A 72,089-nucleotide genomic window follows, 5' to 3' on the forward strand; every position below is an offset into this window, starting at 1 on the left:
CACCAAACTGAACATTTCACTTGGAAAAAAGAAAAAAAAAACAATTGGTTCAATATTAGGGTTGGGCTTTTTTCATAGCATTATTTATTGCAAAAAAAATATATCATGATAAAAATTCTGATTTCTTGTTGTCTTCATAAATTCCAGTAAGTGATTGAAAACAAAAACAAAAAAATCTGACAGTATTTTTACTATTTTCCCTACGGTTTGTTCCACAAGAGTATTGTGGAACAAACCGTAAATAAATATTAATAAATTTAAAATTATTAGGAAACGGGAAGATTTTTCTGAAGGTTTGTTTGTTGCACTATACATGCTATGAATGCAGTGCCATGCAGGCATACAGTTACCTAACAAAAGTAATAGTTGTTAAGCATAATTTTTATCATTATCACAATACAAAATATTGTGATAAAATTCTAAGTCCACATAGACCACCACGACTGAATATGAAAGAGGAAAAATATGGCAGACTTACTGATACAGAAAGCTAAATTCAAGTCCAAAGCTTTGTATCAAAAGTTATGAACATATTATTCAATGCATAAATAGGGATTAATCATATGCTTCCATAATTCCTGTTAGATCTAAAACTACTACACCTATCTAAACCTCTGCAGAACTTTTTTCAGTACTTTAAAAAAACATCATCTAAATTATTTACACCTCTGGTTTAAAATTCTTTGTATCTAGTTTAGAAGTTTGATATTAATAAGAAATGAGACAAAAGCCTCTCCAAAGACAAAACAATTGCAGAACAAATATCAATTTTGAAAAGAACAACAAGTCTTTTGTTTACATTTTATTAAAAAATGGCATAATGAACATGATTTAAACTCTTCTTACTAATCAATTAAAATATATATTGGCGATGCAGCAATTAGACACTTCATATATTTGCCATATTTCATGTTTCCAATTTAAGTTTGATGAGTTTGAAATTGAAAGACCTCATTGCCACCCCCCTAATCTGTTGTAATCTCCACAGGTTATCTATTATATTCCAGTCAGGAATCTGGCTTGATATTAGTTCTGGTCAAAAAACCATATTAGTAAAATCAAAGCACTACTTTAATCTTAAATCTTAAAGAAGCATCCATACTTTGGGTCCTGATTATACATTCGGTAGTTTGTTTCAACATGTGTTGGCCTTCTATTACACCCCCTACCTTCTTGAAAAACTTGCAGGCTATTATTATTATTATTAGCGTGGTTTTCTACACCTGTGTCTACGCTGAGAGACAAAAATATCCCATATATCCCAAAATATCCCATATAGCCTTCAGCAGACTGTTGAGGTAGGCATCAACAATCTAAACCTATGCTTTCAGAACTCCACTTTTATTGACAGAAAGACTAGGAATATGAAACTCATAATTGATGTCATATGACAGAGACTTTGTTTTAACCCCACACTATAAGAAAATTCAAAACATTACTCCCTGATATGCGCTGATTTTTCACTAAAATATTTATATTTTACCCAAAATTAATTTAAAAATCTGCAAACATGAATGACTAAAGACAACAGAAAGTCATGTTTTTTTTCGAGCACACAGTCACTGTTTACACTGTGTTCCAAATTATTATGCAAATTGGATTTAATTGTAATAAAGATTACATTTTTTGTTGTGCTATTAAATTTATAGATGGTATTGTGTGCCAGGACTCTTTGAATCACTATAATTAATTTAGTTTGTCTGGTGAGCTCGTTTAAAGGAAATCTACTTAAGAAGGATGTTCTACATTACTAAGCAGGCCACAAGTGTCAAGCAATACGGGAGAGAGAAAGGATCTCTGCTGACGAAAATCATCAGATAGTGTAGTGCCGTATGACAAGGTATGAAAACATTAGATATTTAACAAAAACTAAAGCGTTATCGTACTGTGAAGAGATTTGTGGCTGATTCCGAACAAATTTGACTTATGCTGTAACAGTTCATGACTTGAAAATTATACTGACCATCATTTGCATTGACCATTTAAGAAAATCTGAGAAAATGTGACTTGCATAATAATCTGGAACACGGTGTATGTCGCTGTCTCATAGCGAAACTGAAGAGGCGCTTCAACCACAGCCAGCTGAGATCTATCGTTTTGCCGCCCAGCAGCAGCCCCACTGGTGAATGCTTATGTGTCTGTTCCTGTGCAGTCATACAGAAGTGAAGGGAAGCAGGCTCTTTGTTTGGTCAGTCCATGGGAATGGCCTCACTCTGTTAAAGCTCTCTGAGAAACGATATGCTGATTCTATAGGCAGGACCATAAGAGTGTGAATCACCCTCTTCTCATCACTGGGAAGATGCACAACCAGAATACAGTGATGAGGGGAAAAAGGCAAGTGAAACTGAATGATATTAAGGTAATTAGAAAGGAATTAAATGATAGCATACTGAGAAAGCAAAAAAAAGAGAGAGAGACAGAGATAGACGAGCAAGTAAAGAGTGAACAGAGGAGCTGGATGGTACTTTGGCAGCTTCTGTGTGTTCCCAGGAGGATTATTCAAACACTGGATGCAAAAGACTGCCAACAAGACCACAGTGAAGCCTCATGAATGGCCATGCACATCCATATACTTGCCCAAACTCACACATCTCTGAGACTGTGCCCCTGCTGGGTCAGCTGTCTATTTCACCTGGATTCTCGCCTCTTTTTTCCTGCTTCTACTGTCCTTTTCTCTCCCAGTTTCCCAGCTCAGTACCTACAATCTATCTCCCTCCCACCAGTGAGAGGAGAGCTTTGACTGCACTTCCTGGCAGGTAACATATGTTCCATCTTCTGGCTATTTGACCAAAGGCAGGATAATTTAGTCACACAAAGTGCCTCAAGAAGAACAGACCCCACCCTTTTTTTTCCTCAATCACTTGCTTTACTAGTCAGTGATTTATGCACACAAGACTAATGAAACAATTTTGTGGTTTTGTTTCTTTTCTTTTCCACCTTTTAATTTTTTATTTAATTCCTCCCACACAGTGATTTTTCTCACGCTCTCACACACACACGTCTGCCACTGGTCTCACTTCAGAGGTGTTTCCAAATTATTTTTGGATTGATTTTTTTTTTTTTTCAAGGAACAACACTGTACTGAAGGAGCAATGTATAAAACAAAGAAGATGAGTATGCATTACTTTAACCTGTTTTTTATCATTTCATGCAAACTTTCTGCAGCCGTTATTTTCAAACTTTTTATGAAATGCCACAACAGCAGCAAAACCAGTTGTGGCACAAAATGACTGATTGAAAACTCCCATTTATGGTGATGTCAACAATGCTTCAGGGCTCTGCATGTGTTGGCATGTTGCTCTGACATGTATTTCCTTTTGCCCCAAATGTGTTCCCTGACAATGTTGCAGCCATTATACTTGGACAAAATTACTTGCAGCACGAAACAGGAAAAAGAAATTGCATTTTCAGACTCCCACAAAATAATTTCTCTGATCTGCTTAACTTCATCGATTCTTTTTTTCTGGGGAAATCTTGATCTGTCTTGATGTACACCCCCCTGGTGGCTGTAGACTAACACTCTTAAAGGACATGTTAAAGAACACACAGAGAAAACCCCCACAGGTAAAAAATGACTTTAAGGGTGATGAAGTTAATTTGATTATTTCTGCTATTTGTGTCTGCGCTGGGGGAACATGTGTTGCATGCTGCATCAGATTCTAAATAAATTACCCTGCAGCAATCTTTGTTTCACAGTCATGTTTATAACATTCATCTGATTTGACTGCCATTACAATCATATTTGAAAAAAACATGACATAAGTGAGCACTTTATCTGAAGAGGTAATTAGTATGAAGTAAAAGATGTAACCATCAAATATAAAGCATTGAATATAATCATTTGAACTCATTGTTGGCCCAGTAGTTAAGACATGTTGCGTAAAATGCTGGAGGGAAAAGGCATTGTGGTGGCTGGTTGGGCTCGACCGGAAGTGGGGGCCCAAATGCTCCTTTGGGCCTCCTACAATTTTGGGCCTGACTCTGGTGCAAATGAATATTGAAAATATCCTAAACATACTCGATAGGATTCCTGTCTGTAGCTACCACTCATATAATGAACACATATGCTTGCATCTGTCAGAACATGCCTACTATTGAGTGACTCGTTGTGCTTTGCAGTCTGTCTGAGCTTGCGTTGAATGCCTGCTGTGTTCATTCATGTAGGCTAGAAATGCAACATAGATAAGAGCCTCTGGAAAGAAATGTGTTAGCTGCATGGACACTGCTGGTCAGAATCCCCCTTCAAAGCCAGGGTTTTCCCTTGACAATAGCAACACAAACCGTATTTTGAAGCCTGCACCACCAGAGGAACATGTACATCATTTATCTGAGATTCACAGTTCACAGGAGTGTCTGCAAGCGCCTGCCCAGAAACGCTTTCCAGACAAGCCAAGATGCAGAAGGCAATCAACTCAAGGTGCCAAGAGACTTGGTTTCCATGGTGACATTGATGGTACCTTTGAAAAAGTGCCTGTTTCATTGAATGTGTTTTATTGAGCATGCATGCATTTTAATATGAAAGAGAAAAATTACTGTGATGATTGGCTAGGGAGATGGTTGGCGCAACCACAGCACAAACAGAAGCGATGTTTGTAAAATTTGGTTTTCTCAGATGTAAATATGTACGGCAACAGAAAAAGGGAATTCCTTAACATCATGCCATTAATTTGCAAAAACAGGAAGTTGTATTCATTTCCGATCGCATTAGAAATATAGTACAGGAGAAAATGCATTTTGAAAATGCTTTTTCAGAATATAATGTTTTAGATTTGCATTGTAATTCACACATTTAGATTATTAAACCATTAAAGTCCACCTGAATCTATGGTCTTTCAAATACCGGTTAATCAAGTGGCCAAAATTATCAATCATCAATTCCGAATTTAGCTCGAAGCAACTTGTTGACAGCTAATTCAATCAAATAATAATAATAATAATAATAATAATAATAATAATAATAATAATAATAATAATAATAATAATAATAAAAATAGCCTACTTGCGTTTTTGTTGGAAGCAAATGCTTATTTAGATATCAGACTTTACCATGATTAAAGAAGCAAAAGCCACAAAATTACCCAAAGACAAGCTTTTGCATCTCTAGGTGTTGCAATTAATGTTGAAAAGACGCTGCAGACTTTACCGGAATGCACATTTTGTTCTTTTTTAAAACACATAACTTGATTCTTTCATAGGCTGCTTAAACTTTGGCATGCACCTCTTCTTCTAATTTCAAAACTATGACAGAAATAATTGCACTTATTTATATGGCTTATTATGGTTATTACAACCTTGGTAGTCTGCGCTGTACGACTTTTCTATTTATTTGTTGAGTCTATAGTGAATGGTCAATGTAGCATTGCAATCCCATGCTCATTTCAGAATGAAAATATTAACTTCAGTAATGCTACCCATGTGCACCTGAATCAATGGCTAAAATTTAACTTCTGGGGTTAAACTGTAAAACAGCTTAAATCACGATTAAAACAACTGTTTCCCTTGTAATCTACAGTAAAAAGCGGTCTGTCGTTTGCATGACAAAATGAAAAAACAAACGCATCTTACCTTTGTTGGGAACCACAATGGGAAAGTTTTTTTTGTGTGTGCAGGCTCTATAAGCGCATCCGCTTCAGACTGGGTGAGCCACAACGGTCCGGGACAGGAGCGCTTCACACACCAGAGGGGCTTCTTTTTTTTCTGCCAGTAAAATCCGAGCAGCTCCTGCAGCTCAACGCTCCCACTGAATGAGCTCTGCCTTACCTCGCTCTTCGTCGCTTTACTCCCCACCGTCTACCTCCTCCCCGCCCCCCCCTCCTCCCCTCCTTCTTTGTCTCTCCTGCATGGGAATGCCAACTCCCGTTGGTCGAAGATGCAGCACACCCTAACATTCCCTCTTCCTCCCTCTGTCTCCTTATTCTTCTCGTTCTTTTTAGTACCCTCACGCAAACACCATTTAGTGTTAAAGTTCATGCGAAACCTGTTCAGGACGGGAAGCACATGGAGTACAGAGAGTCTGTGATCAGAACTGATCACAGACTGAATCCTAATTGCCTAATGCGTAGCTTTAACATTTTAGGGAAAGTGCTGTTCTTTGTCTTTATGTATTTTTTATTTATTTATTTTTTTTTTTTTGACAGACATAAATGTTTTAGATCTGTTCTCTTCACACGTGTGTTAGAAAATCTAGAGTGTGTCTGTGTAGTCTGTTCAATAAGCAAAGTACACCATGTCCCAATGGTCATCCCATTAATATACAGCATGACCCACAAATATAGGCAAACCTTCATGTTTATAGAGTTATTAAATACATTACTCTTATATTGCACTAACTATGACCAGAACTATTTTTTTTTATATCCTAAATAGTCTTTAAGCTAAGTACATTCTTATAGTAAAGGTTACCCTAACCACTCTTGTAAAAGAAATCTGGCACAATATATATATTTTTAATATGAAGTATAGTTGTTAAATTGAGTTATATAATTGCATAACAGGATATATGAGTTTATATGTACACCTTCTCAAACATGCCAGATTAGACGCTTATGTGTAAATATGTGATTGATTGATATGAACAAATAAATACATTCAGTATCTCACTTTGTTTTTACTCTGTCACTTTTAAATTGTTAGTTTATTCACACTTCAATTAAACTTTACTGCTTTTTTTGTGAGACATTTTTTATTATGATACGCTGACCATAAAATTATATTGCAGCGAATATTTAAAATGTTAAATCACATTTGCATGTTTGCAACAAATTATAGCTGAAGGTAATTTGGTAATGGTAATTTGTCTTGATTTTATTTTGTGAAATTATAATTCCCAACCAAAACTGAGATCACAGCTGAGTAAATTTTGATACCGGTAAGCTAATTATTACATTTATTCAAAGTAATAATGCTATATATAACACAAATACCTGCCTCATGTTTCCCTAACCTGTTCATAATACACTGCACTTTCTGCAGAAGAAGAAGATCATACAACACTCTAACATTTTGGCCATTTTCCCAGTGTTTTTGTCTTCAGTAACACCCAACAGTTCTATCAGTTGCAGAGACCTTTCTGAATGAATCAAAACAATACTTGGCTATGAAAAAGGGCTTCATATTGACTGCAGCAATTAGAGTCTCACTGATTCTACTTGCGGCTTTGCCACCATACAACAACAAGAAGTCTAGAATGTAACTGCCAACGTGAGTGTACTGACACAATATGAAGTCACTTATTTTTATTTCCTCCCTTAGCTGCTTAAAATTGTGTGCATTTTAAGATACATGATCAAAACAGAAAACACTGTTCAAATCAACAAGCAGATATGTTGTGAAGCACTTTGGTCAGGTGAGGTTCTTGTAATTATACTATTTCAATCAACTTTGACTTGTCAATTCTGCCTCCTTTAGTGTAAGCAGTTTCAGGTTTCACTAGAGGAGTGAGCAGAGAAACTTTGGTTTCTGACTGAGCAGGTGTGCTGGCAGGAACAGAATGAGAATGTGTGACACATGATTAAAAAGCCCAAGAAAGGCTGAGGAAAAGACATCATCAAAGAAGGATGTTGATGGAGAGTTTCCTGTACGCTTTGCTTAAAATAGTCTCCAGATGTCACTTCATTTATCACTACCAGATAAAGCACATGAACATTGAACTTTGATCTTGATTTATGAATATATAGCAGTAATTTATAGCCTTCACCTATTTGTCATTTGCTAATGTTTTTTTGTTTTTTGTCATGTTACGTTAGACCACATTCCTGCAAGTTAATCTCAACTACTATCAAAAGAACGGTGGTTATACTGAATACTAAACATTAAAAATGTAAACTTTTTTTGCTAATTTTGAATTGGTTACGTACATTTTCTCCTAGAAAGTGGATGAATTATTAAAAATTATGTTTTGATTTAACGTAATGAAATTTGAGCACATTTGCCAACTGCACATGTGCTGTTGTCTAATGTGCTCAGATTTCATTCAGTATATTCCCAGTTTCTCATTTTCTGTTTAATGTTAACATTTTGAGTTGATTGAGATCATTGCATTGGTTCAATGGGAAAAGTATCAGGAATTAATCACTTGATGATTCACCAGGACACTAAAATCTTCTGAGGTAATGAGGATTTTTCAACAAAGAACATTATGTTACATCAAGTCAACTTACTATTTTCAACAATGAAAGATCATGCATAAAATAGAAATTGTTGTCCGGCATCTTTGAAAGAAGGGAAGATAAACGTTGGCAATATGAGCTATTATTCAGCTTTGTTTCTTACCAAAAAAAATTTAATCTCTTTGTCACAGTTTGACATTCCCTTCTCTTGATATATTAACTCAGAATAGTGAAAGAGTGAATTATGTACTTCATATAATTTGAAAAACTCAATTTTCTGCTAACACTGCACTTGGATTACAGATAAATACATTTGTTCAAATGTTAATACATCTATTCTACACTACAAATAAGTATATTGGTTATTAAACTTCATTCACTAAATAGATAATGAGACTGCATTTTTTTTTTTTTTTAATCTAGCACCTTTTTCTGATAACTGTTAGAAATAACACAAGTTTTTTGACTCACAAGACACTGAGAAGGATCTGACATTTCTCAATAGGTAACGGTTAGTAATTCAGCTGTTAAGGCGTTCCCTGCTGATTGCAGCCACAAATACATCATCTGGCATTTTAGAGCAGAATTTTTGTAAAGTCACACTGATCACCAATCTTTCCTGTGTGAACTCAGAGCCTTTAGTACCTCTGTGAGTTCCTGTAATTTTATTGGTTGTGTTACATGTTTTGTTTTTTTACATAAAAATATGTTAATCATGGTAACAATATCCCTAATGCTATAAGACATCACATTATGGAACGAGTCAGTAAATACATTTACATGGGAAAGTACATTCAAGCAGGATATATATATATATATATATATATATATATATATATATATATATATATATATATATATATATATAAAATCACAATCTAATGAATGGCACAAACAGCTTAATATGGAGCCTAATATTGGCCTGCTGAGCAAAGCAATTTCATACATTTATACATGTTGGCTTACTCAAAACTATTTCTTTGCATTTCTTCTCTGACATTGCAACATCAGCACTTTTGATACAGTAGTAGCTCAGAAACCATGTGTTGACATTTTTAGAGAAAGCACTCAATGTTGGGTTCTCTGAGCTGTGTCAAAGTTTCGCCTAACCTCTCTCTGTGCAGATTGTGGTGGGCAGGACTGGAGCTGATCTGGCAGCAATCAGAAGCAGTTCTAAGAGGAGTGGTTTCCCCCGAGGCAGACACCAGCTGATTCACTCACTTCAAGTGATAATCGGATCTGAAGTTAGAACTTATTTACCCTGAAAACTTTCCATGTCGTCCCTCCTTGCTGTCAGTTTCTCAGATGAAGATCTCCTGGATTTCTGGTTTCTGTTCTCTGTCTGGCTGCTCTGATGTTCCTCCAAAAGTCTCCATGCCATTACTTAGATTGTTCCTATGACAAAAAAACCCCCAAACTTTTCCTCCTTACGTATTCTGGCAAATCTTCATCCAACCTCCAATAATATTAATAATCACCCACCTTCCCTCCTAGAGAGGCCCTGGGTTGATCCTCTCCCCTGCTAGTGCCCTACTCTTTCCTGAAATGCCACTTGTCCACATTAAAACTACTAACCTTCATGATCTTGTGTGCCCATTGTCTGCATCTAATAAAGTCTAATAAAAGTCTAATAAAAACAATTGACATGGCACACATATATGAATTTTGTGTGTGCCTCTTATACCTTTTTAAAAGCATGAATGGTAGTCTATTTGGAAAATTTAAGACAAACTAGCACTCTGCACAGTAAGAACACTAAGTATTATATTTGAGGAGAGTTCATTTGCATATGGTTTTACTCAAGGTTTGAAGTAATTATTCTTTATCACACTGTCTGCAATCTTCAGCCCTAGAGTCACATGTGGCCATTTATTCCATTCACAGTAATAACTTCGGCCATTAATATTATAGGACCGAGCAATGTCAAGGAAAGTACAGAAGGAGGGTAATTCACCCAAACTCTTCACTAATGGGCTGCACAAATTGCTTCAGTCCCAGATTATTCTATTGCAGTGAAATGTTTTTAACCTCTGGTTATTTGGGTATTATGTGGATAGAAAATCCGCATCAGCAACATTAATGCTTAAAAATAAATTACACCTTCAAAGCAAGTATTTAGATTCCATTAAAAAATAATGAAATTCGCAAATTATGAATTAACTCAATTTTGTTGCGTTATTAGAGTCTAATTTACCAGCAAAACAGTTGAATCCATTTTCTTCATCACAGGACACTAAAAGTAAAAATGGTAGCAGACACCAAACTGCAGACATCAACTGAGTCCCCTTGTGAGGTACAGGGCTAAGAATTGTACCCCACTGCCTCTCCATGTGCTCACCACTTTCTCATGGCAGCATTTTCTCACCACTACTCTGGTCTAAACTACGACAACGCCTCCGTTACCAGGTCAGTCAGACTTTGGTTGAGTGTTTTCTGTCTCTGCCTATTGATGAAGCCTTGTGAGTTTACAAGTGCCTGTGAACGGAGACCATCCTATGGGAAACACAGAACTTTGGTGATCTCAACCTTTTGTTAAAAACGGAAGAAGACAGTGTGTCTTTTACTGACAGTGATTGTAGTACATAGTTAAATCCATCCTCTAAGATATAGACATAGGCAAATATTGGCTAAAATATTTCTGCACTGGATCAAAGTCAATGTTCTAATTTCTAATACTGTATTTTGTAAATCCTATCTTTTATGAGTTTCAGAGTATTTTATTTATGGTTTGAGTTGTCCATTATAAGCCTAATTGCTTTCCCTGAAGTCACATATTATATATTGAAGCCACCATACTGAGGGTTCTAATTTCTACTTTATAACATTGTAATCATGCTTTTGCATTTTGAGTCATCAGACTGTTTTTCAGTTCTTTCAAACATGTTTTTTGGTCTGATGACTTATGATTTTATTTTGGCTTTATCTTTTTTTCATTGATTTAAATGCTTTTGGTTCTATTAACTGATGATGATGCATTTAGTCTTGTGGTTGCAATGTAAAAAAAAAAGGGAAAAATTGAGGGTGTAACATGTATATATGATATTTAAGAATGGGGACATGTACTTTTTAACACACTATTTTCTTTATTAAAAAAAGGAACATTTTACATTATGTCTTTTAATACATTATATACATCTTTTGCACCGTTATATCAGTTATCCAGAACACTGACTTAATAGATATTACAATCCAAACCTTTATTAGTTAGAATGATCATCTCAATTATTTTCTGGTCATTTTTCAAGTCTTTAACATTAGTCTAAGGCACCCAGACTTTGAGCTATTCAGAGGAAGAGGTAACTGCTTAACACATCTAGGTTTGCTACCACCCCGATTCACTTAAAGCATTATATTGTCCAGTGTTGCGTCTGCATTTACTTGGAAAATGCCCTTTTGCATTGGACATTGGACAGAATGGGTACTCTGAGGCCAGGTCTTTATTTGATGTTGCTCTCAATCCAGTCTTTAAAGTTAGCCACACGTGTGTAAACTGTGTAGAGTTCAGGATCACATTCCCCCTGATCATAGCCAAAGCTCACCAGTCCCAGGAGTCTCCACAAGCCTTTGTTGTTCTTCTGCACCTGAAAGGACTTTGAATTATAGCTGACCTGGTTCCCAGAGTTGGCAGGGAGGACAAGGATGCCCCCAGTGTCAGACGGACATATGTTAGAAGGACCATAGTCAGGTTTTTGGCTTGCACATAGCATATTGTCTGTAACACTGACCGGCACACCGTTACGGGCATACTGCTGCTCACACGGGACTATATCAGCAAGGTGAACCAGCCCAACCCTTGCCTTTTCCTCGAGGCCCAAACTAGAATCTTGCAACGGAGACCAGCCTGTCACAAGCCCCTGATCTGATGTAACCTCTTCCTCCTCGTTCTCTGACAGGCAGAGCGGCAAGACTTTTTCTCCAATTCTTGCCTTGTCTAATAACTTGATAACAGCAATGTCAGAGTCAAGAATATAAGGATCGTAATTTGGATGCACAGCAATGGAGCTCACCTGAGAGAAAAAGATATTTGTAACTTTTAGATGTTTTGAAGAGCAAAATTGGAAAATAAAATATCCAGAAGCTTACCCTGAGGTGTTGAGGACCCTTATTTTCCCTGCGGTCATTGCGATAGTGCTTCCCAACGACCACCTTGATGGTGGCTGTATCCACAGGATACATCTTTCCAAGCTCTGTCACACAGTGAGCTGCAACTACCAGACTCCTTTGGTTAACCAGAGCCCCGCTACAGACAAGCTGCCAGTCAGAGGCCTGATTCAGGTTGCGACTTCTGTCTCCAGCATCTTCCTTCAGGGTTTCGTCCTGGTTTCTTGCCTTCGTCACCTTAGTCTCGGTCTCCTTGAGGGAGCGGCGGTATATGGCCGCCAACCAGGGCCAGTGAGCCTCTTCTGGCCTCTCTGGGTCAAAGTTTACATGTTTCCCACAGACTGCCAAAAAGGAAGAAACAAAATGAGAGGTGAGGCTATTATCAAGGTGAAATAGGAAGATACAGAAAAAATGACTAAAGTAAAGACCGAATTAAGAACTTACAGACTTTTAATAATTTTATTTCCTTTGTAGACAGGTAAAAAGCAAACCAGTGCCATAGTTGGCAATGTCAAATGCCAGCAATAATTCTTTTGTCTATCTGACTAATAATCTATAAGACAGAAAAATAAAATAAGATCAATGCTTAACTACTTGTTTCACTTCTTTTTCCTTCAAATTTTCCCTTTGAGGATTGCCACAGCGAGTTATCTGTCTCCAGGTAATGATATCTTCCACATCACACCACTTCATGTCCTCTTTCACATCTTCTATTAATTTCCTCTTTGGTCTTCCTCCAGGTCTCCTGCCTGGCAGTTCCAGCATCAGCATCCTTCTACCGATGTATTCACCATCTCTCCTCTGTACATGTCCTAACCAGCTCATCTAAGTACTAGTTTTACTTCTTTTTTAATCATCTGAAATGTATTATTCATTTATTAAAGACACTCCATAAATAATTGTCATTTAATAGTATTAAGACCCCTTAAGCTTGTTCAATTTTCTGATGCTACAACTGCACATTTCAATGCCTTTTGTTGGGATTTTATGTGCTATACCAACAGATATGAAGAATAGTTGTGAATCAGAAGAATAACAGTTTAAAGAATTGCAAGCATTTGAACCTTTATGTACTTCTAAATAAAGTCAAGCACAACCTAAGAACATAAATAGTACATATTAGGGGTAAAGACATTATTTGTTTTAAAAATACAGATTTATCTGGCATTCCATTCCAAGGCCAGAGATTCTAAACATACAGCCAGAGGTTTATTGTAATGGACTCTGTGCAAGTGTCCAAATACCTGAGACAAAAGCAGGAAGATAAATACACGGACATTTCATACTTATTTACTTATTTAAAATGATATACCTGTTTCCTTCCACTTAACAGCTAGAGGTATGAATAATTGATTTTTTTTCATTACATTCTTGAATAGTGCATTTTTATGAAATGCTGCTGTTGCTCATGACAAAAAGAAGAGCAATGCTCTAGCAGTGATAAAATGAAAATTTAATTGCAGCTTACATGAAAAGCTTTTAAATAAAAGATAGTATTGTTTTAAAGTCTCTTTATATTTATTTCTTAATTCAGTATTACACATCAATTACAGTTTTATTGTCTTTTTTTTTAACTGAATTGCTGGTAGAAATAAATAAAACAAAGGCAAAAAATAGATCTGTGTTCTACAAAAAGATGTGATCATATTTAAGAAAATTAAAACTTGCTTTATGGGTCTATGTGAAAATGTTTTAAACGTCACTTCCTTATGATCATCAAAAGACACATCGGACGTACTACATAATAATTAATCTCAAATCATTCCAGTTTAAACCATCTGTAAATCTAGCACTGCATTCGTATAGACATATTAAGTCAAACTAGATTTTTTTAGATTATTTTCTTCAATCTCACAACTTGTGGTTAGTTTTTTTGCAACAGTTGAATTTCCATCATTCCATTGCATTGGGCCTGGTGTTTATCTCAGGCAGTCAGTTAGCTTCATATTTCTCAGAAAAAACCCCCGAAAGGCATATTTTAATCTTTTTTACTGCAGCAATCTTTCATTGAGAAGTTATGAAAACTTAAAATCTTATCTACTTTAGATAACTCCCATAGCGTCTTCAGGTTAAAGTCACAGAAAGATAGAACGAGGCCATGGCAAAGCAGATATTTGCATGTAAGAAACACTCTCATACTAAAATGCAGTAACTACAATCTTCAAGAGTATTGTAATTCATAAACCTTTGTTATTTCATTATGACTATAAAACTGATGACCAGGGTCTCTGGTATAAATTAAGCCAGTCTAAAATGCAATGCCTCCCAGTAGCTAAAGAGAGATTAAAATTATTGTACAACCCTCTTTAAGAATTTTCTATTAAACAACCTACGCTGGCGCCATCTGGTGGGAACTTGATGTTTAATCCTTTTCTAAATTTTCATCCAGAAGCATCATCACCAAAGAAAAGCCTATCAAGAGCTAAGATTAAATTATTTGCACTGTCCTGGTGCACTTTAGCCACCCATATGTCTTTTTTTTTTTTTTTTCCCACCATGGGGTCCTTTTTGTGGGCTCTAGTGTCCCTTTTATCATAGTAGGCTGACAGGAAAGGGGGAAGGAGAGGGGGGAAGACATGTGGCAAATGTCATCGGGTCCTCGGGTCCAGGAATTGAACCCGCGATGGCCGCGTCGAGGACTGAAGGCCTCCAAACGTGGGACGCGCTAACCTCTACGCCACCGGAGCACGCCCCGCCACCCATATGTCTTAAAAGTGTTATAAATGACATTTCTTCATTGATGGGATGTACTGCTGTGCTTCCATGCACTCCTTAAAAAAGTCAGTAACATAGCCTTCACTTCACTTGAAAGGCATTTTATTGTTTATATCATTCATTATGATGTAATAGAAAGTTCATTTGGTTTGACATGTTCTATTTTGCTTGCAATGTTACATTGTTACAAACTGTTATCTTTTCTCTGCAGCTAATTACAAACATTTTGGTGCCAAACTACCTGGTGCAAATTTACTACTACATAAATGTCTAATGGAAAGTTAACTATTCAGCTATTAATCCAATAGTGGTTTAAGAGCAGAGTAGTTTCTTGTGAATTATTGGTTTTAAGTCACTGTAAGAAAAGCCTTCAGTGTGAATCAGTATATTGCTAACTACTTATAAATTCTTTATCATGGGAATATTATTGTAAGGTGGTATGGGGTTTTTAACCAAATGTGGTATTTTCTTGCCTTTTCAAGATGGCAACATTACATTTGTGTCTTGGTTTTGTTCTGCCTAGGTTTTAGCTCTGTACTTTATCTTTAATAAACAAGCATACCATGAGAACAGAAAAAACTAAGCCACCAGCAAAATTATTTGGATTTAAAATGAATCTGTTTTAATAAACATATATAAATTGTCTCCTCTGATTAATATTTTTAAATAAATATTTACGTCCTTTGCCATTGCCTAATCCTAAACATTTATGAATAGTAAATTGTCAAGAAATTATCTAATGGCCTTTTATGATTGCAAATATATCAAAGCAGCAGTAGTGAACTGTGCAGCTTCTTCTACCTTATAACCATAAGTGAAGCCCTGCTGCCCTCACCTGGTGAACATGAGACATGGCGTCCGCTCCATTTCCCTGTCTTTAAGCATGTGCGCCGAGCGCTGCCAAAGTGATGATAATACTGAGAAGCACACTCATACTCAATATGGGTGTAAAGATGATGGAAGCCCTGGGATAACTGAGGAAGCACTGGGGAAGTTTTAGTGGGCCCAACAGACTGGAGCTTCTGGTTGACTGCAGAGGAAAGGAGCCTGTGGACGATCGTCTTCCTGTGGGGCAAAATAACCGCTTGAAAAAAAAGCTTTTTCATGCAAGTACAGAAAAAAAAGAGTGTCTGTCTGATCTGAAAGTTAACCATGCTAAGCAGTGTTCTGGCAGGTCAATTACTTTTACTTCAATAAATTTGTGTGAAAACATTAATAAGCATAGCCTACCTGGACGGTACCTGAGGCGGCAAAATTTTTTGCTTGACCAGTTCTGATACTTTGGGTTCTCGACATGCTGTGAATAATAATAATAACAATATACATGATAAGAATATTTCAGAGCACATCCGATACAGACAGTAAAATTGAATTGACATTAGGTTTTGAGAAGTTAATAATAACTCTTTAAAAGTGTATGTAAAACCTCTCAACTAATATAAAACATGGGAATTGTAACAATGGCAATTGTTATTTGCAGGATGGGAGAGTTCTAGAACATTTGCTACTTTTAGTCTGCTTTGGATTGTTGACTCTTTCTTAGATTCATCAGGAGAGTAAAGAGAGAATTTCCCTCATTTATCACCTGGCAAAAATTTGCAAAACATTTATAGCAAACTAAAATAAACATAAGGTACCAGTACCTCTGAGACAGAAGGGCTGATTGCCACTCCAGGTACCATCTGGCTGACAGGTTCGCCTTTTATCGCCGCTGAGAGCATATGAGTGGTTGCACATAAACTCCATAGTTTCCAGATCCAACCCTGGCACCACCTGGTGGTAGCCATTGTACAAGCGAGGAAGAGGAGGACACCTCCTTTCTGCAAAAATGGAACACACTGTAGAATGAGTTTAAAAACTCAGAACAGTTTAATTTGTATTTTTCTTTTTAAATAAAACTCTTGCCTGTTTGGCTCTGGTTGACTTCTTTGTCTTTTTCTCTGTCTTCCTTCCTTCTTTCCAACTCCTTAGTTTTTTCTAAGGAATCTTTTCCGGTTTCGTCTTCGGTAGTAAGAGATTTTTCTTTTGTTTTCCCATTTTCCCCATTTGCTCTGTACAAAGTGTACTGCGTCACATTAATTCGAGAGGGATCAATTTTTCTCACTGTCGTTGGAGATCCAGTGGTGTTATTTTCTTTCTTTGCATCCTTTGAGTCCAGAGAGTATGTGCTGTTCTTTGTCAAATCCAGCTCAAATGTTTCCACTGTGGTGTCACCCTCAGACACATTCGTCTTCAGTTTTGTGTCATTTGGGCCAAATTTATCTGGGTTTTTCTTTCCATTAATTTGCTCCTCTTTTCGTTCCTTCTCTTCCTGCCCTTTGTCTTTTTTTGGCACTACTTCTGTGGGGTTAACCTTTCCTTTCTCTGGCTCAGGGTCTGAACGTTCTTCCTTTTTCTCAGGTGGCTTTGGTCCCGCTGATTCTTTTTCCTCAACTGTGTTAAGCCTGCTGTCTGTGCTTTTAGGATCCACTTCAATTTTTTTGTCTTCGCTGGGCCTCTCTGATCCAGTATTTGTTTCTTCTAAATCACCTTCATCTGTATCTTTGTTGACAGAATTTTCTGGAACTGTTTCAGTGTATTTATCTTCAGTGTCTACCGATGTTGTGTTCTCTGCCCAAGAGTATATATCTTCCCTGCCAGCACTTCCTTTTTCTGTTGTGTTTTGTTGAGGTATCTCTTTAATTTTTCTGTTATCTTTCTCACTCTCTATATCTACTCCTCTGTCAGTGTCTGCCTCTTGCACTTTGTTTTTATCTTTTTCAGACTCAGTTAGAGTGTTATTCACTGTGGATGAAAGAAAAAGAAAAGATCTTAAGACAGACACTTGGAACAGTTCCCACATCCCTCAAGGTATTTTAAGTATCATCACATTGCAGCCAAAAAGGGCAAATATATATTATATGGATGTCATCATACATATCATACATATATAGTGGTCTTGCTAAGGGTGTGACAGAAAACTTTACATCACCTTATCATGCTACACTCTGCAAAATCTGTTGATGGGAGACTTAATACTGGGGATAGTTTTCTTTAGTAGGGTTACTGAAGGTGATGAATTGATGGGGGGAAATTAAGCTAAACACAGAACAATTCTTGAAGAAAAGCCGACTCAAACATTTATTAGTGAGGTTTGTGTTCTATTAGAAAAATAACCTGAAACAGCCATCGAAATGGTTTAGATTCAAGATGAATAATGACTTGGAATGTTCAAGTCAAAATCCAGATTGTTACAAGAGTTGAAAAATTGTATTCACAGAAACTCACTCCAATCTCACTGAGCTTGGGAAATTTTACAAAGCAAAGTTGGCAAGCATTTTTTGTGTTGAGACGTGCAAAGCTGGAGCAAACAGACACCTGCAAAGGCAGCAAAAGATGCACAAAGTATTGCTGAATCCAAATGCACTTCAGTTCTTTTTTTTTGTTTTTACACATTTTTGGAAACCATATATGCACTACAGCTGTCACATAAAATGCTAATAAATTACACATAATGTCATGTTACATTATGTCATGTAAAATGTCTGATTACTTTTTTAGACTTCAACAAGCGGTCTGTAAAATAGGCTTGGATCAGAATTTTTTCTTAGTGCTGAACATCTTTTTAACTTATTTCTTAAAAGGTATCTTTATAAAAGAAACTGATACGGAAATATTCGACCCACAGTCGGATTAATTTTATGTTATTTTTATGTTGGAGGAAACATAGTCTGACCTTTAGAGCAAACAGGAGGAGTCCCACTCCAGGTGTTGTTTGGGAGGCAGGTTCTCTGGGAGATCCCAATGAGTTCATAGGGCTGGTTGCACATATACTGGAGTGCTATGAGGACATCATTTGGTCCATACACCAGCAAGTGGTCACCATTTACTGGCTTGGGTGGTAAAGTACAGACTCTTTCCACTGGCACTAGAGACAAGGAAAGAAAATCAAGCTATTTTCCATGATCTACATCATCCCTCAGGCTGCGTGAAAAACTTACAAAAACAAGAGTGCCACACTGACTACCCAAATCCAAATCCACAGACACCTCCAAATTACTATTTGGAAGAAACTAAATCCCATATTTTATCTTACCACATTCAGGTGCTGTTGCACTCCAGGTGCCATCGGTCAGGCAGATGGCAGTACGAAACCCCTGCAGTTCAAAGCCCGGGTCGCAGCGGTAAGTGATGCGAGAACCAGAATGTAGAAACAGACCCTCTGTAGAACCATGTTTGGGCACTGGAGGCCTGTGGCATCCCACCACTAAGAGGAAATACAGACTTGCACAGTTTATTAATGAAAACATGCTGCTTTCATTTCCTCTTTCACAAACAAATAGTGGATGTTCACAATTATGATGTGTAATAGGCATCTTGTATATCTCAAACTTTGTTTTATTGTATTCATAGTTGTTTAGTTTTCTAAATAACTATGAAAACACAAATCAATGCAGTCATATCCTTTGGGTTTTTGCCCACAAGCAATGGACTGACAAAAGTCAAACATATTATTTGCTTTCCACTAAAGAAATTCCAAAGATTTTAAAGCGTATCCTGCTATCACGGGGGCTTGTTTACAATTAATTTCACTCATCATGGTAAAGTGTGAACAGTTCACAGCGAAACGTTCACACATGGCTTGTAAATTTGCCAGAAATAGATGCAATAAAAGAGCCGTAGTCAAAGTGTTCAACTTTCCACTGTCGTAAAATAGCATTTATGGACTGAAGTGAGACAAACTGATAAAATGGTTGTGGAACAGATAAAAAACTCATTTGTTCCTGTGTTGGATATTAGAATTTTTGTGCAGATTCTAACATGCAATTTTTTATGTCCAGCTTTATCCTAAAAGACCTGCAACACCAAGAGTTAAGGACACAAAGAAAGTCCATTAAAACTGCAGTTCTTCATGTCAGGTAATCTCTCAGGAAAATTTCTGTGTGGATGTGAACTGCAACATGTCCAAGAAACTTTCTTTGGCTTTGTGACTTGGAAAGCAAATTTATAATCTGGGCATGTTTTTCTGTGGCCTCTTTCTCTTTTATTGTCATTAAAGTTTTGCAAACATTCTTGGGCATCAGAGTTTTGCAATATGACTCAGACGCCAAAGGATCAAAACAATTTTCTATTTGGAAGATCTCATGACAAAATATTTATTTCATCATATAAATAATAAAAAAAAATAGAATAAGAATGAATAGCACCTCAGCAAACCCACCAACAAACTAAACTAACAAACCAAGGATTGATCAGAGAAGCAGCAGAGAGGCCCATAGTAACTAAAAGAGCTGAAGAGTTGAAGTTAGGTATGGTTTCCACGCATCTTGTCAACAGAAAAATGTAAAAAAAAAAAATCAGTTCATTGGGGGGAGTCAAAGTAAAACAGGCCACGCCTACAGGAAGCAATCATTTCTCAACAACTGAGAGAGTTCCGGCCCTCTGTATGAGGTGAACAATGTAGGACCAGAGGCCGTTTTTTTTTTTTTTTTTACCAGAGTCAGGAAAAGGATTCAAAGTTTTAGCATTTTCTTTTTTTTTTTGGTAAAAACAAAAAAAAAGATAAACTCGGTTTACTAATTAGGTGGCTGTGATCATAGGAAATCAAAGTACAGGGTTGTGAATAAAAACACCTGTCACACTGTACTGCAGCTTTCTAACTTAAAGTCTAATTATATAAAGTTTCCATTTTATTAACATTTGATTTTGTTGAATGAAAAAAAAAATAGAAAAATGGGATGTGAGTACTTTTGTGGTGTACTGTATCTGTCCACAACTAAAATAACTACAACATTTATTGTTTTAATGTACCCTCCCTTGAATCCGGAAAACTGATTAATTGGGTGGATTTCATATTTTTGGGTAAAAACTAATTTCATATTTCCTGAGAACTTCAGATGTTGGAGGCAGCTGCTAGGAACTCGGTCCAGACCACAAGTTTTTCCCTCATGACAGTGAATCACTGGCTGACTCAGAGTAGAAACACAAGAGGAAAAAAAGCTTCAAGGAATAAATAAGTTCTTGATAAGTATGCTGTAACTAGGTGTGTCTCCTGTTAGAATTACTGAAATTTTTTTTCTGTCTTATTTTATTTCCTAAGGCTCAGTACAGTCCATGCCACACGAAATTAAATATTCAAGGTATGGATTCTCTCAGTCAAAACCTGAACATGTTGCAAATACCTTAAACAACTATAAGCATTTTGTTTGCAGTAATAAATCCTAAACACGTACCATTTTCACACCTCTTCCCTGTATAGCCAGCTAGACAGGCACAGTGGTAAGTGTAAGAAGTGTCCAGAATACAAGTCCCATCATGCAGGCAAGGGGATGAGCTGCAAGCTGTTGACAGGAAAATATGACACTGAGATACAGCCATGATTAAGGATTAATCACACACACATAAATGCCCGTCCATATCATATTACATCCTTCATGTAGAAGGCTGAAGTCTTTTTTAAATGCATGTGGGCATTTTACACAAACCAGCCTCTGTTTACTTTTACAACTTTTGACTTGGCTGCTAGTAACTGATGTGTGAGGGGGCGTGTGCGTGTGCATGCATGTGTGTGTGTGTGTTTGCTGTAGGTTTGTAAGTTTAAAAAAAGAAGACATTTCTGGATAGAAGGCTTTTTGTTTTCCCTACTGACTAATAACAGACTCAATAGCGTGACGAAGGTTTTTGCTGTAACATGTAGGTGCCAGTCGTGCACTATTATAGGCATTTAAAAAGGCCATGGACACAGAAGGCAATGGAAACTTCTTTCTTGTTTGCATCTGTTGTGGACTGCAGCTTCAAAGAGCCCCTTTATTCATTGAGTTTAACTTCACTAATGCCCTTTTATTTATTGCACATGACACAGTTCTCATTTACAGAACTAAGACTTGGTTTTAGTGAAAATTGTTCTCTTGGGTAATAGCTAAGGCAAGGATTGATGCAGCTGGTTACTTTATTTATTCATTTAAGTGGGTGCAACACTGCTTTCATTTTCTCTTGTAGATGACCCACCTGAATTTTCTTGGAAAGTAGCGAAGAATCCATCAAAATTCTTATAACCATCAGAAACAAACAAAATGTGCAAAGTGTTGCCAGAGCTCTTGAGTGCGGCAGGTCGATTGTTCCCGCAGAATCTACCAATGACACGAGAGTTGATGCTGTCTCCATCACGTACCTCCACAAAGTCATAGCGACAGGAAGGGTGAAATTCCAGACTCAGCATCATAAACCTATAAGCACAGAAATCAGAAGCATAGTTACAGTCAAAACAAAGTTCATATAGTTCATCATTTTGGGTTTTAATAATGCACTTAATCTTTTTTTTTTCTGAGTGCAATAATCATATAATATAAACATATATTCTCATGCTATGGCTGTGCCAAACTGGTTTCACTGTGGGCATTTACATTGGTGCTCCAGCAGCAGGGATGAGAACTGATGATTCTTAACTTTTTCCCACTCCTACTCCTCTGGAGCAACCCTACTACCACTACTAAATATGGTTAAAGCAGAGTCAAACATCAGATTGAAGACGTTTTTATTGGAACAGTTTCTGTCAGCAATTAGGCCTCATTTATTCCTCTGTTATGTGCTTCAGCTCAGCCTCCCAGGCCATCTAACTGCATAATTGGTTCTGCATGCAGAATCTAGCAATCAATGCTGCCACAGAATTGGTCCTGGATTCCTGCTGCCTTTTATTCTTTTTGGTTACAAATAACCATGATTTGTTTCATTTTTGTTTGCTTTTAAATCCAACCTGAAAACAGGCTTAAGAAGCTCTGAGAGAACAATGGCACCAGAGCTTCTCTGGTTTGCTTTCATAGGCTGTCGAATCACAGAAACACTCACTGCATAATGACAGTTTCAGCAAATATGGCAAAAGAGTTTTTCTGATTAGTAAATAAGCTTGATCTTCTTTATCTGTGTTTGAAATACAAATTACTTACCATTATTAGATCAAATAATTTCCACCGATTGTTTTGTTTGCATTTTTTGGAATGAAAACAATGATAAAGATTAAGATATTGTGATTATTCAAACAAAAGCAAGGTGGAGGGTTCTGAGTAATGGTTAATATAACACTTACATGCATTTACTAGCTACAACTTTGTTTACATTATACATGAATATTGCAAGATAATCATCACTTAGCAACAAAGCCATATCCCAATCCTCAACTTTGCTTTTTTTTTTTTTTTTTTACCATATTCACCACCTATCATTCAAATACAAATCTATGCATGTTCTGTTACATTGCTGTATTTAGCTAAATACTTTCAATAATATCATCTGTTTTCCTTGGAACTTATTCACCATGTAGATCCCTCTAATTATAATTGCCAGCTGTTGAAAGCCTGTTAAATATTTTTCCTGACGTAGCAGAAACACGTTAATTGAGCATTACTTCCAAAATAAGTCATGATCTCGCTTTGGGATCTTAATATGATTTTAAGTGAATATAATAATGTTAAGAAGAAAGTTAGATACTTTATTTACTTTGAATCAGCAAGTGATTTTGAGAAAAATTAAGAAAATCTGAAAAATCTGATAATTAAGATGAAACATTTCTAAGTTTTTCATATCAGTCCGTCATGATTAAGGTTGTTCTGCTGCAGCTTCTACTAACTAATATGACTTGCAGTTGAGACATGTTAATTTGAATAGTGTTCAGTAACTTAATTTTTGAGAGAAACAAAAGTTATTGAATTTTCAGCCTGAATGCGCTCTTGCTAAATCTCTTTTCAAAAGCTTGCTTGTAAAACTCTTTATGTGAAATGGGAAACAAGTACAGAAATAGAAAGTTACCATGGCACAGTGAAGTAATGACTTTTCCTGAAAAATGTGGTCTGTTATGGTTTTCAAATTCTGCTCTAAACTTGCTATTAGTCCACAAAACACATTATGCAGAAATACTTCAGCAAAGTGGAAATTTAAAGAAAGGAGTGCAGTTAGTAATGGCGATTTCAGATGGTCAATGAACATACCATACAAAATGTGCTTTTGAAATTTCAAAGTTATTGTAACAAAGTGGTCTTTTTGTGACCTGCTAGGATTTTCTTTGGAAAGTACAACTTAAATCTGCAAGCAGCAAATTAAAACAAAATGCAGAGCATCTGCATGAAGGGCTGTTCACATGCAAAAACTACTTTCCATGATTTAATTGACTTAATACCAACTTTAAATATACTTTCTATCATTGAGAATGCAATGCATTTTGTTATGTTAACCAATCCTCATAGATTGTGAACTTGGCCTCTGGCTTGTGTGCAAGTTGGAAATTGCAGCTATTCAATTGACTTTAAATACATGTCTATTAAATTAAACTTTCATCATTAATTTAGATCCCATGAGATGCAATTAGTATGGCGGTATTTCTGCCATAATTATTAAACCATTGTGTGGAATCATACCATATCATTAGAAGTAAATATGAGAACATAATAAATCAAAAAAAAAAACTGCTGTCATTTTACGTTTTCTAAAAACAATGTCTATAGCAGAAGTTCCAGAAGTTCCACAGTTGTATAGAAACATATGAAGTCAGTAACAGCTATCTCTAGTTATGGACACTATGTATTGACATTTCATCTGAACTAATTGCCTTTCATAAAGTCTTAAAAATAGTTGTGGTAGACCTGTTTCCATTTGTGTTTTGAGGATTTCCTTCTTGTTTATTTTTGTTTTCTAGGTCTTGCCCTTCATTTCTGTTTGTCCTATTGTTGAAATTTGAGGTGTTAATGAGTAAATTCCTTGGCATTTATTTATTCTTTGGTTTATACTTGTGTTCGATTCTTTATGCCATTGGATTTTGTTCTCTTGAATCAGTAGTTTCAACCTTGTTTTTCTTCTTTTTCTTTGGGCTTCTGTTCAGCTCATTGGTGTTAATTATTCATCTCAGTCTACTTGTTTGCCTTCCTTCACAGCTGCACTCAGTTTGTCCTCAGCCTCCTGCTTCTTGTCATCTAACACCTTCTTCATTTAAGCCTCTTTCTTTTTGCCATTCCCTGCTGTGTTCTTCTGGTTTCTCTTCTCCTGTTTTGTTCCATGCTCTGCTCTTCAGTGTATTCAACTTTAAGTCTCCTGATTATTTGGTTATTTATCATTAAAAGAACTCAGTTCTGCAACAGTAAATGTGCAGAATTTCCTGGCTTCTATAAATTTATAATGAAGGTCATTCAATAGGGAAAAAAACTACACATCCTACAAGTAAGTTTTAGATTGAGACCACACTTTAACATTGTGTATAAATGCTATACAGAGGTGACATAACTATCTATCCAACAGCAGACAAGGAAATGTGAAAATAATTGTTTGATGCCTTACCTGATTTCAATAGTAAATGGTTTTTCCACTTGTATGGTCCACTCACACCTTGCATTGTTGGGGTAGCTCTCAAGAACCAAATGGCCCTGCCGTTTACGGATCACTCCTCCACACTCTGAAACAAACATAAAATCAATGTTTCTTTTTTTTTTTCTTTTTAGGGATGATTTGGCTCTAGTGTCCTTTTTTCACAGTAGATTGTCAGAAACATAGGTTTAATTTATTCAGCAGACTCATGGTCCACATAGACGTAAAAAAGAACAAATATGACACACAGGATGAATTAAGGATACACAGTATGAGAGAGGGGAGAAGACATTTGGCAAAGGTCATGTGGCTGGGACTCAAACCCGTGACAACCACGTTGAGGATTGAGGCCTCTGTACTTGGGTTGCATGCTCTATCCACTGCTCCAATGCCACATTTTTAACTGTGGCCTAGTTATTTCAAGGAATGAAATGCTGTTCCTTTTTAAGTTTTCAAACTCATTGTAGAAGCAGAAGAGAAATAAACAACACATAAAGAGCCAAAACAGAGATTGACAAACATTCTTGGGCATCTGCTTTTAAACAAATCCATTCTGTGTAAGTTGTGCCCCCTGGCAGAATATTTGCATATAAAAGACTCATTGCTATATATTATGTTGTTTTATGGGGGTGCAGATTATTGACTCTGATTTGTCATTCATCTGTTTGTGGAAAAAGCCCCGGGGTTCTGGCTGAGATCCAAGATGGCATAGTAGTTCCAGCTTAAGATAAATCAATGAGGAAGAAATAAAGAAACATATGGGACCCTCAGTTTAATTTGACTTACAGAAACGGAGAAGCTACCAGAGAGGATTAAGAAACCTTACTCATGCAATCTCCTCCAGACCAGCCGGGGCGACACTCAGCGCAGTATTTTCCATTAATAAAGAAGTTATCTTGGGGCCCCCAGGTTCCGTTGTTGCAACGCTTACAGTTCTCAAAAATGCTGCATCCTGCAACAGATGTAGAACAGGAAGCAACATTTCAGTTACGAGGGTGTGCGCTACACTATTTTTAAGGAAGCTCTTGTTAGTGTGCATATGTGCGTATGTATGTTTATAGAAGAAAATGGAACGTTTTATGAGGAGCAAGGTAGTTGCTCTCTACCAAACCCTGTAAATGTTTCTTTTGCTTCAATGCTGTTAAACCCATTAGGCTCAACTGTCACTAAAGCAAAACACAAACGCATGCTGCTGGTTCTTGAAAAAGAAAACTTAGAAATGGTTTCCTTTATGGATGGATTTTCACTTAGGAGGCCAGCCTGTTCATAAAATATGGAAAGCCACGTACAACTTGAGGAGTGGTATGAATTTTTACAACAATAGGGCTGGACGTTTACCAATGAAAATTTATGACTATGGTATTGAAACACTATTTTTGTGTAAAACTGCTATGAAGGTATTTTCATTTGAAACATCTGCTTTTTCCCTCATGGAAGAGATAATGAGCCAATTCATGCTGTGAAGAAAATATGCATTATTCCACAGCCAATAGGCATGGAGAAAACAATAGCTTTTAAAACTCCCATTCATGTTTAAAGGCCTCAGTTGGCACATATATATGCAGGGATTCTCCCAGAAAACTAGCTAAGCCTGATGGTTGGGTTTCTACATCATTCCACTAGCAGCCTACCATGATGTTGTGCTAATTAATGTTAACAGTCGAAAAGAATTTTTTTAATTTAACAGCTGCTTTTATGCTATTGGAAGACATTATCGACCATACTGAAACAACAACTGGGCTTATAAAGGAAATCATAAAAAAATAGAATAAAAGAAAAAAAATGCACTCCAGTTAACTCCTTATTAGGGATCAGTGGCAGTTAAAACAATCTATGCATGTTGGTCACAGGTTTCATAAATATTTTTGTGTAATTTCTTAAATCGTATGCATTTTTTTGACCTGTTTTGCTTTTACTTTTTGCAGATACGTTTGTGGTGCACTTGTATCCCAAAGAAAAATATGTAAAACTACAAATGTATCACTAACAAATTATTAACATACATGGAAAAATCTTACAAAACCTTGTAGTATTCAAAATGCTGCTTGAACTCACCAGTACATTATTGCATGTGAGTGCAAAACCTTTGAGAGGTAATACAAAATAAAACAAAAGAATTCTCCCGTAGGGAGCTCCATACCTCTTATTTTTCATTTTGTTTCTTACCAAGCGAACAAAAGTTCTGAACAATGACATCGACTTCTGCACTGTTTTTAAAGTGTAGTTTTAGCAATGGCAGCATTGAAAGTGAACAAGATGTCACTGTTAATTGACAAGCGTGCATTAAAGGGAAAGTCCTTCTATGCATGTAGTTTTAGGCAAATTGGAACCAAAGTGAAGGTAAACTGGTTCTAGAGATTGGAAATGAGGAGAAAAATAAACAAATTCAACAGTAATTCAGTCTCTCAATCAGCTTGTGCAACAGGTCACAACATCTATAAAGCTAATGTTAAACTAATTGTTGTGTCCATATGTGTCTGCATTTACAGTGGCATTACCTGGATGGATGATACAGGGGTCACACTCGTTGATTGCATTGCGGCAGCAAGGCACAGCGTAGCCAACCTGAGTACCCTGGAGGGGACACTTACAGCGGATAACGTCGTACTCACAGCAGCCTCTGCACATAACGCTCCACTCTGGACCTGGACAGTGGTTGTACAAGTACCTGTAATCTGAACAGCATGATACGTGGGGTTAGAGATACATGCAGGAAAGAAAAAAAGATTAAGGTTAACCAGACATGGAGAATACATGCCAAATAACATAATTACTCTTGTGAAACGTGGTTCGTTGTGGGCTATGAATTAATTTGTGATTTTTGTTGTTTGTCAGTGCTGCTGGGCTTCTCTGCCCCTTAATTTCACTTTGATTTCAAGAGCCTTTTTAGACGAATAAAAGAGCTCTCTGCAGCTTGCCCCCTCTGCGTGTTACTTCATCAAAAAGAATGGAAAAGCAATCACAATGGAAAACAGATTCAAGTGATTACTCTCTGCATGAATGCAAGTACAAAGACGGTCCGTGTTTGTAAATTCTTAATCTAATAAATGTTATGTTTGATTAGATTTGAAATCAGTCAAATATGTTTGAGTCTGAGTTTTCATATTATGTAACAGTACATTTAAAAGCTAAAACAGACAAGTGAAATGCTCTTGTGGCAGATGAGCAGAGGCTGCACTTCAAACTTGGCACAGGGCAACATATTGTACCTCCCTATGGTCCCACAAACATAATGACTTCTTTGCTCTTAGCCATGGATTTGCAAACACCACAAAAACATGCTAGCTCTGTTTTTCCTAATGTGAAGTTTCGGCTCCACAGATACAACAAATAGTGATAAATCTCTCAAAGGATCACGATCCACTGGAGAAAAACACAGATGCCTTGGAATGTTGTGAATCCACCCTATTGCTTCCACACTAATAATATCATAAATTGCATCTCAGTTCAGTTCTGGCCGACTCAAGTATTTTGTCCAGAAACATGCATGGACATATTGTTGACAGTAAATCCTGTAATGATGTTCAAATGATTTCCCTACAGGTTTTCTGAGGACAGCAATAGGGTTTCACAGTGCAGTTAGAGTTCTTGACTATATATTCTTTCCTGTTAAAAACCAAGGTCATTGTGTGTTTTCTTTTAGGTGGATATGGCATCAACCTCAGAAAGCACACATACAAAGAAGGACAATCAGTCATGCCATCAACTAGGGTACAGCTTCATAACTGTCAGATTTTGTAGGAATTTATGCAAATTCCCATGTCATGAGGCTTACTTGAAATGCAAACCAGATCATCTTAATTTTCTTTGTCCCCTCTGGACTACAAAAGGAAGCTCACACTTTCTGTTCAGGCATTTTATTTTTGTGGATTTTTGCTGACCAAATGTTAAAGCCACAAACATCCACAGCATGTTACTTGACAGCATGTTTAAAGGGATGTGCGCCAACTGCTGAGAAAAGACATGGCGCAAAAGGAGGATTAAACAAGCCCAGCGTCACGCCCAGCTCTTCACATGCTGATGCTTTGTTAGGACCTCTCGGCGCCACATTGGAATTTGAAGGGTACATGTTACGCCTTGTTTCCCCACAGCTTTGTTTATGTTCAGAACTTGGACTAGACCCCCCACCATAGTGACCAAAGCAAAAAAAGACAACAAAAAAAACACCACTGGATGTACTGCCTATTTAGTTCAAAACAATTTTGTAAAGTGAGGTAGTATACCATGATTATCACTAATAGTTTCCTTACCTGAAGCAAAAAGATGGCATATCTAAAGGGTTTGTATGTGCAAGATGTAATAATACAATTTAAGGATATACTTTCTTTTTATGTTAACTATAAATATTTCTATTGACAGAAGTCATATAACCTGTTTTTGGTTGCTTTTTGTTCTTCATGTGTTTTCTTTCTGTTTGCTTTGTTTGAAATTCTTACATTTTCTGTAAACTCATAGAAAGACATCTTTACACATCCAGTATTGAAGGTGTTACTGATTATAGTTTCAAAGAATTGCACTTCAAAAAAAATTTCTGCCCCTTTAAACACATAATGAAAAGAAAGCTTGTTACATGCCTGCCATTCTGATAGCTTTCCTCAATTACTATCTAAATTAGCACTCACCCCCTCTTTCCTTCACATGAAAGAGTCAAAGGACTTCATGAAAAAGTTTGGTGGGGAATAAATCTTAAACAAAAACAGAGACAAAAACTCAAAGTAAAAAATAAGACTCTATAATGAGTTTTTTTTGTACTTTACTACAAAGTGCATTGGTGGATAATTCACCACAGACAGTTTGGCTTCAAACCATGATGTGTTTTGGTGATATAATATTTATAATCCCCCATGTACCTCAAAGAAATTTGGATTCTAATTGCAGTCGTCTCTCACTCATTACTGTCTCACTTACCACCAACACTGGGTCATTTAAAAAAAGAGATGTTGAATAAAATTAATGAACTTAAAATCAAAGCAATTAGCATTAATTTAATTGTATCAATAGAGTTGAAAACTGTTTTTGTTTTGGTTTCAACATTATCCTAGCAAATTAGGAATTTATGCAATTAAGCAGTGGTAGACCAAAACTCTCAGTAAATGTGCTATTATTTAGCTTGTCTTCACTGTTACCTTGTGAAGATTTATTTTTTCAACAAGACATAAACGGTGTTTGAAAAGAAGTGATGCCTCCTGCATTGTGATTTAGGAAGTGCTGACATCACCACCTACCCCCATAATGTAGACCATGTTCTAGTCTGGAGAGGCCATGAAACCTGATTTAATGGACATAAACATGAAAGAGTCAAAGGACTTCATGAGAAGGTCTGGTATTGTGATTACACAGACCACCGATGCATGTTTTTGTTGGTGTAGAGATTGTAAAAGAAGACCCCCAGTTTGCATTGGAATACAACAGAACAATTAATATTCATTCCTAAAGAAATGCCTTTCCAGTTTCCATTATTCCGTGTGTCTTACTCAGAGTATTATATTAACTCAGGAAATGGTGCCTTCAGAGTTTATAAATCCTGGACAGTATTCTTTTTCTTTTTTCCTGAAATCCAGTTTTGTTGTTAAGGCTGCAATGTTTTGCTCCAAAGCACGATTATGAAAGTTCTCCTCAGAGTTGGACACATGCTGGAATGCATTTTTATTTTCTTGAACTCCCTCTGCTCTTTTTTTGATACACATTTGCAGGGAGTAAAACATTCTTTCTTACTGTTGAAATTTGGCCCGCTAATCAATAAGATTCCCACCCTGTAAAATTGTTGTTCACTTAATTGAACACCTGCAGGTTGTTGCTGACTGAGCTGGTAAAATGTCATGTGCATTTTTATGGAGGTTTTGGAAGGTTAAAACAAGTGTGATATCGCCTGCGCACAGCTGTTGACCTGTAAACAACTATTACACTTCTACTGCTACATCACTGATGTTTTTTTAGGTTCACTTCTCAAAAGCATTTAAAATGATTTCAGACACTGTAAGAGAGAAAGTATGAACAAATTATTTTAATGTGCACAGCACCCCATAATTTAACTCAAAACTGTGATCTTACCCTTTGCCTGCAGCTAACATGAATTTAAAGACAAACTAAAGGTGTTGACAGTCAGCAGAGAGATACCCTAACTATAAAGAAATTGTTTTTTATTAAAAATAAAAAAAAATCTCCCTGTCTTATGTTATGTGTTGTAGTATGATTATAGGTGAGTGAAACAAGATGTAAACACTGAGGAATGAAACACTATTAAAGACCAGTACAGTTTTCTTTTTTCCACAGTATGTTTTCTTTCTAAGTGTGCACATTTTTGTGGGGGATGTTCATCTCCTCTTATGTAAGACGTATCTGCTTGTCCCATTCCAGACACAGAGCTTCTAAATGGACTGTTAAGCATGCATGGGACGAGTCCATCTAAAAAAAGGTTTTTGACATCTAGTTAAGAGCAGAAAATACTGGGATTTTGGCAAAGCTGGCCAAACTATAATGTACACAATTCTCCAGTTAGGACCTCCAGGCCAGCAGGGGGCCCTGAAGACTGACTTGACCCAAAGATGTAAGCCACATGAACCAGATAAATTAAGATTCTAAGATTTCTAAATGTTAAATTATAAATTCTTGTTACATCTAGACTGTACTAGATGTAACGAGAATTTCATATTTTGATTGTTATGGGAGTAAATATTTATCATGCAAATAATTCTCAATAAATAACAGTTTTCAGGTTACTAGTGAGCAACAAATTAAACTTGACCAAGCCTGTCTTGACATAGCTCTGCTCTGCATATGTGAACTTGAGCTCCTTGAACCTTGCATACAAGCCCATCCCTTTTTCCATACTATTTTTAGCTAAACTGAACAGCCACATTACACCCGGAAAAATACAGTTTCCACCACATCCTCTTGGAGTTGATAATACCTAAAGTTTCTCAGTGTCAACACACAATGTGAAAGGGAGAAAGAACTGTAAAAAAGTTATTTTAAAGCCATTTATGTATACCTGAAAGATAACCTAGCTTATCCCCACTGTGTAGTCCCTTAAGAAAAAAGTCATTTTGAACTTTCTCCTGTAACCTCAGAGTGCAGGGACTTGTCCCTGCTGAAGTCAGTCTCAGTGGCCTTAGGGAAGACACTTCACCCACCTTGTTAAGCAAAAAACTTTGTGGCACTGATTAGATGTTGGTCTACCCAGTGCAGCTGTGGCTACAGTGAAGTTTACCATGAGTGTGTGTAAAGAAGGGTAAAATGCTTTGGAGGCAAAACAAATGCAGGCCAATTGCCATTGTTTCTTTTGCTTCTTCTGCTTATCATCCAACTCATTGTTTTCTTTATCTGCTGTGTCTTTAGTACCATATTGTGTCTAATATTATTGTCTCTGCTATAGAAGGTTGCTAGCATGGGCAAAAATATGGATTGCACAAAGACGTTTCCAAAGAGTTCTAGAGAACCATAATGGACAAGAAATGGAAACTGAAATCAAATTCTACTTTGTCCCATGCAGTCTTGAAACGTCCATAGAGTTTAGGCAGCTGTCTTTGTTACAACCATCAGCATGGATCCAGATTCCACAGGTACAAATTCCCATGACTCTTGTGAACATCTGCTCTGACTCGTTGCGGTAGTGGTCCTTTGACCTTCTGAACCACTGCCAAAGAACACTTTAAAGTCAGTGGTCGTTTTGTATTTTAGGATGCACTTTAAGTATAAACCTATGATTATGCAAAACATTTCAAATGTGTTACAGATGATGAACTTGGCCTCATGACTGAGTTATGGATCCCACATCTGCAGTAAATGAGTGAAGCAAATCTATTTTCTACACACCACCTCTTTTGAAAGTAAGATAAGTATAAAATCCAAATGTCGAGCCTGTTTTCCTCACACATAATTTCCCAGGAGAATCTTCTCTTTCTTCAGTTTAGACTAGAATCCAGGTGTTGTCTTCAGAGCCAAACTGGACTCTAAATTGACATGCAAAAACTTTGAAATGTGAACAGTTTGGGATTTGGCAAGGAAGACTACTCTTGAAGTGAAAACTAATGTTGCCCTCCAAAGAATGGAGCACAAATAGCTGCTGTCAGTTGTGGGCAAAAACTGGCTTAATACCACACCATTAACAGCTTAAGACACACTTTGAGAACCCGCTATAGAAGTCTGGTGTCATTTTATTGACTAGTTGTGGCATGTCTGCAAACTAATAAATTGCTGTTCATTTTGCTGTCTGTGTTTTGACCATGTAGTGGATACAGCAAACATATGTCAACAATCACTTGAAAAGACTATCCTGACAGTGAAGTTCTGTAGCGGTAGAATCCTACTGTGGGTATAATTTCCTTCATTAAGGACAAGAAAATCCTTGAAGAAAAACCTACTGGAAGCAGCAATAGAGGCTGAGATTTTCAGTTCACCAGAAGGATAATTATTCTTAATCAGGGGTGCCCAAAGTCAGTCCTCAAGGGCCGGCATGCTGCACGTTTTAGTTCTGGCCGGCTTCCTGCACATTTTAGTTCTCTCCCTGGTTGCACCAACAACCTTTTCAGCATGTCAGTGTTCTTCTTAGGCCTTCTAACAAGCCATCATTTGATCCAGGTGCGTTAAACCAGGGAGAGAAGTAAAACATGCAGGACCGACTTTGGGGACCTCTGCTAACATTTAGTTATAATAGCTATATAATACTATAATAGCATAGACCAGAAGGAAATGCACATACAAACTTTACACAGGACAATCTACAATCCAGAGAATTTAATGAAGAGACCCTATTTTATACCTTCCTCCTTAGTCAGAAATGTTATGGAACTGATTTGATTAAGGTCTTAACCACATAGTGGGCATGAGCAATTATTTTATATAACATAAGTAGTGGGCACTGTTTCTACCTGTGGTAGTTTTCATCTTTTTATATTTTGAATTTACCAACCTTTTTCTACAGTTTGACAGTGCTAGTGTCATAGCACAATGAATGCATTTTAGATTATAATGTCAAATTTAGACTGTTACATGATGATGCTTTTGAATTTATTTATAGCCTTTGAGCGCAACCATCCATGTGTTGGCTTTCACACAAGATTTATTGTTTCAAAGTACATTTTAAATTAATCAAAGCAAAAAATTAAAAAAAATCTAACTTCTCCGAGTTTCAAAACAACTTACTAACATCAGTTCACCTGATGTTTGTTATGACTGAACTTCTCACCCAGAAAAACCAGAAGTTCAGATACATTTTTGTTTTGCCATAGCAAATTCCTCCATAGCAATTTCCTATGGAGGAATTTTCCTGCTATAAATGACAACTGGCAGTATTTATATGCAACTAAATAAATACATTTCCCCCTGACAAAATAAATCTTATTTCACACTGATGTATTTTGGAAAAATAACTTTTTTACAGCAGCTGTGAGAGGAAGCACAGAGTAGGTTTGCGTTGTAAAGGAGCATTCGATTTCTTTTTCTTACTGCCCACAACAGCTGTCTGGTATGTTGAGGTCAGAGTGATTTAGTTATCATCCAAAAGGGGAAAATCCCAGGGCAGCACTGTGGTCACTGTGTGTCTGAAGATACCCGAGAGCAAGGATTTGATTGGCCAGTCCACATATGTTGAGTTGAATAGGTTCCTTAGACTGGAAACCACCAACAGAATTAAATGTCTGTCCACCTTATTTATCTCTGTGGGTAAACAGTGTGATGGAATGCTTATATAAGTGAAGGTGTCTGGTTTAAAGCTTTAGATTAAAAGGCTGATATAAAACTTGACTTTATTAAGATAAGTTGCCTTGTTATTTAGATCATGCCGCTACACTTCTTAATTTACTCTGTCTCTGTTTAAGTATGCAATTGAAAACAAATTTTCAGATAAATAGAATAGACATAGAAAGACAGACCAGCCTTTTTTCTTGATATTTTAACAGATTAAACGTTTTCTCTTTTAGCTCAGTAGGAATTATTAACACCAGGAAAACAAAGGATTTTATTTATTTTTTTTTACTTTCTAAAAATTCAGAAATTTTAAAATATAAACAATTTGAGAATGCCCAGAAAACAAAGTCATGTCTTCAAAAACTCCAGATAGGTAATTTACAATAACTGGGATGGAGAGACATGCTTGGATGTACTTTAATCCAACACCTGATACATTGTGTTTTTGTGACCGCAAGGTAGAAATCTAAGCAATAGAATTAAATGCTGGTATTAACACCAAGTGAATGTCCTAATATCATACGGTACAGGACGGAAACTGCAAGTGCTGAAAGACCAGACAGGGAGGAAAAGTCAATTGTTTTAGCAGTAGCATAAAAAAGCTAAAGTACAGTTCATAAATACACTCAAAGACAAAGACCTTAATGTTTGGATACATGTTTTATCGCTATATGAACATAAAATTGAAGGGGTTTGATTTGTTTGTTTTTTGAGAATTGTTTTTACCAACAATACACTTGGCAAAAAAGCAAAGCTCTGATCTCAAGTCTGTAGAGAAGACATGGACAGAGCCAAAAAGGGTGTTTTTGTGTGTGTACACAGATGTTTTTATATATATCTATATAAATAAAATGAGAAATTCTCTGTCATAGTTTTTTTTTTTTTTTTTTTTTTTTTACGTAACATCTAAACATAATGTTGATCTTGACTGAGCTAAACCAGAAAATATTTGTTCCGATTTAGGATCTGAAAGTAAGTAAACAAACATGTTTCTTTTTGTGCAGTGTGTTTTAATATCTGGTTTGCGATATATTTTTTACATATGCAAGCGTGGATACTTGCTTCTCTGGTGTGCGCTGCCCAGAAATGCAAAAAACGGATTTCTGTGTGGGCTTTAACTAAACACACCTTTGCTTGTCAGAACAACAAGGGAGAGAGAGCAGGGGATACCAAACAGGAAGTCTTAAGCATATCAAAAAGCCAAAGATGGACACCAAAACATGACCAAACTATAATAAATGCAACCAAAAACAAATGTGTACATGGCCGCCAAAGAGGGGATTTATTTCTCTCCTTTTAAGAGGAAACCTTCTTCATGTTGTGCAATAGAAGTTCTATCATCAGCTGATTATGAAACAAGACATGCAGTAAGTGATTCAGCTGACAACAACATACGGTAAGTATCTGCCAAAGGGAACTGTTTCTTTCCAGCCATATGCTACACTCACCAGTATTACTTGTTAATTGTACATATGGGTTTTTAAAGAACCTGAAGCATCGTAAGAGGAATCAGACCAAAGGGCAGAGGTTCAGTCGGGGGTCTTAGACACAGTTTATGGTACACAGATTAAAAAGAGTTACTGACTCAAATGTGAGTCATGTCTTCCAGTGGTTCCAGTGGTTCAAGTGGTCACGGTAAGCAGGGAGAGACAATCCTGCTCACAGCAAGCTTGAGCATTTAAAGAGGGGAATCTGAGACAATGGGGAACATGTGCCAAGATTCAACAGGCTTATTTGGACTCTGAGTGCCTAAATTCACCTCGAGGAATGTATGACGGCATCCGACTTTTGCTTTGTTGCCGATTCTTTCAAAACAAAAACATTTCCACTCATTCTCTCAAAAGCAGCTGAAAAGATGAACATCACAGAATAATAATCTTCAACTAGACTTCACAGGCATATTGTTGTTTCAAGATAAGGGATGTAAGACAAGAACTTGCACTGACTTGTATTTTTATTCACTAAAACAGCATTAAAATAGACTTCCTATCCCCCCTGATCTTGTCGGTCCTCTTGGACTGTCGAGAGGAGAGGGAAAGGCAAGAGCACAGATGCTGGGGTAATGAGAAAAGACAAACTCTGAGATTGGAAGAGGGAGACAAACAAGTGCAGTGAAGGTAAATCATAGCACAGCTCTTACCGTAAGGCCCTGCTGTCCCCAAGGGCAAAGAGATGAAAATAAGGGAGACAGAGAGGAGCCAGCCCTCTCTTCTGGACATAAAGGTGTTGGTCAGTCGGATTGTCCGAATGCTCCTGTGGGTTTGCCCCTGCTGTTGTTCCTGTCCCGCAGACAGCATGCTGCAGTCTGTGCCTCTGTTTACTTTCTGAACTCAGCTGACATTACTCTCTCTTTGCCTTTCATTCTTTCCCTCCCCCTCCCTTTTATTTCTCTCTTTCTTGCCTAGTGTCTTTCCCCCTCAGTTTCTCCCTCTCTTACTGCTCCTGGGGTTCAAGTTACAGCCCAGCCTTGCAAAGGAGTTCCACTAGCAGTGGTCTTCCTGAAAAAAAAAGAAAGAAAGAAAAAGGAAAAACTCCCCTTGCCTCACTTAAACACCAATATCAAGGCTGATGAATGAAAGCAAGCGCCAGTGTTTTAGGCTTATAACTTATAATGATTTCACACACACGCATGCTCACGCAGAGCTGAAATGTATTACAGCCGGTCTGCGTTCCACACTCTCTCTGCCACGATCACGTCAATTATGCGGTGAAAGAATTTATGTCTCTGTCACTGGATGTATGTTTATGAATAAAAGAAAATCCTGAGGTCAGTGTTATTCAAGTTCACACAAGCAAAAAAACGCCGCAGCTTTGTTTAGTCTCAGAGAGCAGTAAGTGTTTTACAATAGAATGAAGACAAGTAATTAATTTGAGATTAAGTGAATAGCACTCCCACTGTGTTTAAAAGCTACTCCTCCAATTTCTTGTGATTAAACACTTGAGTTAAAGGAGATTGATACAGAATGGAAACTCTGTAAAACCCCACTTACGGAAAAACAAGCTGTGAAAAGGTTTCAAGGGTTCTTACTGCTGGCTTCAGCTTTAAATGTGCAACACTATGTAGAAAAGTGTGTACAATGTAAGTTACTTAAAATAGTCAGTAAACTTAGTTTGCTAATATTATATTATGTGGTAGAGTAACGAAAGTAGTGTGAAGTTGTGCCACAAAAATAAAACTGGATACAGGACATCTATGTGCATCAATTTTCAAGTTTTCCGGTGATTATAAGTTGGCTACATTTATGCCAGCTCTGATTGAAACTACACTGTTGTTTCTCTGGCTGTATGTTTGGAGATGTTGTCCTGCTGGAAGGTGAACCTCTGCTCCAGTCTCCAGCAGTTTTTCTTCCAGGACTGCTCTGTAACCGGCTCCATCAATCTTCCTGTCTACTGTGACCCGTGTCAGTGTTCCTGCTGAAGAAAAAGCCGGGATGGTGTGTTCAGGGTAATGTGTATTATTAGTTTTTTTTACATTTTACCAACCTACATTTTCGGTTGATGGATCACACAGTGCTCTATGAGATCCCCAAACTGTGGGATATACCTTTATAGCCTAACCCTGCCATAAACTTCTCCACAACTTTCTCCTTGACCTGTCTGGCATGGACCTTGCTCTTTATGATGCCATCTATCTACAAATGTCCTACAAGTCTCTGAGGCCTGCTCAGAACAGCTGTATTTACACTAGGAATACATCAAACATAGACGATATTTAAATATTGTTTGAAAGTTGAAGGCATCTGGTTGTCACTCAGTTGATTTAGTTTAATGGTATCACAGTGAAAATGGCTGAATACAAAGACATCCTACATTTTTAGATTCTAATTTTTAAAAAGAGCTGACAACTAAGTTTTTTTTTTTTTCACTTTAAAATTATCCTCTACTATTCAATGTTTTATTTGGCACAAAGTAATGCTGTACAAAATTTACAAATATCAGAGCTTGGATTCTGCTTATTATTTTTTAGGCTCCCTCTATCGTTTCCTCACATAAGAAAATCATACACACTCCAGAGCAACAGTGATCTGGATTTCATTAAACTAAAAATGGTAAGAGAGTTATGTACTGTAATAACAACTGTTGACCACACTTAAAATCTGTCTGGACCATTAGTCACACTAACACTCTCACAATGATGTCATTTTGCTGCTCACACATAATTAGGTCTTAGAATGCCCTGAAGGAGAACAGTTTTCATGTGGGACAGCAGACTTAGAAAGCTTGGGTCTTTTAATGGGTATTTTACGTAAGCTACACAAGTTTCAGAAAAACATCTCAGCACTGACGGTACAATATGGGGTAAAAAGGAATTTGCAATAATATTAAATAACACTGCAACTACAGATTCCCTCTTCAGAAAAACACAGACTGTTGGGTGAAACAGCAGCAGATGTTGAGGTTTGCATGACAGATTTGTCAAAGAGAATCAGATCAGAAGTGCAAAGAAGTCATGCTTTTATGTTTTTTTATACTTTCTTTTGGAAAGCAAATTCATCAGGCAAAGTTATTGTCTGACATTTTGATTTTACTCAATAAAAGGGCAATGCTTTAATTAAACAATCTCTCTGTCACAATCATATTTGAATGTCTAATTGAGTCACTTTTGGAAACGTGGACAGGCACATTGTGTTATTTCAGGACAGAATATTAACCAATCCGTTGTTACTATTGTGTTATATTTATGTGTGATGTTCAGTCATATGCAGGGTACATACTGCTTCTTAATATATTGCTTCTGCTGTGCAGTTACTCTTGGCTGAACACTAAATTCAAAGTTTTGCACAACAGCAATGCAAATTCTGCAAAGTTAAAAGTATTTTGTGATGTTTTTCACTTTGCTATGAACTAAATGTGATAAGTGACAAGTCGGTTTTGCTCTCAAACTGCTTTACCGGATGTCCTAAACACTGAAGCAAAACATAAAGAGATATCTTGCAAGCACTCCCCTACAGCTTATGTATGTTCATCTTCAGTCATCTTTATCTTACGGTTTTGCTTATCCCTAAAAGTTGAAAATTATAGCAATACTCGTTATATATTTACTATGTTATATCATAAACGGAAAATCAAACTTTTTAAATGTTTTACAGAAAGGGTTTAGCTTACAATATTTTCAAATCAATATCATCTGCTGTTATTTAAATTTTGCAGAGATCACAACTTTCCGTGACGATGCTAACAAGAAAGAAGTACAATATTGATTTATTCCACCTGGCTCTGGTTAGTTTAAAAAAAGCTCATTTTTGTATGGTCTTCAGGATGTGTTTTATTTCATCTGAGGGCCTGATGAGAATTATTTCTTCTGTTGTTCTTAGCCCAGTGGGATTTCATGTTGAATGTAAAAGTTAACTTGGAACACAGATCAAATGACCTGGGGCAGGATAATCAGATGTTCTCAGAAGTTTCCAAAACCAACCAGGTCTTTAGTCCAAAGCTTTACTGTACTGTGAGAATGTTCTTGGAAGAAACACTTTGATGTTTCACTGCTGATAACAGATGTTTGCGCATAAATGCTGTGCTTGGTTATCACTGACCATTAAATGACTAATATCATGGCCCAAAACGTCTGCTTTGATCTCACCTCTCAAACAAAATAGTTCCAGAGTAATTCAGATGCTACTTTACAATTCCAAGTCTTCCTGCCATATTCTTTTTTTAGACTGAAAAGACTTTTACCTTCTCTATTGTCATGAAAGTGAACATTTAATTTGCTAACTGAGGCCCGTTAAATGTTGCATAAAGTTCTCAAAATCTGCACAGTCAAAAGAAGTTCAGCTTTTCACTGGACACAATACAATCAGGAAAGTGCCGTTCTTCTGGCAACTCTCAAACCAAAACTCACACAATGGATTGCCAGATAGGCAGACATGAGCATTTTTCATGAATGTCAATGCTAATAAACAGCGTCTTGCTAGGTCCTTCTTGAAAAAGAGATTGTAGATCTCGGTGAGGTTTTCATCTGGTTAAATAAGTTATTATATACACATTTTCTTATCTTTAGCATACAGAGTATTTTAAATGATTTTCTATTACAGCTTAAATCTAATTCACATTTGATTTTAATATGGTTAGTTAGTTTTTGAAAATTTAAACGTGAAATAAACATTAAACTTAATCATATAACAGGTGCTGAAGCGACCTATTTCCACCATAATGACTCACCCACTGAAACTTTTGTGACTTCTAATAGAACTCCACAACAGTTTACATGGACACCAAAATTCCAGCTGTTGACCTCTTGCACACCATCTTTCCCCATATAGAATCAGAGAGTTAAAAGAAATGTCAGACTTATATAATATAAAAAACACATTCAATATGGAAACAAAATTATTATAATGCGCTTGCTGAAGATTTTCTCTTTTTTTTTAATTGTCACTACTTCTATAATGTGTATTTGCTGTTTTTAGCTCTTGGTTGTATCGGCATTTTCAAAGCCAGAGTTGAAAAAAAATGTATATGCATCTCTCAAAGAGAAGGCTGTGTTGACAAGAGGGTTTCCATCAAACTAAAGTTAGGAGGGATTCTTATTACTGCCATGTTACAAATGGCCTCTTGGTTTAAAATGTTTCAACATTAAATTCTAACTACCACACACTTAACTTTTTAAAGAATTTGCTTATAAAACATTATAACAGCACAGTCACTAAAATGTGCAAATTATTAAAATATTTTTAATGTTTAATTTCCCCACAGAAAGTTCATGGATTGCTCTTAGAACACACAAAAACTGCAAATGAGGGTTCTGTTAAAAAAAAACTGTTGTTACAAAGACATGTCTCATACTAATCAAAAAATAATTTCACTTCCAAGCTTTAAGTTTAAGCTTCCAGCTTAAACTTAAAACTTGTCCATCTGTCACACAAAGTGAACACGGGTCAATAAAGTTGGTCCATGTTGCAGTTTTATGACCTATAAGGGGAATGGGTTGTGTAAAGCTTTGTCGGGCGTTGCAGAATTGGCTTTGAAAATAAACATTTGGACTTCTGGTATGCTGTTGTCCTGCATCCAAGCTAGGTATGTGCAGCTTTTTCCTTCTGTGTGAGACTTTACATGAATCATTGATTCCACTTTGTTTGCTGTGAAGTCACCTTTACACCTTCAATTTATACCTAACAACAGGGAAAACTAACGGAATTAGGTTATATGTTAGCAGAATGTTTTTGAATCATTCAGATGACATCACTAACCAGTGTTTTGTCCCACACTTTAATTTTATTCCTTTACCCATCATATTACAGTAGTTAAGAGACATTTAGTCATGTGGAGATCATTTTCTCATCACCAACAGACCCTTCACTACACATGTTCCCAAGCTGACAGCAACACATTTGGTCAAAGTAAATGGCCCCCCTTGGCTACAGTGATTGGTAAATCTCATTACCAACCACATAAAGAGAGCAGTGGAAGGGAAGTGTATTACCAAAAGACTATCATTGCCTAAACAGTGCAAATAACAAACATCTGGTCTGATTTACGATGTTTATCACAAAAGGTTTACAGAATATATTAGCAAAATGTGCTCAAAAGGCATATCGGATCAGCTTATGAATTTTAGCTGAAATGTCATGATAATGCTTTCTCACAGCTGCCACTTAATTATGTTAAATAAAACATGTAACTACAGGCCCAGGATGTTTTAATGTTAAGAAATCCATCATTGGAATTGCTTACCAAAGATACAAATTAAACGTAATTGCTTTTTCTCCATCCCTGACATCTTGCAGAGTCAGACCTGCCATTTCTATTAGATGTGGTGGATGGAATTAAGGCTGGCTGTTTTAAAAGTAAAAGGCAGATGCCAGTGGCAGCTCTTGTTGAAAAACTCAAATGGAAGTTGTGCCAGGACCGTGGTACAAGATGCAGTTGTAGTAATTTAATGGGGCAAGACCATTTCAAACTGGATGCCAAATGTATGGTTCTCATTTATGTGTTGCACTCTGAAAAGAACCCTTCACTTGAGAATAATTTATTTTTGTCTGTAAATTTTGTAAACTTATATTTTCTAACATTTTATCATTTTGTATAAAGTAGCCAAAATGTACTAAGGTCTTTAGTCTCACCATTTTTCCTTCTGATTTTCATTGATATAGTAAGAATAAAGAGGAAGGACATTGACCCTCATCACATAGTGACTCTCACCACCTGAACCTTTAGAAATGTCTTAATGATACAATTTTATGTATTTTATTATAATTGTATGTGATAAACCAATACAAAGTAAAGCCATTGGTGAAAAGTATACCGTGCAGTTAGTTGGGCCAATTTACAATAATAAAAAAAACGCAGAAAATTATGACCAGGCTTTGGTCAAATGCAACCAATGCTTCACACCTTGTATAGAACGCTGCATACTGTATGACTCTGAACACACCATCTCCAAGGAGAAACATGGTAGTGGCAGCATGATGCTGTAGGAAGATCGGACCAAAGGTTTACATCCCGGCAGGATAACAACACTAACTATACTGTTATAGTTAGTGTACAGTGTTGAAATCAACTTTTCAATGTCTAAGACCTACTTTAAATCAGAGAAAATAGTTGTAAATTGTTCTATCTAATTTGACTGAGCTTTGTGTTAGGTAAAAGGGAAAGAGGGAGTGGCAATTTTTAAATGTGCAAAGATGCCAAGATACCACAAAACACTAGTAATGGACCTGAATGAAAAGAAAGCATCTTTTTTAAAATCTTTTTTTTAACACATACAGTTTTTCTATCCACTTCCTTGTTATCCTCTGGTTTATCCCAGTATTACAGAAATAATTCTAATATAAAAGACATGCAGGTCTCCCGTTGTAGTATAAAAAACTGCAGAAAGATTGAACATTTCTGGATACTCTTACAATTACTATGCAATCCTAGGCCCCTGGAATTGCATGATGGATTTCACATCTTAACCTTTCAACATGGCAACATGCATGCCATGCTAGATTAAGTGAGACACAGTTCTACGTGAATAAAATTTTAGATTATGGTCCCCGCATATCTAGTACCTGACACTTCAAAGCTTTCCCGGTGATTGAAATACGCTAGATTAATGTAATATCTCCACTGGCATTTCGTACAGCTTCATGTCCTCACTCTTGGTTTCAGGTCACACTCCAATTTGTCCTCACACTTTCTTTGATTCACATAAATCCATAATTCAGGTCATACACATTTGCAAGCTGTTAAAGCTTAAAATTCATCCTCCTGCATTCACGCCCCATGAAGTTATACAGCTATGGCTGCATCTTTGGCTCCTGATAACAGACTTGTATTGGATTTTACAATCCGCTGCGTTCTCCTAATTCAAGTGGAAATGGTCACAACAGCAGAACCACAGTGGTTCTAAGATAAATATAGCAGTGTCAAGGGGACCTAAATAAAGTATGCAATACATATCGTGCACATATTTGGGTGTGTTCACAGGCTTATGTGACTGTCTGAGCCCCACACATGTAGTTGGAACCCTCCCAGGACCACGCCATTAAGCCTGGCAAGTCTCTATTGCATTAAGCCACTTTTTGACCATGATATCAACCATCTGCAATCAGATATTTGTTGTGAACTCTGATGGGTTTTTTTTTCATGAGCGCTGGTTGACAAAGCTCTAGGTCAGCACTTATTTTGATAGGAAACAGTGATGTCTGCATTACAGCATTTGTGAGATATCTGCAAACCTCACGTTTCCTTGCTAACTTTGGCAAAACTAAATATAAAATCAGCCAGAAGTTGCAAATGCCATAAAATAGAAACGCACGTGTTCCCTTTGGCTTTTACAGCTCAACATGGCTCTTGAAGCAAGAAGATTTATAAAATCAAACAGGGGGAAATGTGATAAGCTTTTTATGACTCATTCGAAGTTAGATTTTGGCTCAAACACTTACTGTTCCATTCTGTTTTTTTTGTTTTTTTTCTTGGAGCAAAAGGATAATGTTATATTGCATTGTTTTTTCCAAATTCTGTTTTCAAAGTTGGTTGTACAAACCCTTTTTACTAACATCACAGCTCCAAGTCTTTTGAACTATGTTTCCACAAGCTTTTCAGATCCAGAGACTGAAGTAAAAAAAAAAAAAAAAAAAGACAATCTGTTATGTTGTGTGTTTGTTGAGTGGATCCAAATGCAGAGAAGCTGAGGTGGCAAATAGGGTTGAATATTTAATGTTGAGAGCAAATGTTTTCACGTGTAAGATGTATATATTAAGATGTTATTGTGGATCAATTTCAAGTTAAGGTGTTTGTTAAATAGATTAAGTCGTCCTCAGGCAGAAAACGTTTGAGAAACACTGCACTAGACCTAAGAAACATAATTAAACTAGTGTAATAAAAAATAACTAGAGACGAGAACTAAACACAATAAACTAGAATCGCCAAGGAAGGACAGAACTAAAGTAAAATACAAACAAGACTGATCTAATAAAAGGAAAATGAGGAACACAAAATAATGAACAAAAACTCCAAACAACTCAGGATCCTAACATAGCCAGATTGGACGAAGACCTTCTGTGACTGCAGATAAGAAGAAACTCTTATCTCAGTTTCTCAAGAGGAGTTAGGTCTGAACTTTGACTGAGAATGCGTATGCTTTGACAAAGAGTATGCTAACACATACGCTTTGATTTAAGTCATTCTGTAGTATATGTGGTTGTTTGTCTCCATGCATTCAGGTCCATCTACATTCCAATTAACTTTGGATTGCTTCCTTGTCCCTGTTGAAAATTGCATTTTTGTGTCATGAAACCAAATCAAGTTAGATAAGGAAAACATGTCACTGGACAACTTTTTTCTTTGTTCTTTTTCCTTCCCATTACTCTTCATCAAAAGGACACAACTAATATGTGTGTTGTTAAAAAGTCAGTCACCTGAGTTCTGTAGCTCTTCCAGAATTTTTGGGCGATTGGCTGCTTTTCTGATTAATGTTTCCCTTTTCCATCATGTCAGTTAAGGTTGAAGTCCAGACTTTGGTGGGCTAACATTTCAATTTAATCTGTCATTTTCATGTGACAGAGGAAACTGTTTTTTTGAGATCTTCAACGTTTGTTTTTAAACAACACCAAAGCAATGTCAATTTTTCAATACTGAGAGCTGGATTTTCCTCTGAAATACATTTGGATTTGAAATCAAATGACATCAACACAATAACTTACTCTTTCCTGTGATGTTTATGGATTTAAAAAAAAAATCTGGCTTTGAAATCTAAGACAAAAAAACAACTTTGACGTTTAAATTACTGGATGGGAAAGACAGTCCCTGTACTGAAAACATTGGAACGATAAAGAAAAAGACAAAAGGTAACTAAAGTATGGCTAGCTTGAGAGACAGGTTTATGAACCAATATGGAGTTGTAAAGTCATTGAGATGAAACACATTCTGGTGAACTCTGTCTGCTTATTTTCCTGCAGTGTCTAACCGTCTTTTGTGTTTATATAAAGTGACTCCTGTTGTGTCATTGCCACAAAACTATAGCTTCAAACCCAGTAATCTAGACAACTGTCTCACACTGACAATTTGTTTGGGGGTATCATGGAAACGAGGTTTCTGTTTACTTTTGTTTGTTTGATTTTTCTTTGTTTTTGTGCATGCCCTTTCTTTCATGGTGCTTAGTAGAACACAAAGGTTGTGGCACTGCGCTGGAAATAATTTGGTCAGATACCATGGAGTAAGAGAAAAGAAAAAGAAAAACAAGTTTGATATCTTAAGACTGCATCTAAAATGCATAATGGAACTTAAAGTTTTAAATTGTATCACTTAAATCTTTCTGCTGCTAGCTTTTCTGCTGGTTTATTAGTTTCCCATTTTTGATCTCTGTTATTTTCTCCCTTCAAGGTTTTTTTTTATTTATTTTTTTATTACTTTATAGGAGTGCCTAGCTTAGGCCAAATGATTTCAACATTTTCTTAGTGACATAAGTGGCATTTTAGTCAATGGAACATTTGACTTTAGGATTCACATTTTATAGAGAAGAAAAACCTCTGGTGAGGAATAATGTGGAACAAAACAAGAGGAGAGGGATCATGATGATTGTGCTGGCTGTCAGGATCTGGGGTGTGGATGTTGTACTCCACCCTCACAACGCTTGATTTGTCAACGGTATTTATAGCTCTATTATTTTACGACTTTATTCCAGCAGAAGGTTTGTTGGCTGTCAGACTTACCAACAGTCGTTGAATAAGACTTCATTCTCTTGGCTCATTTTGGGTGTAGAATCCGAAATGAAGAAAAAGCAGAAAAAATTCCAAATGTTCATAATACAAATTGCTCATTTTTATAATCGCATAAAAAATAAGCAAATATCACAGGCAGATTTTATGTGTGCAGCAACCTCTTCTGGACAAAGCTGGAATTGCAAGCCAAGAAGCAATTTAAAGCACAATATATGTGTGGTTATTGTACACTCTACAAGTATTCAAGGATACCAGCATTCAGACACCACTCCATATGACTGAGTTGCTTCTACAAATAACTTTTAGGAAATGAATGGATCACTTTCAGGGACTCTGTGAATTTAAATGCACACCAGTTTGGACAGCAATCAGTTAAAATTACAAAATGAAGACAACAAATGCTAAGATACAAGGTGTGCAGGAACACAAATCCAAACTTTCTGAGACTTTCTTTTTAGCTCAAGAAAGGAGATGCAAGACTTTACATCAAAGAGTATGCTGCTGTGACAGCATGCGTGCTATCACTGGGGTTGTTTACTAAAGGCCCCTTGATGCTTTTATTGCAGTAAAATGAATTCTTAATGCTGCAGCACGTTAAAATCTTTTGGTCAATTTTATGCTCTCGTCCCCACTAACCAGCAGCACCCCTCACAAGCTCCAATTATCTCCTTCTTAAATGCCTTTTCTGTGTGGCATAGATTTAACAAGGACACAAAGAAATCCATTTGAGGTTTTGGTCCATACTGATGTGATAGAATCATGTATTTTTTGGAGATTTTCACCCTGCACAGCTGGGAATTATTGGAGTTTAGCAACAGTGTAATGGGTAGACTGTTGTCATAAAAGAATGGAAACGGTCAGCAACAGTGCTCTGACAGGCTAAAGAGTGCCAAGAAAATATTCCTGTCACTTATATGGCACCACAACCAGTCATGACCATGTTGCTTTGCCCAAATTCTGACTCTACTTTCTGAATGTCACAGCTGTTATGAAGGTACTTCGGCAGTGGCGGTTGCTGAAATGGGCGGCATCATGGGCAGCCGCCCAAAATTAAATACTACACCCCATCGCCCGCTTTTGGCCGCCAGCTCCTCAAATACTTCTCCCTCCCCCCTTTCTTACAACTGAAGGATTTGGGCACCAGAAAGGCGATTTGCCCAGGTTGCCAGAAAGGCTAGAACCCCATCTGCTCTCCAGGCAATCTTTGCATACATATTTTCATGTGCGACAATGAAAATTCTATGTTGATTTTCCAATCCATGTGATCATTTTATTTCTAGGAATAAAATACAAAATATTACATTTCAGGCATTATGCAGATGTGCAATGCACAATAATGCAGTGTGCCAACTGATGTCAAATTTCCTGACAGAACCAGTTTGCACAATGCAGTGCTTTCGAACTGCATTGGCTATGCTGTATCTGAAAATACACTGAGACACATGACAGTCTAATTTGCAAGTTTGGATGTTAGTTAGGTCTTATAACAAGGAGGTCACTGATTTGACTTTGTGTATAGGTTAATTGTCGAATCATGGGAATCCTTTGGCTGCTGAGGTGGACTCCGGCCTCTTTTGTCCCCTGGAATACAGAACATCTTGACAGGCAGTCCAGCATGTGTGTTAATTTTATATAAAAGTAAATATTTTATGCAATGCTGTGAAAAGGAATATTTTGTCACCTTACAACAACCAATATGACATAATATAATATAATTTAAAAAAATCCTAGAGAATATACGTGAAAAAGAAAAAGAAGATGAATGCTTTGTGTGGTGTGTATTCAGCTCCCCTGAGTGATTAGTTTCTAAAATCACTTGTTGCTGCAATAATTTTACTGTAATTCTTTCAGGGCACATCTGTACCAGCTGTTATATTATAAGCCAAAAATATGCCCTTTTTTTTTTCTTACAGAAAAGCTCAAGTTCAAACAAATCTCATGGATGGCAATTTTCTAATCTAAGCCAAAGATTCTTAACTAGATATGTAAACTGAACTGACTGAATTTGAAATGAGTTAACTTAAGCCTGGACTTTAATTCAATATACAATTTCAGGCCACGCTTTGGAATTTTATTTGCAAAAAACCCCCTGTAAATTTTGTATCATTTTCCTTGCACTTTACAACTAATACACAGTTTTTTGCTTATTACATAAAGTTCCAAGAAAATATCTAAAATAAATGAACTTGCATAATTAAAAACTTTGACCTAGAAGCTTGTGGATATTGGCTACAACTGTAATTATTAAAGCTGTCACAATTTTAAAAATATTCATTTCTATAACTTAAGCAAGCTTCATACAGATTTTTTTGTTTTTGTTTCTGTTCAGTGCTTAACGTTGTTTTCCTCTAGAGGGAGGCATGGCACACAAATAATTTTATCAGTTTGAGACTGAACGAGATGAAGTGAGGAAGCACGCTTAGGCTTACATGGAGACCTGCAAATAGACTTATGTTATTTTTTTCTACCAAGGAACTTCTCCAACTAATGAAGTAAAATAATCAAAGTAACAAGATGAATCCAACACCACACAACATGTTACGTCTTATATTGCACATTAAGAGTCTCCCAGCTCCATTTGCTATTAGGTATTTTTGAAACATGCAAAAGTGAGCTGTTAAAGTGAAGAAAACCAGAGTAAGAATTCCTGCAGTTAAATTAAAAATAAAACAATAGCAGGGAACCACAACTAATCACTTTGATGTTATTTTATCATTTATACCAGCACTGCTGCCGAGTTTTGACTGTTTAATCAATTCTTCTTCTCTTTTATCACCACTGAGTCACTGCCACCTCAACCTGGTTTGCTAAATTATTCAATTGGACCTGCTTTGTTCTTAATAGCAGTAATCATTCTTGCTTAAACGGGATAATGTATGTGCTGACGGGCAACAGCGATACAAACCCCATATCCTGCGGGACACAAATCTATCAGTGGTGAACGCCTCGTCTTCCACATTGGTAATTCCAGGCACCAGCGGAGCACAGGCTGGTAAAATACACTCAATCTCAAGGTGTCTGGGAAAGCCTTGCTCCGTAAATGATCAAGCTTAAGCTCTTCCTGTGAACGAAGCTGTTTTTTTATGGGCTGACGTGTGCAGGGTAAATTTACTGAAAAGCTTAAACTAGATGAGAACTATAATCTCTTTCTAGCTCAGAAATTTAAACCAACACTATTTCTACAAAACAGTTTAGGCAATAGAACTACGCCTGAAGTGTGTAATGGCCCCAACGTTTTATATCATATCGCATCTTTGAAAAAGTGCTTCCCACCAGGCGCAGGCTTTCGTTTGCACTCTAAATACACAGGACATTTTAGAGCTGTAGAGGGGTCAATTCATGGGGAGAGAATCATTGATCTCTTGATTGAAAAAAGACAACATTACCACTGATCCACAACAGCACAAACTAGAGTCTAACAGGATTATGTTAGAAATGAGGTGGGATTTTAGTAATATACATTCATAGTAATATACTTTAGAGATGGATGAAGGCTGTGACTCAGATTGGAATTCAAGTTATAACAAATGATCTTGATGCACTTAAAATTGTAAAATTGCTAGATAAATTTTCTATAAAGCATACGCTTTTCAGCTAAAAAAAAAAAAGCTAAATTGTCACAATCCTACACATTACTGAGAGGCATGCAGTCGAAGGATAAAAAAAAGCAAAAAGAGCTTTATAAAACAAACCAACTCTTTGTTGTTCTTCAAATGTTTGCCTGAAAGTGTGGCCATATGTGGCTTGTTTTTCTCCCCCTCCTCCAATCCAAAGTGCTCTCAACACGTTCAGCCTCATGGGTAGAAAGGGGATAAAATTCCAACAGGTCACTTTTTTTTGCCCAGAACGCTGACCTTTTCCCTCCTTTAATGCCCTGACAAAGCTATTACTTCTGCTGAAGAACCATTAAAAGTCTTGTCACTAGGGAATATAAATCTTCAGGCTAGAACCACATAAACCTTTAAATAATAGAGATGAAAACAATCATGTCATTGGATTTTGCTGTCAACGCTTTCATGCTATTCATTGGGATTTTATATGATATGCAAAAAAGAAGCATGTAAATGAAGTGGAGGGTCATTGTGTAATTTGTCAAATTTCTGCAAATATAGTCTAAAATGTGTGTCATGCATTTTTTATAGAGCTACACAGAAATAAAACTTTGATGAGCCACCTCTTAAATTACGGCTCCAAGTCTTTTAAAGTATACCTCTACCACCTGTGCACATGTAGGGAGTACAACTTTCCTCATTCTTTTTCCTGCAAAACAGCTCAATTTGTATAGACAACAATTTAAAATATCAATTCTCATATTATACCACATGTTCTCAATTGGACTTTGCATTTAAGTCTGGACTTTGACTGGGGCATCGTATGCTCATGAACACGCTTTAATCTGGTCCATTCAATTAATGTTTGCTTATGTGTATCAATGATTTCCACTATAATCGGGGCTGGGAAAGCATAACCTCTTTTTAAATAGCACAAAAATCATTTTCAGTTGTAGTTTATATTATATTTTGAAATCAACGCATCAAATTAGTTCTAAAGGCTGTCAAATTCTGAGATACTCCTTGCTCCCCGTAAGCATGGTGCTTCTATCAAACTCATGTCCTGTTCTAACATCTAAGGAGTATTTTGAACATCAGCTGAATGCATTGGAAATACCACTGGCCCAACTGTTTCTTGTCAACTGACATATGTTTCCAGTTTATCCCGTATGAAAACTAAATATTAAAGTGTCACGCTGCGGATCTGCTAATGCCACAATCGACTGCTCATTTTGAACTCTAAGATGTGGATTGTGTTTTTTTCCACCTGTATTTATGCTGTCCATCGAGCCCACAGAAAATTTACCACAGTTAAAAGGAATCATGCTCATCTTCAGGCATCTGTTAAAATCTCATCTGGATACCTTGTTGAAAATGTTCCATCCTTCTCATTGGTGGTTACTTAAACTGGATTTAAGTCTGCAGAGGGTGGAAGTTAGTGAGAAGATGCATGCAAACCACAAGACTCTTTGCTGGCACATGCCCTACAGTAAACTCCAATTTGATATGAGAGCATGCACTCTGCTCAGCTGCATGCACATTAGCTGCTAAATATTTCAGTGGAACTTTAGGAGGTTACCTCCATTTCTAATCTCGCCTTTTAAGAGCTGGATAAAAGCCAAATCACAAAGGGTAATTCATCTTTAAAGAAAAAAAAACTTCTTATGGACTCATGACTTTGTTAATAATGATCAAATGTTCTTAAGCTTTCTTCTCCACACCCTTTCCCCCTAATTTACAAAGAAACGTCACCAGAAAGTACTGAGCACACTTCAATCAATGAGCCAGTTAACAGGAAGGAGAGAAAAAGAATTCCATTCCTGACTTATTAAATAGGGGATTTGGCATGCCAGGTCAAGGGTTGTAATCCAGGAGATTGGACACTGATTCTTTAATCAAGTTGCTCCACAGTACACCTCCTTCCTCCTCTCCTGATTTCACTCTTGCAAGAGTGTCCCCCTTGTGTAGCACTGAATTTCAATGGCCCACTGCTGTTTCTGATCCGCACTCATGCACATTCTCCCACCACCCCTCAGCTGCATTGAAACCAGATGGAGATCGGGAGTACAGTGCATCCATAAACTAAGCCTTCTGCTTTCCCTCAGTGGCTACAGAAGAAATTGGGAACACTAGCCCATTCATTGGCAACATGGCAACTGGCTGTTCTTCTGAAAACCTTGAGTCTGCGCAACAGTGTACTGCCAGAAAACGACCAGTGAGACCACGGAGAACAGTGAAATAGGCTGCCGTTTGGGTGGCTCTGGGCCACGTCTTGTTGTAGCAACAGCCTTGACGTCTTTCTACTCACTGGCTATATTTCTGTCTTGACGAAACCAGGAGTGAAACTGCTTTAGGAACTGCGTCATCCTGAAAAAAAAAACACTGATTGAGTACACAACCTCTCACATTTAACACGAGCACCATCTGCCCACTAATTGATGCCAAGAAACTGAAAGTAGAGCACTGACTATAAAGTCAGTTATTTTTTTGATGAGGGGGGGGGGGATTTATGTGGTGCTCCTACTCATGAGATGAGATAAGTGCTGAGATTAATGCTACAGAACTGTAACTCTGTCACCCTGTGGTTGCAAAGCTTTCTTATCTATCTTTGGTGCATTTATTATAATAGTACATCCTCAACTAAATGCTTCTGAAGAAGAGCAAAGAACGTGCTGCAAAGACTGCAATTCCTAGATTCAAAGAGGATCATAACTCATCCATTAAGCATATTTACAGTGCCTGACATAAACTATTCATGTCCCTTTACCTTTCCCACATTTTGTCACATTAAAACCACTGACTGAAATGTATTTTAATAGGATGTGACAGACCAACAAGATGTATAACATCATTTTGAAGGGGAAGGAAATGTTTATATGGTTTTCAATAAAAAAAATCTTTCCCCCCTTTCTTCTTAGTCTGACAGTTCGAAATACAATGCTACACAACAAACTGCCTTTTCAAAGTCAATTGTGGCAAAGAATAGCTAATTTACCTGCAGAGGAATAGCAAAAAGGAAGGCTTCAACATAACAAAACTACTGAAGCTTTCAATGGTTTGTGCACATGAAGTTATGTGTGCAGTTTGACACCAGCCAATTCAGAAGAAACTGCAACAATCTTAAAAATGGTACAGTTGTAAGACTTGAACACATTATCCCCATGGAGATGCATAGTGATGGGAGCATGCTGTGTAAAGGATTTTCTTCAGTGAAGAAAGCTGGTCTGGAGTCGATGAATACAGAATATATCCCACCAGAGGGTGTAAAAAGCTTGAGACTGGTGCAATGGTTCACCTTACAGCGAGAAAATGACTCTTGAGATCACAGAAAGCTCTAAAGTTGATCTACAGTTGAATAATTTACATTATATTGAACCATGTTCATTTGGTAGAATAGATCAGTCAACATCTAGGCCCCAATTCAACTTATAATCTGTGGCAAGACGTGAATATTGGCTATTTTGCATATATGTAGAAAAAAATCAGTTTCCAGTGCATAATCCAAAGCTGGTAGTAGCATACTGTTAAAGTAATGGAAAAGGTACTTTGGGCAAAAATCCCCTAGAGTTTTAGGATTTTTATTTGTAAAAAAAAAAACAAACAAAGAAAAACACTAAAATTCTAATAAAATATGTTGAAGTCCATGTTGGTAACGGGAAAGTAAAAAACAGGACAGTAAAGTTCAGAACATTTCAAAGCACCTTGTAGATGTAGAATTGATGCATCTATAAGGTGCGATTTTTCCAAAAAATAAAATCACTTCTTTAAAATACACAGGAGCACACCCATTCAAGTACGAAATATTTTCACTGCAAACACAATCCAGGAGACACTAATTTGTTCCCATGGAACCTTCCCCACCCATCCCTGAATCCCAGTGCATGAGTAATCATCAAGCCCAGTAAAATGATTGCTGCTTTCAACACTAATGGAAGCCCTGCACATTCATTATTCAGTACAGGAAGCTGAAACGCGTCGAGGGACCTTTGAGTTATTACTCTGCATGAACTAACCTTAGACTAGTGACACAAGCCCACCACACTTTCTCCTCCCTGTGTCCATGCGTTTATTACGACGGCCCCTCCCTGCGTCCATCTGCACCGGCAGACTGGAACCACACAGAGAAGACGAGATCGTATCACAGCTGTGGTGTCAGACAGACAGTGATGGGTGTACTGTGTCACTGCAGACAGAATGACAGACGATCTGAGCTCTCTCGTGTCACAGTGGCGCTTGACCACGAACAGTCTTGACTGCTGGGGTAAAGCTTTCCCAGTGTTACAGCTCTCTCGGGGCTGCTGAAGCTGGAATGCGACAGGAGGGGGTGCGGCAGCTCTGAGGCGGCATGGGGAGAGGGGGCTCTGGAGTTGGCTGACCTGCACAGAACGAAAGTCGTGAAACAGATAGGTTTGATATGTGAACATGCCCACACTTGTGTTCAAGGAAAGAGACACCACGGACGAATGAGCCAGTCAGTCTTGTTACCCCCCGCCTCCCAAAAGGCAACACAGATCAGATAAAATTCCAACAATGCACTTAAGCCATCTTTAATGTCCATGTCTGGACTTGTTAAGATTTACTTTCACTTAGTTTTCAGTCAAGATGATTTGTGGCATGTGGAACAAATGCATATAAATCTAATAAGTAATAAAATTCCGCCTAGATCTATTTGTCTTCTTTCACTTATTACAAAGTCTGTAGCCCTTTATTTCACTAAAATACACTAGCAAACCACATTTGTTTTAAAAGCTGGACTGAAAAAAAAATCCACCTCAGGGATTGATGTTTTATTGTTTGCATGTTAGAAAAACATGTCCAGCCAGACATGTGCACCTCCAACATGATTCCTTGAGTTGTGTTTGTATGGCTCTCTGCTCATGCACAATCCAGAAATTTTCCATTTACTCTGTGCTGCCGTTCCTGTCAATCTGAAATTTGGAGAAAAACAGAACAAAACATTCTGTTGACAATAAAACAGAAAACCATGACAGTAGATAAAGCCGGAGGAGAAACAGTCTTTTATGCCACTTCAAAATTACACCAGAAACTTGAAGTTTTCATACACTGTACAGGTTCATGCCAAAATATTTTGATATATTGTAAAAAAAAAAAAAAAAAAAAAAAAAGGGATTTTTTTTGTCACTTATTTCAGGTAGTGAAACTTGTATACTATGCAGATTTATTACAAAGAGTGAAATATGTCAAGCCTTATATATTATACTCTTGATGATCAAGGCTTCCACATGTAATGAAAACCAAAAATTCTGTGTAAAAGCTGGTCATTGAGTTTACTGTGGACCAACACCAAATCACTCCAGAATTTTTATACTGAACTTCAAGCAGTGGGGAATCTGTGCCTCTCCACTCTTCTTCCAAACTCAAAATTACAGATTATAAACCTTCAACCACCAGGATGCTCATTAGCAGGAAGTAGCAGACATCATTGGAAGTCAAAATTGGAAATCAAAGAAGAAAGTGCTGATTTTCATTTAGAACAAGAAAATTCTAGTATAACGGGTAACAGGGTTCCGGACCCGTCAGCAGCAGATGAAGCTGAAAAACAGCATGTAAATGAGCACACAGGAGACACAGTCTGTGTTACTCCAATTTCTCTCAGCTTATTTACTGAACAAACCAGCTCAGTTAACCATCAATACAGCTCAATTTATAGTTCTTTATTTTACTCTCCAGGTATATAATCTATGTAGACATACTCCATCATAGACATAAACATCAAAATTAGCTTTCCTTAAATCAGAAATAATCCCATAACATCATATTTTGTCACAATTCCCTCAGGTAACATGTACCTTCAATGCACTGCATTTTATATGCATATTTAATCACACAGAGTGACATATTTCATGGGCATGTATCATACAGTTATTGTAAACTGGCATAACAATCTTAGAATTCAAACTACTTTAATTAAGTTAGTGCATCAAATCACAACTTAACCTTCCGCCACTGTGTTTAGAACACAATTAAACCATGGAGCCTGATAACAGTATATTACTCTCATACCATGGAATATATATATATATATATATATATATATATATATATATATATATATATATATATTCCCTTCTCACCCACCGCGGGTGGTGATTCTTCTTCCTCTTAGCTCGGGTCCTCTACCAGAGGCCTGGGAGCTTGAGGGTTCTGCGCAGTATCTTGGCTGTGCCTAGGACTGCACATTTCTGGACTGAGATGTCTGATGTTGTTCCTGGGATCTGTTGTAGCCACTGTTCCAGTTTGGGGGTGACTGCCCCGAGGGTCCCGATGACCACAGGCACCACTGTGGTCTTCACCTTCCAGGCCCTCTCCAGTTCCTCCCTTAGGCCCTGGTATTTCTCTAGTTTCTCATGCTCCTTTTTCCTGATGTTGCAGTCGCTTGGTATTGCCATACCAAGCGACTGCAACATCGCTTATCTATTGAGCTATCCTGCCAGCTGGCAGGATAGCTCAATAGATAAGTCAGCGGTTTTTCACCCGGTCGACCCGGGTACGAATCCAGGTCGAAACCGGAAAAAGGGCGCTATCCTGTCTGGGTCCTTAGGCAAGATCCTTCAAGCTACAGCCTACCTCATAACATGAGAGACACAAAGAAGCAAGGAAACATGCCGGCTCAGACGTTGACTTATATATATATATATATATATATATATATATATATATATATATATATATATGATGCAGTTCTTAAGCTGAGAGCTATCGATCTAGCAGTACGGATCGATAGCCGCAGCACGTAAGCTCGGCGTGAAGGAATCCATGGTTTGGCGTTGGAGACGCAGGGCTGCGTCCTTGTGGAAAACGGAGATACCAGTGGCTAATAGCCCGGTGCGGCTTATATATGTACGTTTCCAGTTTTGTGGGTGGGGCTTATAGTGAGGTTCGCTCTATAGTCCAGAAAATACTGTACATAAAAAATGATCAGATTATTTGGTGGAATGTATATATAGTTTAAACTGTTAGAAAGCCTGACACGTATAGAAGGATATTCAAGTCATACAGTTCAAACACTAAGGAAATGTATGTTAGATGATAAGAAGAAAAAGAAAGGTTACTGTAATTTCACACAGTATGTATATGTCTGCTTTCAACTGTACTTAACTAACCTCTGCAAAGGTTTTCCATTTCTGCTTTTGCAAACCAGTGGGTGATAAAGAATAACAGACCAAGGCTGGCTTTTGTGCAGTTGAAAAACAATTCTCTTCAAGGTATAAAATCTCATTAAAATCTGTATAGAGATAAGACAGTCCCAGCTCTCAGCGCTTAAAGCATACATTAATAGATCTGTAGTTTATTGGCTCTAATCATGTATTCCTGTCCGCTGGTGTCTTTTTGACTCAGGCAATTTAGCATGCTGGCACGTTGCTTTAAAAATGACCCAATTAATTTGATTAGGAGGCTGAGGTTTAAACATGAGTGGAATCATAAGGGTGGTGGTGGGGCAGGGGTGTTAATGAGAAACAAATTCAGCAAAAGAGATGCAAATAAAGAAGTTTATGTAGGTGCTATATTTAGTTTAGCAAGAGCTTTGAACAAGGATGAAACAAGGAAAAGTCTTTTGTGCAAAAAAATGTATATAGTAGATTACTCAGATGATATGCAGCACATGAGATGATTGGTGTTTATTACATATTTATGGAGTGGACAATTAACATTACCAAAACAAGTCATTTTATATGGAGTGGACTATTTTGGGGGTTATATATCACTACTAAAGATGTTTTAATATGCCTGAGCGCTGGGTGAGAGCCAGTAAGGGGAAACTTATTTTCTGGGCAATTTAGGAGGAAATTGATCTAGAAACAGAGGAAAATTACTTTGCCCAAAAAAATGCACTTTGGAAAAAAATAAATAGCTGGGAGATTTCATTCTGATTACGTAATGCAAAGGGAAAGTGGAGGTGATTTGGTTCCATCTGTTGCCGTGATTAGGTTAATTTCTACTGTCCTGTTCTTCTTCTGTTTTCTGTTGTGAAGGGGCTGTTGTCCATCTACAATTTTGGAAAAAAAAAAAAAAAAAAAAAAAAAAAAAAGCATTGGCTTCTCTGTCCCATTCTGGTCATTTTGTAGAAATTCCAGTTACATTTGTTTTTTTTTTTTTGTTTTTTTTTCTCTTTTTTTCTCAGCATTTTCAGTTTTATAGATGGCTAATACTTTTCGTATTTCACTGAGAGCTTGTGGCGCTCAATAGACTATGGCGCCCTGGGAAGCTTTACACCCCCATGCAATCCCGTTATATCAACAAAGTTGGAAATAAATGACACGATTTCAACTTCAACTGCACATTGAACTTATGTGACTTAAATTAAATAAAGCTAAAGTAGAATAAAACAATGGTGAAGGCTGAAAGCTTTCTGACTCTCTCAAAGCTACGATTAAGATCAACAACAACAAAAACGACATTGTAGAAGGTATACATTGTTTCTGTAATTCATAAAAGCAATAAACAGTGGTAAGCTTTAAGGATAAAAATGTTATCTCACATCCGGTCAGATCTTTTCCAGCCATAATCGCCTTGTGTGCTTCATTGGATGTTTTGATTTTCGAGCACGGAATAATTTGTTGAAAAAGGGGAGATTAATTGCAAATCAAAATGTCTCTGCTCCGAGTATTAATTATTATAATGGATGCATGTTTCAGTGCCACACAATCCTCTTGCATCACACATACACACCATAAAACGCGGCGCGGTGCACTTGCTTCGCTCCTCGCTGAGCTCTCCTTCCCACGATCCGCCCACCACCTCGGGCTGAAGTCACGTGCTCTACCGCCTAGTGTCTCTTGGTGTTTCTACACCATCACAAATCAAACTCTCAGTCAGCGCCCCGGCGGAGAAGGAAGCCGAGTTGAGCGGCAGAAAGGCGTGTGCTACACAGACAGAGAGCCTCCAAGACGCCAGCGGGCTTTCACTGTGAACATCTAACAGATTACATCCGCTGCAGCTGGCCTTTTTTTTTTTTTTTTTTTTTCACTGATTCCTGAACTCATCGGAACAGGACAGGAGATGAGATTCATACAGACCCGGAGATCCAAGCAGTCCGCCAGCGTTCAGCGGTGCGTCGAGGGTGTCCGGGGCACAGAGCGCGCAGCCCAGAGCCGCTCCACCTCAACTGTGGACTGAAGACAGTTGCTTCTCTCTTCCTGAAGCACATTTTTGTTCTGCTGGATTCTGGACTGAGGTGCGGGGGGGAAACCATGAGGGCTCTCTCAGCAAACTTGTTCGCTGTGCTCTTAATGTGTGTCCTTGCAAGTGTTTTCTACGTGTGGAGCGCGCTGGAGTATCGCTTGGAGCGACACAAACGGGGCTCCTCAGTGCCGGACGGGGGGTCCTTTCATCAAGGTTCTTCAGAGGACCATTCTGCCAAAACTTTCCGAGCGCTGCTTGCTGTTCCAGTTCCACAAAGACAGAACTCGGCGGGCAGATCGAAGGCTCAAAATCTCACCAATCCATCTGCCTTTGTGGGAAGTCGAGATTATCATGTGAATGGGGATGACGAGAGGTCAGCGCAACGGGAGGGTTCGGTCAACTTAGGCTACCCAGTGGATGATGGGATATTCTGGAGCAACTGGCTGGAAGACGTCCTCCCTGTGAGATTCACGGAAGGATACGCCGAGGCTTGGAGGAGCAAGGCAAGGACATCGCCGGTGGTGAAGCTGGAGCCTGGATGCGGCAGGATATCCAATCAGCTGGCCACGTTTGCAGACGGGACTAAGGCGTGTGTGCGCTACGGGATCAACGCGGACCAGGTGCAGGGGGAAACTCTGACATACTACCTGGCCAGTCTGCTGGGCATCACAAATCTGCCTCCGCTCGTACTGTCGCAGCTTAACGGCGACAGTGCGCAATGGGTGGCCGTGAGGACGCGGATAAATAATTTGCAGTGGAGCGATCGGGCCGTTGTGTCTCTCACAGAGTGGATTTCCAACCTGACCGGAGTGGTCACACCTGCGCCCCTCAGACAGGAGAGCAGCGGGCTGCTTCCTGCCCTCAGGTGCCTCGAGAACAAAACTACGGCAGAGCTGCTGGAGCTGATGCAGTGGAGCGACCTGATCGTGTTCGACTACCTGACTGCGAACTTCGACAGGCTCGTCAGCAATCTGTTCAGCCTGCAGTGGGACCCCCACGTGATGGAGAGGGACACCAACAACCTGCTGAAAACGCCCCACGGGGACCTGGTGTTCATAGACAACGAGGCCGGACTCGTGCACGGCTTTCGCGTGTTGAACATGTGGGAGAAATATCACCATTCAGTCCTGAGCTCCGTGTGCGTGTTCAGGAAAAGGACTATGCAGCGCGTGGCGGAGCTGCACAGGCGCAGAGACTCCAAGCAGAGGCTGCTGGGGCTCTACAGAGACAGCGAGCCTTTGTCTCAGGAACTGGGGTTTCTCTCTGACGAGCACGCTGCTGTTCTCCAAGACAGGATAGATCAATTGTACAGACACATCATGCAATGCAAAGAAAGGTACACTCAGCTGTGAGCACCAAGGGCGCACAGGTGATAGATTGGCATGGCAAGCCATTAATGACAAACAGTGGTGCCCAGGACACAATATAATGTGAAAACCCCACCAGAAAACCGTATTTGAGGGGCGTTTTGAATTCTTGGGGGTGAACAGTTTTTTTTTTTCTTTTCAAGAAATTGAAAACGAAATTAAGTTGCTTGCATCAACGTTTATGCTGCATTAGTTTTGGTTTGTGTGATATGTTAATGATAATAGTAAATGTTTACAAAGGCCAGCTGATGTCAAGCATCCCTTCAACATGATCTAAATCGATGAAAGTTGGTGACAATTGTGGTACGTTTGTCCTACTAAAATTTTCAATCATGTTGCTCTTTTAAAGAAAAATAACTTTTATTAATATATGTATAACAGAAGCAACTGCTTCAATGAAGGTGTAAGTGTTGGAAAAATTGCCATTCAATGACCAGAAGGCATGCTGGATGTTATTAGTCCTCATGAACAGTTATTTACTGCACAACTGTGTGACATAAAAAAAAAATAAAAAATGTTTACTGACCAGATAGATCGCTTAGTTTACATCGGCTGTTAACACAACTTCATTTCACAGTTTTCCAAAATGGCACTCGGTGACTGGATAAAACATATGTAAAACATGGGGTTCTGGTGGGGATCTTACAGTGTCCTGATATTAAATGTTGAATTTTTTACCAGACAGTACACCAATGTTTGGCACTAATGGAATGCCATAGATTGTTTGCATGGTAGAGCTTTGCAAAACTGATGCCTGTTACACATAGTTAATTTGAATATCCAACTGAACTACCTCTTGTGAATAGAATATGTTGCCTACTTTAAATATAAGTCGAGTTTGAAAATTGTTCATAAGCTTCCCGCTGAGATTTATGCCTCTCTGAAGTGGAAACAATGTGGCCAATTTAAGTTATTTGTTTTTGTTAATTTGCTGAACATTTGCTGACCTGAATATGAACAAATGTAAAGACTATCTGCTGTAGTCCTGTTTGTGATTAGGGTACCATAATAAAGTCCTTAAAGAGATAGCTCGGAATTTTTAGAGTGAGGTTAAAAACTTATTAGCAGTTAATATCTTAGATGTATCAGATAACTTTCATAGTGTCTTCACTTTGCAAAAATAAGAAGTGGTTTTCTTTGGATCTCGAAACTAATGGCTACTCAGAGAGGGACCAAGATCAAAGTGGGCTCATACCCTTTTAAAAACTCTCAAAAGTGTCACAGTAGTTTATGGAAATTATTTTTAGAAACATTTAAGCTGTCATCATGTCTGTATGGGGAAGTTAGCTGTTGCTTTCTTTCAGTGTAAGAAATCAGGAAATCCTGGAGCGTCCTGGCTCCAGGAGGTTGTGGACTTCAGAACATCTTCCATGTGAAAGGCATGCTAAGAACACAACATGTTACTCCTTTTCTAGTTATTTTAGTATTTTATAGTTTTAAGATGTTACAAGCCCACTTCTGCTTGACCCCTCTGACTTTTTTTTAATATAAAAATTAAGACACTATAAGAGTTTCTTAATTTTTACTTATGATATTAACTACTCATAAGCTTTTTGCAGAACATCACTTAAAAGAATCAGAACTACCCTTATGTTGTGTTTGAATTTTTGCCTTGTGTTTAAATATCCAAGTGACATATGCCTACTCCAAAGCCTTAACCTATGTTGATTCTTCTTCAGTATTGTATTTCTGTTCACATTAGCTCGCTTTTTATAGACAGTAATTTGCACACATTGTAATAGATAGCACCTGCACTTGTGTCAATGTGTTAATATTCAGCCTTAAAAGTCACAGGTGTGTCATATCTATTGTGCGTTTGCTGTTTATGTTGTAAATATTGTCTGGCAACAAGTTTTGATGCTAAACTGACTTAATGTGCATTGTGACATTCCAAAATTGTGTCCTTTTTTGAAAAAAGAAATACACAAAACGTATTTTACAATATGTGTTTTGTACACAGAATATACTCAAAAGCATTAAAACCACTGTGGGTGTAGTATATCTAAAGTCTGGGGGTGGGGAGTTAGTGTAAAAGTCTATTTAGTCTTTGTATTCTACAATTTTTCACTAAAGCTTGACTGTTAGCCACATGCTTGCAACAGCACAAATCTCTTTAATCCCCCCTTTTTAATCTCAAATAGAGTGGTGAGCTAAAGTAGACTGACTCTTTGGGACACATTTGAAAAATGGTTTTAGTGTTCCCTAACTGTAGCTTCCCATTTTTTAAGAAATGACTAAGCTTTGTTCAAAGATTATAAATGGTTACTGAATCTGATCAATAATAGTTGTGTTATAAGTTCAATCTATTGACCCAAAAGGGAAGCACGCTCAGAGAGGATCGGATTGAGCACTTTACAATTAATGAGGGCAGAGTGTTAGTATTTTTTCGCAGCATGATTTCGGAATTTAAATTTTATTTCCTGAGTGAATGACTTCACCACTTCACTTTCCATCATTTTGTAGTCCCTGTTTTGTGTCTAATTTCTGTTTGTCAAGCACATCCATAGAATTTTGAAGGCTTAATTTTTCACTGTTTTGCTGTCATACAAATAATTATTTTGCTGTTACTTTCCTTACTAGATCAAACAGTGCAGCACTAACTGTTTCTGCAATATCAAATTAGTTCATCTCTTTCAAATTGTGGGTATTTTTGGTACTTGCAGCCCTTGTGTCAATGATTTGTGGTTATTTCACAACAGAAGTGTAGGCAGGTACAACTGGACTAGTTTTTTTTTTCTCTATTATTTTCCAGACTGTGCCTCAGCTGTGAAAGGGACTCGAGAATCAATTTGTGCACTGACTGTAGTATGGGCGAAAGCAGGTCATGTTAATGAGCAGGGTGAGGGGTTACATGTGAATATTTGTGTCTCGGCAGGGATTTTGCAAAGACTGCTCTTGCAGCTGGGTTTGGTACTGTAAGCATGTCTGTTTATGCTCTACAGAGATTTTGCAGCAAGCTGCACACACTAGGGATTAAAAACAATGCCAAACAGAGGTCTGCACGTCTGAAGCGCACTTCCTATCCTCCTGTGTTGTATTCGCTTTCTCAGTACTTTATCTACGTCGCAACCATTTCTCCAGTGCATCTGTATTCTTTTAAAACATTATTGTCAGCTTCATTTGTGAATAAAAGAGAGAATGAAAGTTTAATTTTCCTAATTAGCCTTTCTGTGGACTCCTCTGCATATGAGAGCCCTTTTAACCGGGGGGACCATGCCAGCGGTAATCACACTAATGGGGAGAAATCAAAGAGGTTTTCCAAGCACTCCATAACTGTTCACATATGTTCTTCTTTTCTTCTTTCACTATTCCTGTCTGTTCCTCTTCAACCTCCCTTTTCCACCCAATGGCAACTTTTTTTTTTTTTTTTTTTGCACCAAACACATGCCACTTTTTTTGGGCTATTCTGCAGAAGGTAGCTTTTCATTGCTCTCTGAATGTCAGGTTTATGCTCTTTAATCCCGATTTTTCATCCTGCTTGTTTTTAGATCAGACCTAATTGCAGGCTCAGTCAGTCTGTACTTCCAGGGGATCCGGGCATGCCCGAGCAAAGACCCCAGGTAGAGGGGCTGATCTCCTGCTTCTTTGTGCACATTGCAAACATTCCAGAGAAGCAGAGGGAGGATCATCTCCATGGACACATTAACACACACAGACACTGCTGAGGCAGGAAAGTAAAAAGAATCCCAGCTGTGTAAATAAATCTCAGCAAAATGGTTGTTTTTTAATTTATTTGTTATGTCCTCTCAAAGCTTTTAAACTAGTAAAAGTAAGTTGTTTAAAATGTTTTTCTCACACTAATGCAGCATTTCATTTGCTGTAGTTAAAGACTGTCAGAAATCCCTCAGTAAGGAAAATTCTCACACCAGAAAGCAGCTATAGGATTTGCTGATCTTTAGTACTGGAAATGCTTTTAAAATATAAAAGCATTTAACCTCCTGCAAATTCAGGAGGTTTTTTGTTTTGTTTTTTTGCTACAAAAAAAAATAAATAAAAATAAAAAACAGAATAATAAAATCAGCACACTCTGCTCTTTAAGTCTTAAAACCACATATTTTCCTGAAACAACCATAACAAGATAAAACGTTGCTGCTCTATTTATATTGATGTTTCTATGCCATGAATTCTATGCCTTCAAAATCATGTTTTCTTGCCTCTATTCAAAGTTAAATCAGTTTTTCTTCACTGCATTGCAGCAAGTTTAATACTGAATTCTGAAGACGTTACAAACATGTTTTTTTTTTTATTCTGAAGCTGTTTCCCCTTTCCAACTCACTCCAGTGAAGCCACTAAACATCTAAACTATAAGGCTGAAACCATTGATTTTCTGGAAAAGAAAACATAAATTTTCTATAACTTTCCAAATGCTGTTGCGAGGCAGGTGACTAAATGTTTTCTGTTTTATGCATGTGTAGAGACAAACCAGCATTCTTTTCAGGACTCTGCAGAACGTGGAATCTCTTGCACATGATTACATTATGAAACATGGACATGAGTCACTTAGTCACAGCTGAATGAATATGGGCCATAGTGGGTAAACTGGGGGGCTGAGTCAACGTTTGGAGGGGATTTGACAACATAAAGGCTGCGGTGTCCTGCAGAGGTGGGACAATGCTTGGCTTTGTCCAAGTCACCGTTCTAGGACTGAGGTCAAAACCTTGGAGCGTTCTTTCTCAAGGGAAAGTTGAAGTTAATGAATTTAAGATCCAGTGGGGGAGGGAGCAGTTCCTGCTTGCAAATACTTTGTCTTATGAAAAGGGATAAGTCATATGTCCATAATGGTTTCCGTTGGGTGAAAAAAACTATGATTCTTATTTGGTTTCCATTCATAGTTTGTTTAGGCTGGTAAGACTTAGTCTTACAAAATCTGGTGTTTTTTCACAGATTTATATGCAGCATAAAGAAAAAAAACTCTTCTTATTTAATTTTACATGTTCAGTCAAAAATAAGTCAAATTGTCACTTTCTTTACACTTTACGAAGAGACACTGGTTGATTCATATTGTTTTACGTCTTAACTGTAATCAGTATTAAGGAGCCTAAATTCAAGAGACTGCATGTTGGCATCTACATTTAATGAAAAAACAGACTTTCAGTAATTGTTGTAAAACACTCTTCCTTTCTTTTGGTTTATTTTGTTTGTTTTAAAATGAGTGAGGCATTCTAATAATCTGATAAATATGCTGCCACCTACATGTTTAATCTTTCAGTTTTGGTCTCATCACCTTAATAAAACATGTTTTCAATCTACAGACAGGCTTAAATGTGAGTAACGGTAGTTTTCAAACTCTGTAATGCATCTGTCTGCTTTCAGCTCCTGTCATATTAGCACAAGAAAAATTAAACCAATTGGTCTCTTTCCTTCATCAAGTATTTCAAAAATAAATCTTTTACACATCCCAATATATAAGCTAATAATACAAGATGAAACTATTCATTGCTTGATTACTTGATTTAGGATTGAAACATGTGATACTGCAGAGTCCCTGCATATATATACACACATTGATTTGATATAATCCACTAAACTGTTTTAGAAACAAAAACTATTTAACCTTAATTTAGAGAATCCTCCATTTACCCTTAATACGATTTTCTTCATGCCAGTCATAGCATACACAAAAATAAATCCTGATTAATTTCACCACTTAATTCCATCCTATTTGATATGCTTTGTCCCGCAAGCTCTGTTGACAAAACGTCACACGAGAGTCTGCAGAATGTAATGATGGCAGCATTTTATGCAGAGCTCAGAGAAGAACTCTTCGACTGTTTCACATTTGTTTTTTGTTTTTTTTAGCAAATGATGTATCGTGAAATGATAATTGGTATAGTGATGCTCATTCATATTCCAGAAACACATTCCGATCATTTTTTATGGCTGTCAAAAGGCCATTGATATAATTAACCACATATCAAAAAATAGTTTTTGCTTCTCTAATTTATTCAGTCTTGTTTCATTCAGATGTGTAAAAGCCTTCAGTTGTAATGTTTTGCTTTCCCCATCTTGACTTTCACTGCATTGATTGACATGTTTGATTGGTTCAGATTCTTCAGGGTGATGTTTGTTGATACCTCAATACAACCAGGGGAGCTTTTTCAAGCACACACTGTTTTGCATTTGGATTCATCTGTATGCAAATATGAATCAGTATGCTTATGGAAATATATATATTTTTTTTATTCTAAGTCTTTCGCCAGAAAGAATTACTGATCATATTCATGGGTAGATAATCTATCATTTTATGGTTGAATGCATTTTTCTTGCAACCATCTGCACTAAGCTCAGATTGTGACTGTAATTAATGTTATATTATGCAAATTTTAGGAATTCGAGGTGGGTGGTCCCAAATCAACTCCAGAACAAGGCAAAAAGCTGATTGGCCCAATTTAGCAGACTGGACATAGAGCCGTGATTACCTAGCAAATATGAGGAGAAAATGTTTGTGCAAACGCAGTTGTGCTTAGTAAAGTCTGCTTCTACATCTCACAACTTCAATGTCAAAAAAAAAAAATGAAAAAATGAAAACCTTTACAGTCTAAACTGCCTGAAACAAAAGTGTTGCTACATGTCATTATTGGCCTTCTTCATGTTTTATGGGAATGTTGTGGATTTTATTCTCTCCTTGCCTGAAGGGTAGTGAGAATCAATACACAGAAGGGCAAAAGGACGTGTGATACTTGATGACAAAATACCTACAACCTGCTGAAACAGCACATTCCTTCCTGCTTGCTAACCACTTCATCTCTGAATGTTAGTGTTGGCTGGAGGCTGTAACCTGATAGAGTCCTGCATGTGGCTATTCGCAGCAGTCTTCTACTGGCTTTTACAGTGCTAGGTAATTTGGCCATTTCTATGTAAATTGCATGTTGTGCTGCCATATCAGGATGTTGTACAGCAGCATATACATCAACTTTTCTCTTCACTCATTGGGATAATTAAAAGTAACTGTGAGAAGACAGGAAGTTGATTTAGAAGACAATCTGGCAGAAGTGCAGAGAGGAAGGCAATTAATACGACCACTATTGGTGAAAATTTGTGCAGGACCCAGAGCATTGCATTTGCAAAGAAGGGGATAAACCTAGGAACAAAATTATAGCAGTCATTTGTCTGAGGGAAGAAATGCCTTTGTGGCTCTGAAGTAACACTATTTTAATGGAGACAATATTCGGATGGAACCAAATGTAAAAATTTGTAAAATGTGGGTAGATTTATTGGTAACAGTTCAGCCAATCAGTTTAAGCTCCCACAGACATAATTGATGGTTTTTTGTACCTTGAAATTATTTAAAAAAATCAAATCAATCCTCCCTAGTTACCAAATCAGCTTTGCTCTGGTCAGAATTAAGTGGACTATGCAAAGTATGCAGTTGTGTTGGGAATAAAAACACAGCGTTTTAAAATAGGGGCTAAACCTTAACATTTCTGTAGCATATTTTATTTCCATACAAACAATAGCAAAATGAACTTTACCCATTTGTTAGAAACAAACAAACACAAAAAAAAACATGAAAAAGAACAATTACATAAAAAAGGAAAAAAGTAGGGCTTTTATCACAAAGTGAGGTAAAATGTAATGGAAGTGCACCCACAAAAAGCAAAAATAAAAAAAAATGCTAGATGTTGTTTAACCCATTTGCTGTATAACATGGATGAATTCTTAGCTTCCCTGTGAATATTTTGTTTCATAACCACTGTTTCTCAGAACTTCTTTACATCTGTGTTGTATTGAGTCAACCAAGTTCAGATACTTGTGTAGAGTTGCTTCAATGGGACAATTTTTACTACATTCCACAGTTCCTTAGCCATTCTTAGTTTTGCCCCAGAAACAGCAGTTGCTTTCACAGTCTTACTGAACCATTTATTTCAGTCAGACATGAGTGTCTCTTATGCAGCAAAAGGCAAAATGACCACTAATTATTTTAAGTAAGTTCAAACTAATCCATTATATACTGTAAGTGATATTAAGACTAAACATCATAGTATGAAAATTATGATGTCTGAGCTACCATGACTCACAGTGTACCACTGGCTGAGTATTCAGTCAGCTCATAATACTCACAAAGTGTTTTTATCCTCTTTTTGGCAGAGCAGACACTGATCCCACCAGCTGACTTGAGGGCAAACTGTTTTTCGCAGTTTTTTGAAATTTCTTGTAAAATAGTCCTTTTTTCATACCGAAATATATAAATGACCCTGTTCAGTTGCAAATTGCTTTTAATTTTTTTATGTAATATTTCTTCTTATGTTGTAAATTTGCCCTCACTGTACAGTATTTTGTTTCCTTTTTCTTTTTTTTCATGTTTTCACCTTTGTGTGAAGATGCATGCTTCTATTTTTGCATGTTAATTTCCGCATTTAGGAACAATCAAGGCAATGTCTATTCTGTGCTATTCTAGTCTTAAAGTACATTTAAATTATTTGTATTATGTCTTACTGTTGTTTTCCCAATTAGGCACACACCCCCACACACACCAACACACACACATTAATACTAATTTCACCAGAAAATGTGCTGTTGACTGCATTTGGAAAACTCTTCATGACACATATCACCTTCATCAAAATAGCTTTGTCTCTTACTTTTATAGGATCTCTTTGCTCGCATGGTTTTGAATTATTATAGCAAGTTGAAGTGCACAGAGAAAAACCATTTTTTCTGCATAATAGAATGTGAAAACCCAGTTAAAAAAAAATAAAGTTTTTCTCACTCAAGGTTCTAACCAAACTCAGAAATATTAATCACCATCCTTCCACTCAGACATGGAAAATTTAGTGTAGCCTTTATACTTTTACCTCTAAAAGTTCAAAGACACTAAATATTTTCATTACCTATTTGAAATGTTTATACGGACAGTAAGTTTCAAGCTACTCTGCATTTCTTTGCAATTCTAAGTAGCCAGCCTTCTTGTAATTCATCAGTGCCAATATTCTGTCACACTTTTTAGACATTTCAGAGAAATGAATTTTGCTTCTTCAGTCAATCCACCATGTTATAAATCATTAAAGCATGAAAATAAAATGTTAATCTAGGGAGAGCGTGCATTTGACAGGCTTAGCAATAAAGTACAGTTTATGAGAAATCTGTTTTATTGTTGAAAGGGTGTATTCAGATGTCATACTGACTGAAAAAAAGTCAAAGAAATGCATTTATTCTTTCTTAGAATTTGGGATGATCTGAAAATGTGTGCAATGGTCAGAGTGTACAAAGATGCTGTAATCAGAACTCTGAAATTCCTGACATCAATTGGAAAAATCAACTGGAACACCCAATGAAGTCAGAGTTCCCACTCAGAAAGTGAGAGAAAAGTGCAAAAAAGTAAAAAAAAAAATGTTATTTAATCACGCTTAATCATGTACACCTTTTATGTCCACTGAAAATGGTTTCAAATGAACTGTTTCAAGAGAAACTTAATTTTGCTAAATTGTTAACCAATTACTTTTCAAGGTCACCTTTATTGTAGGTATGATTCCCAGATCAAGTATCATGTGGTTTGTAAACAAAACAATGCCCTGACAATATACCTGGGTAAGTTCAAAGTGAGTTCAAAGTCATTTCTGTTATTTTCAGAAAATATGATGTAAGTCCTTCAGAGAGCCTGATATTCTGATGGTCTAGAGAGCTTTAAAATGGGCTTACAGAAAAGTGAGACTCAAAAAAAAAAAAAAAACAGTTGGATGTGACTTAAAAATTATCTACAGTGTGATAAAAAACGTTGCTGTAAGTGTCTGAGAAACCTTTATTACAATCTCTGTTGTAGTACCCATACACCCAGTGTTTTAGAAGTGGGTCACTGTGCTAATGGTGGAATTGTTCAATAAATCCTCTTTTAGCCATGCTCTGCTTTTCGTTTTGAATAGCTGAGTATGCCAGGCTTATGCTTGAATGAGTACCTTGTTCATTTTTTGTAACATTTTCTTTTGGCACTATCACAAAGTCAGATCTAGTTAGATTTATGTGTCAGCCACAAGTCCAAACTCATCACTCTAATAAATTAATGATTTTGTTGTGCTTCATAATGTAACATTGTGAGGAATGTAATTCTATATTCAAAAGTTACAATTGTCGTATTAGATGAGAGGCTTTAGCTGGATTCTTCCTCTGCTTTTGACAATAAAGGAAAAGCTATATTGGGTAAAGTAACAATTGATTAAAAATCAATGCTCCTACGGTAGCACAATTAAAGGCTCACAAGTAAGATGTCAATAGTCAGTGAGAATATAAAACATCACAAGACAACCGAAACAGCATAAATTCGCTGTTTCAGTTTCCTCATTTGATGTTCTGTCCAATCTTGAACAACATGGATTACTGTCAACGTTTTGATGTACATTCTCTAAGTCCTCTCTTTACAAAGACATGTACTGTCTGGAAAATAAATAAGCCAAGGACTATCTAAAGGACAACTTGTACTCTTTACAAAACGTCCTCTCAGGAAGTCCCCACTGCCACCCCCTCAACCATTCTTCACCACACCTGTAACCTGAATCATTTCAAATAACAAGATGGAGGGATCTGGGCTTCCCACGCCAGAAGCAATAACAATTATACAACAATCTGACACGACTGCAGGCTGAGGACTCAACGTCTGGCACTTCTTGACGCCCTTAAATTACCTTTACCAGAGAAACAACAATACATGGTGTCGGACTTCACTTCCTTCCACACCGAAGGGCAATTTAAGCAGCTAATCTTTTGTGTTTATCTCTATTCCATTCATAATATCCATCCTTTGGCAGCAAAACTGAAATTAGCATACTAGGTTTAAATACCCTGTCAAGAAAAGACATTTTTTGGAAGGAAAGGTGCGGCTACAGCAAATTTATATCATCTGAGAATCAGCAAACCAAATCCACAGCAGAGAGAAGCTTTTGGAAAGATATGTGGCTGTTGTTCTTATCTCTGTTTCACATATCCGTCCCATTTTCCAAATAACTCATCTCT

General features: G+C 37.3%; 2 protein-coding genes across 3 annotated transcripts; one reads left to right on the forward strand and one right to left on the reverse strand.

Moving 5' to 3' along the window:
• Nucleotides 1-10,816: 10,816 nt before the first annotated feature.
• On the reverse strand, nucleotides 10,817-37,407 carry LOC122835699 (inactive serine protease PAMR1-like). Of its 2 annotated transcripts, XM_044124963.1 has the most exons (14): nucleotides 37,078-37,407; nucleotides 27,749-27,925; nucleotides 26,077-26,202; nucleotides 25,224-25,338; nucleotides 21,912-22,129; nucleotides 21,137-21,244; nucleotides 19,000-19,170; nucleotides 18,640-18,831; nucleotides 16,830-17,708; nucleotides 16,568-16,744; nucleotides 16,155-16,221; nucleotides 15,760-15,989; nucleotides 12,192-12,550; nucleotides 10,817-12,115 (listed from the first exon to the last, which is right to left on the reverse strand). In XM_044124963.1, exons 1-14 carry the CDS (start codon nucleotides 37,232-37,234, stop codon nucleotides 11,546-11,548), a joined length of 3,546 nt encoding a protein of 1,181 aa, XP_043980898.1. In that variant the 5' UTR covers nucleotides 37,235-37,407; the 3' UTR covers nucleotides 10,817-11,545. The 2 variants fall into 2 exon arrangements, with proteins under 2 accessions (XP_043980898.1, XP_043980899.1); XM_044124964.1 differs by lacking the exons at nucleotides 25,224-25,338; nucleotides 26,077-26,202; nucleotides 27,749-27,925; nucleotides 37,078-37,407 and adding an exon at nucleotides 22,847-22,894 and having other exon boundaries at nucleotides 10,818-12,115.
• A 22,042-nt stretch (nucleotides 37,408-59,449) lies between these two features.
• On the forward strand, nucleotides 59,450-64,295 carry fjx1 (four-jointed box kinase 1). The gene has a single exon (XM_044124205.1). It carries the CDS (start codon nucleotides 59,847-59,849, stop codon nucleotides 61,128-61,130), a length of 1,284 nt encoding a protein of 427 aa, XP_043980140.1. The 5' UTR covers nucleotides 59,450-59,846; the 3' UTR covers nucleotides 61,131-64,295.
• Nucleotides 64,296-72,089: the final 7,794 nt, after the last annotated feature.

Source organism: Gambusia affinis, linkage group LG08 (assembly GCF_019740435.1).
Source record: "Gambusia affinis linkage group LG08, SWU_Gaff_1.0, whole genome shotgun sequence".
Taxonomy (NCBI): domain Eukaryota; kingdom Metazoa; phylum Chordata; class Actinopteri; order Cyprinodontiformes; family Poeciliidae; genus Gambusia; species Gambusia affinis.

Excerpts from the sequence above, each read along its gene's own strand:
- LOC122835699 (XM_044124963.1), bottom strand. The coding sequence starts at position 37,234 with ATGCTGTCTGCGGGACAGGAACAACAGCAGGGGCAAACCCACAGGAGC. Across the intron at positions 15,990-16,154 it reads CCGCCTCAGGTACCGTCCAG|GAAGACGATCGTCCACAGGC; the intron begins GTAGGCTATGCT and ends TTTGCCCCACAG. Across the intron at positions 12,116-12,191 it reads AGGGTCCTCAACACCTCAGG|GTGAGCTCCATTGCTGTGCA; the intron begins GTAAGCTTCTGG and ends TTTTTCTCTCAG.
- fjx1 (XM_044124205.1), top strand. The coding sequence starts at position 59,847 with ATGAGGGCTCTCTCAGCAAACTTGTTCGCTGTGCTCTTAATGTGTGTC.